The sequence below is a fragment of the Netta rufina genome (genome assembly GCF_964035555.1).
Source record: "Netta rufina genome assembly, chromosome: 1".
Lineage (NCBI taxonomy): Eukaryota > Metazoa > Chordata > Aves > Anseriformes > Anatidae > Netta > Netta rufina.
Window position 1 is genome coordinate 1,069,275 of NC_140123.1, and position 68,338 is coordinate 1,137,612.

The window sequence follows — 68,338 nt, forward strand, 5'->3', positions numbered from 1 at the left end:
CTCAGCGCGCTGCTTACGGCTCTAGACCACGGGGATATTAATCCTGGCGAATTTGACAGGGACTGAAGTGATTTGAGTGCTAATCTCTTAATATCTATTGCTGTTCCTCGTCCCAGCTGAGCAGCTCATGGTGGAGCCTGGAACTGGCAGCGTTTTCACCGAAGCTTTTACTTCACAGCACGCTCCTCCTCGCTCCCCCCCCTCCCCAGAAAGAGACCCTGGAGGAACGGAGATCCACAGGGCTGCTGAAGAGTGACAGGAGCAGGTCCTTTTTTGAGAAAAAATCCCTCACGTGAAGATGTCCCCATACCTGCAGGGATGCTGCTGAGCCTGAAGAGCTGGGGGGTGCTCCTGGGTTCACCAGGGTGGCACAAAACTGGCTGTTCTGGGCCAAACCAGAGGCTCATCGCCCCTCTTTGCTGGTGGCCAAGTGCAGGTGCCATAGGGAGGGGGGTGGAAGAGCAGGGCAAGGATATCCAAAACTTCCCTGAGCACTCTCCTGCCCAACCATTTGGTGCTGGGCAGCCCGTGCCAGGGCTCCGGCACCCGAGCTGGATGTTAAATCTGGGCTGCACTCGCTCCCTCATGCCCACCCTGGAGCCAGGAGCTGTGGGGTTTTGCAGCAGGCAGAGCTCGCTCTGACCCCAATTCCGTGTAGGATGCCCTTCCCTGGGGTCCCTCCTCGGAGCACAGCATCTGACTGCAGCAACCTGTGCCCTTCCCACCTCTGGCACCCCGCACCCTGGGTGACCACACACCCCAACAGCCCCCCGGGCACAGCGAGGCCCAAGGCAGGAGACCCCGGTGAGGCTGTGGTCCCCCCGTTGGGGGACAGCCCTGCTTGATATCCCGAGGGACAACACGGCGGCACCTCCAGCCCAGCCAAGAGAGGCTCTGGTGGGGCTTGGTGCTGCACACACGCAAAGGGCTGTGCGCTCAGCAAGGATCCCCGAGGGGAGCTGTGCTAATTTGGGAGGTGACGGCACGGAGCAGTGCTGCAGGCACTTGGGAAGCTCTGGTTTTGCTGCTGCATCCCAGCACAGGGTGTGGGCCGGGGCCCAGGGCAGGTCCAGGCTGGGAACCCACCCAGCTGGGGTGGCCGAGGGCTCCAGGCTCCATCCTCTCCTGGCTCCAGGTCCGATTTCCCCGGCTGAGCACCACGGAGCCGTGCCAACGCAGCACTCAGCATCCCACAGCCCGACCAGTGGGCAGGACCAGCACATCCCAGCATCACCCTGCTGCTGCGGGAGCCACCCTGGGGGACCACCGACACCCCTTGACACCCCCCAACCCCTCCAGACCCTCAGGACCAGCACTGCCCAGAGCCTCTCCCCGCTCTCACCACCCCAAACCAGCACCCTGCCCATGGCTCTGGCGCTGTCCAGACCCACCCCATTCCCCCGGGGGCACCGGGGAACAGCGGCACGGCTGGGGAACGGGGAGGGTCTGCGCGCCCCTACCAGACAAAGGCTGCGGCCGCAGGGAGCGGCGCGGCGCAGCGGGCGCGGCCGGGCGCGGCGTTCGGCGGCCGGGCGCGGGGGGCAGGTGCGGAGCCCATCGGGGCCTCCGCCGGAGCTCCTCGTCCCCCGCCCAGCCCCGCGGAGCCGTCAATCAGCTCCCCCCACCTCCCTTTTCTCCCCCCCCCCCCTTTTCTCCTTTTTATTTATTTATTTTTTTTTTTTTCCTCCTTCCTCCCCCACCCGCGCGCCTCGGCGCGCTGCAGCGGGCTCGGTGACAGCCTCGCCGAGCGGCTCCGCTGCCAGCCAGCGCCGAGCAGGGCGCAGAGGAGGCTCCTCGCTGCTCGCAGCCCCCGCCGAGCCCCCCCCCCCCACGCCGCCTCCCCCCTGGCAGGGCTGCCGAAGCATGCGGAGCCATGGGGCAGGGCTGCGGACACTCCATCCTCTGCCGGAGCCAGCCGTACCAGGCGGCCGCGTCTGACCTGTGAGTCCCCCTCTTGTCGCCACCGGGCGTGGGGGGGACCGAGCTGGGACGGGGGGGGATGCTCCGGGACGAGGGGGATGCTCTGGAACCGGGGGGATGCTCTGGGATGGGGGGGATGCTCTGGAACCGGGGGGATGCTCTGGAACGGGGGGGATGCTCTGGGATGGGGGGGGATGCTCTGGGATGGGGGGGGATGCTCTGGAACCGGGGGGATGCTCCGGGATGGGGGGGGATGCTCCAGGACGAGGGGGATGCTCGGGGAGGGGTCCTCCATGGGGCTGTGGGGCGAGGGAGCAGTGGCTGCGTGGGGATGGGGAGAGGGGAGGCAGGGCAAAAGTTCTCCCTGCATGACAGCTGGAGGGGAGGGGGCACAAAAGGGCCCTGACCCCCCCTGTTGCCCCCCTGGTGTTCGCCCAGGGCTGGTGGGGATTGAAAGCTGCGTGCCAGAGGGCCGCCGTGCTCAGCATCCCTGTGTTTCGGGAGCCACGCTCGCTCCCCACCACGTTTTCCTGGGGGGGTGGAAGGCTGCGAGCCCTGCGGTGGGCTGGGGGGGGCACGGCCAGGCACCGGGTGCCTCGGTGAGGCGCAGGGTCAGGCCTCTGAAACGTGGTTCCCACAGCTCCACGCAGGGCAGGGCGGCCACCCCCGCACACCCACCCCCGCAACAGGTCCGGGGGTCCGGGTGCCGCTGCCCCTCCCTGCGTGCAGCGGGGTGGGGAGGGGGCTGCGGGGCTCGGCGGGGCTCAAGCTCCACCGGCACGGGCAGCGGGGGCTGCGCGCACGAGCGTGGGGTGACCTTGCTGAGGGATGACAGTGCTCCCTGCAAGCGGGGAAGGGTGATGCTCCGGAGAAGCCCACGTGGGGAATTTGGGGCTGAGCTGGCTAACGGGAAGCACGCGGTGAATTCCCAGCACCCGGGGGTGCTCTGCTGGGGGGTGGCGGAGACCCCCCGGCGCTGCGTGCGCGCGTGCTGCGCTCACCAGGCTCCGGCTAGCAGGCTGTGCACAGGAGGTTTGCAGGATGGGGGTGCCCTGCCTCTGAGTGTGGGGGGATTTGGGGTGCTCCCCATCCCTTTGGATCCCACCCTGCCCCAGGGGTGAGCTGAGCCAGCGGGGAAGGGACGCGGGCAGAGGGGGAGAGGAGGAAGGCGGCTCGGCGCTTGCATTCCTTTGTCTGGCACTGCCAGCTCCACGTGCTCAGACAGCGGCCGAGCTGCCTGGCTTGGCAGCACAGCCTGGGAGCAGCCTGGGAGCTGCGTGGGGATGGGGCTGGGAGCACCCTGAGCTCCCATTTGGGTGCGCTCACCCCTCCCCTAACGCCACGGCACTGGGGCGCAGGGGGAGGCTGCTCCTGCTCCAGCACGGAGCCTTCCCCTCCCTGCACCGCGCACGTTTCACACCTTCCCGGGGGTGACCTTCAGAGAAGTTTGCCTCTCTCTGGGTAGGAAATACCCTACAGCATCTCCTCTGCCTCCAACCCCACGCGTGGTGGGGCTTGGACCCACCTTGCCTTGCCCCAGGAGCCGCTTGCTGGCGCCGAGTGCTTTGTTCCCGGCGGAGACGCTTCCACGCCGCCATCAGGACGCGTGCCCGTGTCCTTTCCTTCCAGCAAAGCACACAAAGGTCTCGAAATGCCACGCTACCCAAATGCTTCCCCCGGCTGGAGCGCCTCGTGTGACTTGCAGCTGCTGCTGAGCGACCTTTAAGGCAGGTGGATGCTGCCGAAACTTCGTGCAGAAATTCCCCCGTTGCCCAGGGCGTAGCCTCGCCTTCTGCCTAGAAGATGTCTGATCGCATTCACACACCCTGTGGAGAGCTGGAAAAGCTCCCCAAGTGCTGATCTCCAGCAGCCTGCTCTGGGGAAACTGTTTTGGCAGAGGGGTTGGACCCGATCATCTCCTGAGGTCCCTTCCAACCCTACACTTCTGTGATTCTCCCGTCCCCACGTGCGCGGCGCAGCCCTGTCAATACATTCCGATTTATTTTGCAGGTGGCAGCCAGTCAAGTGCCATTTTGTGTTATCCAGGTCACGTTTTAACCCATTTCCTCCTTTTTTTCCCCCCCCCACCCCGGCGGGAAGCGTGCGCCCGGGCTGGCGGCTCCTGACCCGGTTAGCGGCGCGTGCTGGATGCGAGGGCGCCCGGAGCGAGCACAGCCAGCCGTGGAGAGCAGGCTCCAAATCTGCTGTGCCTTTACAAACCAGCCTCTCCCCTCTTCCACCAGGATCCCATTTTCATGTTAAAGCAGGGCGCAGCGAGGGGGGGGCGGTGGGAAGCATTACGGATAGCCCTGCTCCCCGAGGGATGAGCTGGGAAGCAGAGCTGGGATTAAATCCGAGAGGAGCACGCCAATCCACGACAAGCACGAGGAGTGTGTGTGCGCACCGGGACGGGGAGCAGGTCCAGCTGGATGTGGTGCTGGGGTGCCCAAGGGCAGGATCTGGCAGCAGCTGGGGCTGGAGGAGAAAGAGCCGAGGTCCGCGGGCTGGAAACGTGGTGCCGGGGTAGAAAACACACAGGGAAGGTCTGGGCTCAGTGGAGGTTGTGGAGGTCGTGGGTCTCAGGAAACCCTTGGGAGTCACCGGGGCGAAGGTTTTGGGGACCTGCGAGGGGACAGAGGTGTTTTCTGTGCGCTTTTGTGCCTTTTACTCCAGGTAAATGTCACGTCCTTTTGGGGTTCTCCAAGCGAGGGCAGGCTGGCGAGCACGCCGGGGGCTGCCCCAAACCTGTGATGATTCCCAGCCCCCGTCTCGCAGCTCTGAAGCTCTGTGCAAGGCTGGATCCGGCCCCACAAGGGGAAAAAGGATTCAGGAGCAGGGGGCCCCCAGCGTGTAGGGGTGCCTGGCAGCAGAGCTGGGGCAGGAGGTGCATTGGCATCACCCCGACGCTTCGGCACGCAGCCCCGGAGAGGCAGGAGGGCGACCAGGAGAGGTTGGGATCCACCCCAGAGCCCTCCTGGCTCCACTGTGCCCTGCTGAGCTCTGCCCGGGGGACGCCAGGCTTTGTGCTACCCATGCATCTTGCAGTTCAGGGAGGATTTCAGCGTGGTGCAGGCTTTGCATCCGACCCTGCTGCTTACCCACAGGGCAGGGGAGCAGCAGGCATCGGCCGTGCCTTGCTGGCAGCCAAATATCTGGGTTATGCTGGACCCACGCGGATCCAGGAGGGAGAAGAAAGCCTCAAAAACACGTTACCAAACCCTCAGGCTCCATCCTGCATCCATCAAGCATCCAGCCTCCATCCTCCTCCCCCCGAGCATCCTCGGAGCCTCCAACGGTGCTCAAGTGCTGGGAATTCACCTCTGGTGCTCGCCGGCTGCTGGCACAGATGGGGGCCATCAGATCAGCCCCTGCTCTGCCTCGTGGGCTGGCATCAGCCCCGTGTGCCCCCCTGCGAGATGTGGGCCCGGAGGAGATAACAGCAGGCTGGTGAGCTGCGTTTTCAGCCCCAGAGGCAGGGAACCAGCATCGACCCAGGGCAGGAACCCAGACCCTTTCTGGGATCCCCCCCCTGATGCTTTCGCCCAGCTCTCTGCGCTCTCCTCCCCAGCCTGGTACTCGATTTCGCTTTTGTCTCCATCCCTGCTCCCACGTGGCTCGCCGAGAGCCGCGCTGGGCCGCAGCCAGCGGCGCAAACCGGGCGGCACGGGGCTGCCTGGGACTTTTCTGCCCGTCCATCCTTCCCCTAGCAGGGCTGAGCTGCCCTACTTAATGCTCGGGCTGGTCCCCGGGGGGGGCTACGAGGGGCTGGGCGAGCCCGGGGATGCTTTGTCTGCGTGGCTGCAGCAGCAGGAGGGCTTTGGTGAGCGGTGCGCGGCGTGGCGGCACCCCTGGCACCCGTGGGGAGGTGTCCCCAGAGCCCTGTCCCCCATGTGCGTGCCCTCAAGGAGCGGCCCAGCAGCTTGTTGCAGATCCTGAGTGCTCCTGGGGGCTCCTGGGGTGGGTTTCTCACTGATACCCAGCTCCTGAAGCCCCCAGGGGCTCTGCCTCCAAGGCCAGTTTGGGAAAATCGCGGGGTGGGAAGGCTGCAAAGCTTCCCTGTGCAGGCAGGGCTTTGGGTGGGCTCAGGCCCTCGGAGTGCGTGGCAATTTGTGTTTTCCTGAATAAATGGAGTAGAAAAAGGAGGTGGTTTTGGACGGATTCATCTCCTGCAGGAGCCGTTACCACCTGCGGTTTGGCTCTTTGGTTTGGGACCAGGACCCATCAGCCTGGCACCAGCATTTTAGGGGGCTGAGGGTGGCTTTGCAGAGCACCTCAGGGCCACCAAACCCCTTCTTCTGCCAGAAACAGGGGAGGGCAAAGGCACCTGAGAAGGAAAAAAAAGCAAACAGCAGCTCCGGCAGCAGCCTGGAAGCGAAGCCTGAGCCAGAAAGCCTCCCCTGGCTTCTGAGCGCTTCCCTGAGCCAGCCAGCCCCTTCCCAGCTAGTTATTAGCTTGCACGTTTCAGCTGGGTGACTCAGAAGACAGTGAGGAGCTATTTATAATGAGCATTTCAAAGCCTAAGCCTGTTTCAGGGCTTTTTCCCCCCCCCCTTTCTTCCCTTGAGCTGGTGCAGGGCAAAGTCGCCCGCGCTCCCTCTCGCCCCAGCGCGCCCGTGGCCGTGCAGCAGGAGGGAAACTGCTGCGAGGTGGTGACAACCTGGCCCCAAAAACCTCCCCATCTGCATGAGCAGCTCCCCAAGCACCTCTCTGTCCCAGCTTTAGGGCCAGCACCATTCAGGGATGGGGCAGGGAGCTGCAGTTTGGGGTTGCTGCACCCCAAGCAGGGTGGTGATGCTGCTGCTCCTCCACCTCCCGCAGAGCCAGAACCAGCGGGACACAACCCGTGCCCGTTTCTCCCCATGGAAAACCTCCGTGCAGACCCCTCCTCGCAGGCAGAGCTCCCCACAGCCCACCCCATTGCACAGACGGGGACACGGTGCTGTGACCCACAGCCTCTCGGGGAGCTGCTCCCCGGGACCTGAGCCCTTCCCGGCCTGGATGCTGCCCAGCTGGGTGAGCCCGAGGCTGGATCCGAGCGCACGGAGCCCTGGAGAGCACTGGGATCTTTAATCTGGCTCGAGCCGAGTGCCCTGAGGGTTTTGTTATCAGCTGCCCCGGGCACAAAATCTCTGCCCACGAGCTGGGTGCGCTCTGCTGGGCTGGGTCTGGCTTGGTGATGGAGGCTCCCACGGAGCTCGGGCACCCCAGGGCTTGAAGCATCCTTTGGGGACACCTCGGGCTTCTGATCGGGAGGGACATCGGGGCACTGAGCTGCTCGGGGTTGACGCAGAGCCAGGAAAAGCTGGTGGGGGAAGCACCCGAAACTTTGGGGGCTGTTTGAGCCGGGTGAGGAGGCCACGATGTCTGGAAAGGGGAAGGGAAGGCAGCAAGGGCAGAGCCTGGCTCCAGGGCTGGAGGTGCCCGTTTGGGTGGGGAGGGCTCGCCGTGGAGGAGCAGCGTGACCTTTCCTAATTCGATTCTTGCTCTTTTATTTCCCCTGCTTACCTCCAGCGCTCTGCTTCGTCAGAGGCTCGGGCTCCTGGAGCCGAGCACTGCAACATTTGAATCCTATTTTTTTTATATATTTTTTATTTTTTTTTTTTACCAGCTGGCTGCTGCAGGTCGAGCATCCCCCAAAACAAACACGAGGCCCCTTTGGGTGCTGGTCTTCTCTGCCCGAATCGTGGCTGTGCTGCAGAGATGGCCGCGGCCACCCGCAGCTGCTGAGGGCGCAGGGGCCGAGCCCTGCTCTCCATGCCCAAACGGGGGGCTCCCCGCCTGCCCCACAGCTCGGGGGCTGAGCCAGCCCCTCCAAAATGGGGCCGTGGGGAGGAGAAAGGGGTCTCTGCCCCCGTGGGTGGCGTGGGAAGCTGGGGTGAGCGCGGAGGGGCCGCGTGGAGGTGGGGTCCTGGCAGCCCCGCGGGGCGCACGGCGCTGCTGGGGACCCTTCCCCGGCGAGCTGGCACGGTGCTGTGACAGCAGGTCCGTGGGCTGGGGAGCCTGCAGCTCCCAAAGAAGTGCAAAGTCAGCCTTGCTCATGCGTCGCCGTGCCTGGGAGCTGGGGAGCGGGGTGCTGGAGCTGGAGCTGGAGCTCAGCCCGCGGGGAGCGGTGGCGGCGGGGGCTGGCCACGCAGCGTGGGCAGGGGGCAGCTCCCTCCCAGCCCTCCTGCGCTCTGAGGTCTGCTGGTGCTCGGCAGGGGCAGGAGAAGTGGTCCTGCCTTGGGTTGGAGCCTGCTGAGTGGGGTTTGTGGACGAAGAGATGGTGCCGGGGGCTCTGGGGGGGCTTTGGGCACGTCCCTGAGGGCCCACAGCATCTCCTCTCCACGGCCAAGCTGCCCCCCGGCCTTCACATCCACTTCAGGGCCGGTGTCCCCAAAGCAGGACCAGCCATGGGGCTGGGGCCAGCTGCCCCCAGCACCCCACCGCTGCCCCCAGCACCCCCCAGCACCCCCCCAGAGCCTGCCCCCAGCAGACAGCGACGCAGGGAGATGTCTCCTCGCCGCACCGCAGGCTCGCGCAGACGGCAGCCGCCGCGCCACGAATTAAGGCCAAGATCTCAGCCTCCGGGCATCGCGGCTGCGCTGCTCACTGCAGGCACCCAGCACCCCCTGCTCCGGGTCTGTAGGGCTTGGCGGGGGGGCTTCGTGCCCCCTGCACGCCCGGTGGGGGTGGCAGCAAGCCCGGAGGAGCTCGGCGCTGGTGGCACGAAGAGGGTTGCGTGCGGCGCTTGCAGCAGGGCTCTGGGGAGATGGAGGTGGCACGCACACGTGTGCACAAGTGGACACGCACACAAACACACCCGTGTGCACTCGCCAGCCCCTTCCCTGATGTTTTTTGCCACCGCTGCCCATCCCAGCCCCATTTCTCGTGCCCCTGCTCCTGGTCGAGCCGTGGCTGCTGCTGGGAGGTGGCTCCGGCCCCGTCCCCCGCGGCCCCCTCCCAGGAAAAGCGGCGACTTTGCAAATTAAAAAGCCTGGGCTCAGCTCAGCGAGATGCTGCTTTTCAGCACGCGGGTGTTAGCTGAAGAAGCTCTTGTTTTAACAAGCCTCAGAGGCTCGAGAGACTTTTAGCCGTGTCCTTCTCCTTCCCCATAGTCCCCATGCCCGGCTGCCCCCGGCTAACAGGAATATTTTGTGTTTGCACCCAGTGTTTCTTCCTCCGGGGTCTGGTGTTTTTATTTCATTGTCGTTGGGCTGGGGCTAATTTCGGGGCTAATTTTGGGGCTAATCAGCCCCGTGTGCATCGTAGGAGCACGTGGAGGCTTCAGCTGAAGTCGCTGCGTGGGGCTGCCGGGAGGATTTGGGCAGCAGGGGAGGTGGACGCGGGGCAGGCAGGGGGCAGACAGGACATGGGGCTCCTGCTCCTCCCCAAAAAGCACCGGGATCCTGCTGGCATTGGGATGGAAAGACTGGGGGAATGGGAATCGAATTGGGATTGGATTGGGAAAACTGGGGGCTCGGACCCGCTGCAGGGGAAGCAAAAGTGCAGGGCCAGAGCTGGGAAGGGAGAGGAGACAGAAGGAAACGCCACCTCCAGCTCCTCTTTTTTTTTTTTCTTTTTTTCTTTTTTTTTCCCCGGTTATCAACTAAACCTCCTAATTGAATGATGAGTTGGCAAAGTCTGCAAGGCTGCCTTTATTCAAGGACAACTCCCAGGAGAGCTGGGGGTAACCGAAGCGTTTCCTCCCCGCCCCGCCGCGCCTCCTGCCTGCTGCCGAGGATCTCGGTGTCTGCGCCCTGGCGCTCTGCTCGGATCCTCGGGGTGCTGCTGCCCCTGCTCTGCTCCCGGCGGGGAGAGCTCTGCATTTCCAGCATCCCCCCTTTGGGGACATCCCATGGGATTTGGGGGCTCCCCCCATCAGCCAAACCCTGCGCATCTCCAAGGCGTGCCGCGCTGGGAACTTGGCGGTTTGGGGATGGGTCCGGGCCACATTCCTGGTGCTCCTTGGAGTGCCGGATGCGTGCCCGCTCCGCAGCTGCTCCGTGGGCGTGCGATGCTGCTGGGACAGCACCGAGGAAGCGTGCCCGCCGTGCAAACACCGCTCAGCGCGCCCAGCCGGAGCGGCGGCACTCGAGGCGTTTGCTGAGCAAACAGAGCGCACCGGGAAGCCCGGGGGTGCCACCTTTCCCCTCCCCTCCCACGCTCCTGCCAGCTGCCGCCGGGGCCCCGCAGCATCCTGCAGCACCTGCCCATTAATATTCATGCTGCAATTACCCACAGCCAAGCTCGGCTCCAAATTAAACCCCCCCCTGAGCTGCGCGGTGGCTCCGCGCTCCGTCCCGGTGCCACGCTCGCGCTCAGGGCGCAGGGCACCCGGCGTCCCCACACCCCCAACGCCCACTCCGTGCCCTGCATTTCCACGTGAAATCCTTCATTTTGGGGCTCGCTGCCTGCAGGAAACTGGCGATTTTCTGCCGCTGCTTTGGGGCCGGGCAGGATGAGCCACGGAGCGCCAGGGACCTTTCGCATCCACGGCAGGAGGGAATGCAGCTGCTGGGGGCTTGGGACATGGGACGGGGCACGTGGGACATGGAGATGGGACAGAGGACATGGATATGGGACGTGCTGTGCAGGGACGCACCCCTCAGGACCACCCCCAGCACCCTCTCCAGTGACTCCAGCTCGCTCCTGCGCCCCGCCACCCAGTGCCAAGGTCACCGCTGTCACCGAAGCCACCGCTGAGCTCAGTGGCAGGGGGACGAGGCTTCGCCTTGCAGGGGACACGTGCAGCCCTCCGGGCTTCCAGATCGCTGGAAGCTTGTGTACTTGCGGGCCGCTAAGTGCTGTAATTACAGATGTGCCTTAATTAGCATAATTGCGTTTCTGCACAAATAAAACATTCGGCGGAGTGATTCCTCGCCGGCAGCTCGCAGAGCAGAGCGGAGGGGAGCGGGGCCACCCCCGGCCCCACCAGATTAGGGGGGGAGGATGGTGCCCGGACCCCCCTGGATTTGCTGGGATTTGGCACTGGGTTTGCTGGGGCATGGCACTGGGTTTGCTGGGACATGGCACTGGGTTTGTTGGGGCACTGTGCTGGGTTTGCTGGGACGTGGCACTGGTTTTGCTGGGATATGGCACTGGGTTTGTTGGGGCACTGTACTGGGTTTGCTGGGATAGGGCACTGGTTTTGCTGGGACATGGCACTGGGTTTGCTGGGGCACTGTACTGGGTTTGCTGGGACATGGCACTGGTTTTGCTGGGACACTGTGCTGGGTTTGCTGGGGCACTGTACTGGGTTTGCTGGGATAGGGCACTGGTTTTGCTGGGGCATGGCACTGGGTTTGCTGGGATGTGGCACTAGGGCATGGCATTGGATGTACTGGGACACAGCACTGGCTTTGCTGGGATGCGGTCCCAGTCTTACTGGGACACGGCACTGGTTTTACTGGGACATAGCACTGGGCTGGATGGGGCATGGCACCGGGTTTGTTGGGACACGGCACTGGGCTGGATGAGACACCGCACTGGGCATACTGGGACGTGACACTGGGTTTCCTGGGGCACTGTACTGGTTCTACTGGGACATAGCACTGGGTTTACTGGGTCATAGCACTGGGTTTACTGGGTCGTAGCACTGGTTTTGCTCCTTCATCACCCTGGGGACCCCAAAAAAGATGCACGAGGAGGTGGCAGCGGGAACCCAGCCCCTTCGGGACCGAGCCGAAGGGAAACGAGCCCCGGCATCATCTGGCGAAGGGCTGGGAAAGCAGCTAATTACCGAAGGGCTGGGGAAGCAGCTAATTACCGGGCGGCTGCAGGCTTCGCTAAGTGCCCTTTGCGTCGAAATAAAATAAAATAAAAAAAAAATAAAATAAAAAAAAATAAAATTAAAAAAAAAAAAGGGAAGAAAAAGAAAAAATCCATTTTTCTCCAGCTGAAAATGAAAGCGATTATGTAACGAGCAATAAATTACTTAAAAAAAGAATGAGTCATTAGAGCAAATGCAGAGAAAGTCACTGCATATTTTTAGCCCGAACGCCCTGTACCCTGCGGTAACCCCGCGGGGGTGCCGGGGGGCACTGGCTGCCCCCTCCCCTCACCTGGGCCAGGGCTGTCGCTGCCCCCCCCATGGGGGTTTTGCCCCGTGGTGGCCGTGATGGGGCCGGGGGGACCCCAATTTGTGCCCCCCCCGAAGCCGTTCCCCTGGGGCTGGTTGTCCACGAGCCCCTCGCCGAGCCCCAGGGCGCCGCTCCCTGCCCGGAGAGCCTGATGAATTAATTTGGAAATGGAAGCGACGAACGAATTAATTGGAGGATTAAAAAAAAAAAAAGAGAGAGAGAGAGAGGGAGAAACGATCCAGTTTTAATCCAGGTTAAATTGGCGAGCGAAGGCGTCGTTAACGAAGGAGAGATAACGAGGGGAATTGGAGCGGGCAGGTGCCAGGGTGGCAGCGGGTGCCCAGCTGGGGACAGGGGACGCCAGCCAAGCGTGTCCCTTAGGGGAGATCCCTGGGGACACCAGGGCAGGAGACGGAGCCGGGGGTCACCCATGGATAAGGGGGGGACCCTGGGAGCTGCCACTGCCCCTTTGCTGCCCCTTGGCCTGCGTGCAGCATCCTCGCGCCCTGCTGCACCGAGGAGGAGGAGGAGATTTCACCCTGGAGGAAGGCACCCAAAGGGGCTGGGGTCCTCTTGTGCCCCTTTTTTGAGGTGCTCGTCCTTGGGTCTAAAGGTGGAATTAGGGGCTTTTTGGAAGAGGGCACGACAGCCAAAACTGGTGTGAGCCGCTGCAGGACACGGGCACGGAGCTGCTCCAGCAATGCACCGGGCTGGGGGGGCTGCAAGGGGCGCGGGGCACCCCCAGATCAGTCTCAGAGCACCCCGGGGACGTCCTCGGAGCACCCCATACTCCGGGGATTTACAGATCAGGTCTGCCTTGAGCCCCCCAAATCCCACAGCCGTGCGTGGGAGCTCTCCTGGTGCCAGCAGTGACCCCTCATTTCTATTGTCCCCTTGGGTCTGGGTGGCACCGGGTGGCACAAATCCCCTCTTGCAGCCGCAGCCCAGCCAGCACGGAGCAGAGCGAGGCACAACTCGTCCCGCTGCCTGCTGATGTTGCCTGTTACTCTTTTAATTAATCCGGCACCAAACGAACATCCTCGGCACGCCCGGAGCGCTCCCGGGGTCTTTCCTTATTGCTGCCCGGCCACCTGCAGCGGCTGCTGGCGCAGTCATTAAGGCGCTAACGAGTTGTGTAAGTACCTCTGGACGGGCACTGCCCGCCCGGCTCGGGTGCTTCGTTTGTTTTTCGCCTGTAATGGAGCAGAAGGGAAATTTACAGCGATAAAAAAATGGGGGAAAAGTCTCCCGATAAGGCAAAACTGAACAAAGCCGAAGGGGCTGCCCGCCGGTGCCCCCCGTCCCTGCGCTCCCCAAGGGGTGGGGATGTCCCAAAAGCGGGGATGTGGCCGTGGAGGTGAGGCCAAGCCGTGGCCGAGGTTGGTTTGGAGACCTCCGGGGACCCCGGGGGCTGCGCTTCCTCGGGGTGACAGCGTGGGGACACGCCGTGTCCCTGCGTGGGAGTGGGCTGGGGCGCGCCGAGCGGTGAGGATGGGGTGGCATCACAGAGCCAGGGTCCATGTGGGGATGTCACCTGCCCTGCTGTCACCGTGGGAGCTCTGGAGGGACGCGGTGGGGATGGCCACACGCTGTCCCCAGGCACGTGCCGTCCCCCGAGTGCCTGCTGTCCCCCAGCCACGTGCTGCCCCTCGAGGCACACTCTGTCTCTCCGGATCCCTGCTCTCTCAGGCACACGCTGTCCCCAAAACACAAGCTGTCCCTCTGGACACGTCCTGCTCCCCCCCCCCTTTGAGACACGCGCTGTCCCTTCGGTCACCAGCTGCCCCTCGAGACGTGCTGCGCCTTACGGCACCCGCTGTCCCCAGATGTGCTGTCCCCGCGGGCTCCTCCTGTCCCTCGGGGTGCCTGCTGTCCCCCAGCGTGTCCCCCCCCAGGCACACGTTCCTCCAGATGCGTGCTGTCCCTCCGGGCACGCGCTGTCCCTCGCTGTCCCCGTGGTTGTCACCTGTCCCTCATCCCTTTCAGCCCGCAGCAGGCGCGTGCCCGGGTCCCTGCGTGCAGGACACGGTGTTTTGGGGCAGGGGGGCTGCAGCGTCCCCCCCGCTGCCCGCGCCGCCGGCTCCCAGCGGTCTCCATAGAGATCCTGGCAGAGCTTCATCACTTATTCATCGCCGGGCCCTTCCTTTTCCAGCTAAGAGCACGGAGACAGCAGTAACAGCAGCAACGGGGACAACAAACCCGTGCCTGCACCCCCCCCGGAGGTGCCACCGGTGTTTTGGGGGCATGGCAGCTCCTGGCACGGGGCAGGGCACCGGGATGTCCCCTCCTGGCTCTGGGTTTGTGCCCAGTGGGGCAGAAAAGGGGTGAACCCAGGGTCCTGCCCCATTGCAACTGCCCCCAGCCCTTGCTGGTGATGACGGAGCCCGGTGCATGATGCAGCTGGAGGGGGTCAGCGTGGTGCTGAGCCCCCACGGGGCGGCACGGGTGCAGGCAGAGGGGTGCAGGGGTGCACGGGGGGGAGCAAATAGGAGGCTGTGCGGGGTGCGCACACAGACCCAGACCCAGTGCACACAAATATTCGCCCCCTCACCCTCCCACACGCACACTTTCCCCCCCCTGTGCATGCACACCCCCACGCATCAGTGCGCACGTGCCCCCCCCGAGCGCGCACGCCCCCCGACGTGCACCCACACGGATGTGCAAGCCCACGGGTAGCACACAAGCTCACGGCTCTGCACGCACACGTGTGCACGCACGGCACGGCCCTGGCACTGGGTTCCTGCCCCGCTCTTCCTCCCTGCCCTGCCGTGGGTCTTCCTCGCGCCTGCTCGCGCGCTCCCCGCGGGCAGCCCTCCCGCACCCCGCAGCCACGTAGCGGGGCCGAATTTGTCCTTTCTGACCCCAAAAAGCAGAGCAGAGCACCCTGGAGCATCTGCTGCCGGGCTGCCAGGCACATTTATCAACACAGGCTGAGGAAGAGGAGCGTCACCTCCTTCCTCCGCGAGCAGCGAGCGCGGCTCTGATTTGTGGCCGTGCCAAAACCCCGAGCAGGGGATGCGCCACCGGGGAGGGGCAGCAGGGCTGGGGTCTCCCCCACCCCCTGCCACACACCCGAGGGACGCAAGGAGGGCGTCCTGATCCTTGCTGCACCCCTCCTGCCTCCCCGAGGGCACTTCTCACCCCTTGGCTCACCCCGGCCACGTGCGCGCTGTCCCCGTGCCCGCCGTGCCTCGGTGCCTGCCGCGTGCGTGCCCCCAGCGGGGCCCCCCCGGGTTAATGAGGCCGTGCTGAGGCTCAGCACCTCTGTAGGGTCAACGGGGCTGTGCTGCTCCACCATGCTTTGCAGCCCCACCAGCACAGCACGTGCCGGCCACGCTCCCCCTGCCCCAGCCCCGTGCGTGGCACCCAGTGCCCCCAGTGCGCCCAGTGGCAGCCGGGGGCGCAGCCTTGGGGGAGGTTTTACCTAAATGCGACCTGCAAGAGGGGCTGGCTGTGGGGTGAAACGCGTTGTAGGGCTGCTCCCTGGGCTCGGTGTTGCTTCTTAGCCCTCAAAACTCACTCAGCTTCGGTGCCTGTCTGATGGAAGTGCCCGGACGCGGGTTCTGAGCCCCGAGGGGTCCCCCCCGGGCAGGAGCAGCGCCTTGGTGCCACGTAAGGGTTAATATTTCCCAGCCCAGCGAACTTTGCTCCCTCCCATGCAATTAAATACCCTCTGGCTGGAGCTGCCTGTCGATGCCTGGCGGGTTTCCAGCCCCGCTGAGTCCCTGAAGACGGCGGGGGCCCGGCTGATCGATCGGCTGGGAGCAGGGAAAAACACACCAAAATGCGCCGGGAAGCACTCTGCCTGGATTTACTCCCCAAAGCTCCCTGGGACAGGGGCACGGCGCTGCCACATCCCCTTCTGCCATCTCCCTCCGCTGCTAATTGCACCGGGTCCTTAACGAGCCCCCGTGGCATTAAGGCGCTGCTTCCCTGCAAGCAGCCCGTGCGCACCTGCGGTCCCGCAGCCCCGCTCCTCACGTTGTAGGGTGGCCAAGGGGGCCGGGGCCAGCCCACACTGCGCCCTTGTGTGGCCCCAGCAATGGTCCCTCTGTCCCCAGGGCAGCTGTGCCAGGCCCGTGTCCTGCGTGAGTGACCTCGTGCCTTGCTTGGCACGGCCCCTGCCGTGCACCCGACTCTTCCCAGGGACAATCGGGCCCCCGGCTGCTGTCCCCATGGGATATTTGCTGCGTGCACAGGGCACAGGACCTGAATCTGAGCGGGCAGGATGCGTCCAGGCTGAGCAGAGCCCGTGGGCTGAGAGGATGCTCGGTCCCCTCAGCGTGGTGTCCCCGGAGTTGGGGACCGCGGGGCTGCGCCGTGGGGACCTGGGGGTGCCGAGGGTCCCGTGGTGATGCTGGGGGTCCCGTGGGGGCCTGGGCAGAGTGTGGGGCACATCGGCTGCCCCACAGTGAGCTGCTGCCCCGTGGGCTGGCTGTGGGGCAGAACCGAGTGGGGTGAGCATCCAGCCCCAGCGTCCCTGGTGCTTGGAGCTGGAAATAGCCCTCACCCCCCCCCCCCCCCGCTGCATCCCCCAGCCCCTCCGGGGTGCCACGCCGTGGCTGTGCTGGTGCCCTGCTGCTGCCTGCTTCATTAAGGCCAGCAGCTGACGAATCTCCTCACTCCTTGCCTTGCTGGGATCTCTAATTATAGCACAGCCCTGGGGTGACTCACCGGGAGCAGCCCCCGGCCCCGGTTCTGTCCTTTTCCCCCAACCCCAGGGGTCCCGGAGCTAACCCAGCGGCTCAGCATCCCACCACCCTTTTGCCCGGCAGGGTGAGCGGGGTTTTCAGCCCTGGGGTTGTTTTTTTGGGTGTTTTTCCACCCCTTTTGCACGGGGGTGTGCACAGCCTGGTGCTGGGACTCTCCGCTTCCCACCCCAAACCCCCGCAGCCGTGCGCTGCCGCTGGGTCGGTCCCATTTGTGCAGGGAGGGCTGTGACAACGGGGACAGGACAGGGCTGGTGCACAGCCCCCGGTGCCAAACGTCCCATCCAGGTGCGTGCTGCACCCTCTCCAAAAACCCTTTGGGTTGGGACATTTCCTCCAGCACCAACCCTTAGGGACGAGGTGGAGCTGGGGGGTCCCATCCTGCCCGGCGCAGGGGTGCTCGCCCCCAGGCTCCGGGGCTGTCAGCAGCCAGGTCTGCGGCTCCAGAGCTGTTTGCAGCGTCTGTCTCCAAGCAGGAGCTGGCATCTCGGCGGCACTTATCCCCATTGCCATAGAAACACACCCTCGCTGCGGGCTGCGAGCCGCGGGGATCGAGCCCACAGCCTCCGGCACCGGGGCTGGGAGGCTCCCGGCTGCTGGCGTGGGGAAACTGAGGCAGGAGGGGAGGAAAAAAAACCTCCCCGAAGGGTTCCTCCGCAGGCTGGGAGGGCTGAGGAGCTCGCCAGCGTCTGACCTCTCGCCCTCTTTCCTTTTCATCCGCCGAGCAGCGGGAGGAGAACAAAAACCCGAGGCCGAAAATCCGCAGCGGGGATTTGAGCAGATCTGAGGGTGCCAAGGAGGCTGTGGGGCGGGCAGGGGGGCGCGGGGGCGAGGCCGCCCGCTGCCCACGGGGCTTTGATGCGAGGCCAGGGCCCTGGAGAGAGGAAAATAAAAGCTTCTGGGGTCCCTGAGGGGGCGAGGAGCTGAGCCCAGATGGATAACATCGCTCGGGGTGAGGTGCCACCACCGTGTGCCATCATGGGGTGAGGTGGCACCACCGTGTGCCACCACGCTGTGCCATCACCGTGTAGGGTTTTATCCCCATGTGCCACCCCCAGGCGAGGTGCCAGCACCCAGTGCCATCACCGTGTAGGGTTTTGTCCCCAAGTGCCACCCCCAGGCGAGGTGCCAGCACCCTGTGCCATCACCGTGTAGGGTTTCATCCCCGCCTGCCACCCCCAGGGGAGGCACCCACCTCCCTGCACCCAGCACCCTGCGGCACCCCTCGCTCCCAGGGTGCTGCCGGATGAGCGCCGAGCTCTGGGAACCTGCGGGCAGAGCCAGGAGCTGTTGTGTGTCCCCCCCAACCCCTGCCCAGCCCCTTCGCCCCCTGTGCGCCCTGGGGCCACTGTGGGTGTCCTCCGGGCTCGCCCGGGTGGCTCTGGCCACTAGATGGCCCTGCGGCTCCGCCGGGCCCCCCCCCGGCACCGCCCGGGGGCTGCGGGGTGCGAGGAGCTGGGAATGGGGGCAAGGAATTGGGACAGGGAGTGGGGAGATGGGAATGGGGAGCTGGGAATGGGGAGCAGGGAATGAGAGCTGGGAATAGGGAGGTGGGAATGGGGGACAGGGAATGGGGAGCTGGAAATGGGAGCAGGGAATGGGGAGCAGGGAATGGGGAGCTGGAAACTGGGGACAGGAATGGGGAACTGGGAATGGGGAGCTGGGAATGGGGAGCTGGGAATGGGGACAGGGAATGGGAGCTGGGAATGGGAAGGTGGGAATGGGGAACTGGGAATGGGGGGACAGGGAATGGGAGCTGGGAATTGGGGACAGGGAATGGGGAGCTGGGAATGGGGAGCAAGGAATGGGGACAGGGAATGGGGACAGGGAATGGGGACAGGGAATGGGGACAGGAAATGGAGAGCTGGGAATGGGGGACAGGGACTGGGGAGCTGGAAATAGGGAACTGGAAATGGGGAGCTGGGAATGGGGAGCTGGAAACTGGGGACAGGAATGGGGAACTGGAAATGGGGAGCTGGGAATGGGGATCTGGGAATTGGGGAGCAGGGAATGGGGGGCAGATTGGAGGGTACAACATGCAGGGAGCAGGGCGCAGGGAATGGGGTGTAGGATGAATTGTGCAGGGAGCTGGCTGGAGGGTGCAGCATGCAGGGCGCAGGGTGCGGGGTGTGCGGCGCAGGACGCAGCTCGTGGGGTGCAGGGTTTATTCTGTGGGGTGCAGGAGGCATCGTGTGGGGTGCAGGATGCGGTTTGTGGGGTGCAGGGTGCCCAAACATCCCGGGCTGGAAGTCAGAGCTGCAGCCACAGCTCAGCCCTCGGCCCCGGGGCTGCGTGGACACCCCGTGCCCACCCGTGTCCCTGCGTCCTCGCCTGCCTGGGCTCTGCTTTTGGTGCAGGGAACAGAGAGGGGGACGGGAATTCCTCCGTAGGGGAATCTGGGAATTGTGATGGGAATCTGGGAATTTGGGATTTGGGAAACCCCCCAGCGGGGGGGCTCTTGGTGCCGCTGCTATTTGGCTCGGGGTCCGTGTCGGGGAGCTGGGGAGGGCCGTGCCACCCCACAGCCCCTTCGCCAAAGGAGGATGAGGAGGGGGGGACGAAGCCCCCAGTGCCCCTCGAGGGGTGCAGGCAGGGGCTGGGGGAGTTTTTTTTGGGGGGTCTTCTCCTCTTTCATTGCCCTTTCCCTCTGCTTTTTGGGGTCTGGCACCGAGCAGCGCGGCCACCCAGCCCCGGGGGACTTTGGGGGGGGGGGGGGCACATCCCTGCCCAGAACGGGAGGGGGTTTCTGGCTGGGATTTCAGTGCCCCCCAAGGGGTGGGGGAACTTCCCACCAAGTGCACAGGGGGGCACACACCTCCCTTTTTTTGGGGGAGGGGGGAGAAGGTTGGGGGCGAGCAACCCCCGCACCCCTATGGGGGGGGTCGTTTCCAGGAGGTCTGTGTCCCCTGTCTTTGAGGGGGGGGTGGCTCATTCAATATAGGGCTTTTAAAGGTGGCAACCCCCAAAATCCCCCAGGGACTGGGGTCTCCCCCAGCCCAAGGGGGGGGCGACAAACAGGGGGGTGCCCCCAACCCCTCTCCAAGTGCCCAAACCCACCGGGGCGCACCCCCACCTTGGGATCGCCGCTCGCAGCCCACCCCCCCTTTTGGGGTCCCCCACCTTGGGGGGGGGCAATGCCCCTTCCCCCCCCTTGCCCCCCCCGCGGTCCCCGCGTTTCCCGCAGCAGGTGCGGAGCGGAGCGGAGCGGAGCGCAGGGCGGAGCGGGGCGGGGAGCGCAGGGCGCGCACCCCCCCCCTTGCCCGGGAGGGGGGGGGGGGGGGCGGGGAGCGCAGCAGCGGGGCCGTGCCCGTGCCGAGCCGCTCCGAACCGGGCCAGGAGGAGGAAGAGGAGGAAGAAGAGGAGGAGGAGGAGGAGGAGGCATGGTGCTGGTGCTGCAGCATCTCCTCACCGCCCTCCTTCAATTTTTCAGACGGGGCCAGCAGGTCTTCCTGAAGGTGGAGGACGCCGTGCCCGGCTCCGAGGCGCTACAGGTAGGGACGGGGACAGCCCCCCCCCCCCTTTTTAACCCCCCCTCGGTGTCCTCTTGGGTCCCCAAAACTCCCCTCCCAGCCGCGCCCCCCGTCCCAGTCTCCCCACCCTTCCCATTCGGGACCCCCCGCGCCGTGCGCCCCCCCCTCCATGTCCCCTCTCCCACCCGGCACCTCCCTTCCCGTGCCCCCCCCCGACCCGATAATGGGGGTGCCCGGTGTTAAAAGCGGGCAGGGATTTGGGGAGGGGGGATGAGGATTAATGGGGGGGGGCGGTGGAGCCGCGGGTCCTGCTGGAAAAGCCGGGTCGGGACCATGCGGGGCCGGGACCCCCCCGTTCCGGGGCTGAGCATCCCGCACGGCACCACCCGGCCGGGCAGGGGGCTTCAACCCCCCCTCCCCAAACCCCCAGCGCCCCCGGCAGCTTCTGGGGTCCTGAACCGCTCCGGGGGGGGACACAGGGGGTCGTGCCCGGTGGGGAAACTGAGGCACGGAGCTCGGGGCCAGCCGGGGAGCAGCAAGGACCCCCCCATCCCCGACCCCCTCCCGGGCGCACAGGGGTGGGGAGCGCACCCCCGGGCAGGCACAGGGGCAGCGGTGCCCCCCCCCCCCCCCCAAAGGGTCTCGGGGACGCGCCGGGCTGCGCGCACCCCCCCGCTCTGCCTTTCCTGCGGGGAGGTGCGGATCCTGCCGGGCCGGAGGAAATGGGCTGGCTCCGGGGGGGGGGCGGCCCCGGCCCCAGCCCCTGCCCCTACCCCGGTCCCGGTCCCGGTCCCGGCGGGCCCGCAGCGCCCTCCCGCAGCCGCGCCGGGAGCCGCCGCCACCGGGGCCGCGCCATGGGCACCCTCCGGGACGCTGTAAGGCCGGGGTCTGGGGGCTCTGCCCGGCCACCCCCCACCCCGAAATGGGGGCTCCGGGCTTGGGGGAGAAGGGTGGGGAAGGATTTGGGGGAGTCCCGGGGGTCGCTGGGCTCCGGGATGGGTTTGGGGGGCAGGGGGTGGGGGGTGGGGGGCATCCCGTGCGTTGGCGGTGCCGCTTTGGGGTCTGGTGCGTCTTGGAGAAGCTTTGGGGGGGGTTGGGGTCCCCGGCTCTGCGCTCCCCCAGGCTGCTCGGTGCACGGCTGGGGGCAGGCAGCGTGCCCACCGTGGGGCTGACACCGGGGTGGCTGTGCCAGGATGGAGCAGGGGGGCACCGTCGGGCCCCCCCGGCAGCGCCGTGCCCCAAATCCTCCCTCGCACGCAGGTTTCGGGGGCAGGATGCGCCCTGGGTGAGGAGGATGGGAACACGCACCCAGATTTAGGGCAGCTCGGGGGGGTTTTGCTCCAACCCTGAGCCCTCTGCCCCATTCTCGAGTGTCCAGGGCTGGGTTTCCTGACCCCAAAACCCGGCACCTTGGTTTGGGTGCGGGCAATGGGGCCGTGGGCTCGGTGTCCCCCTGGCTGCTGCCAGAACGAGGAGGGGAACAGAGGGCTTTGCCCTGCGAAAAGAGGGGCAGGAAACAAAATGCTCCAAAGCCACCAAAAGCTGCTGACGGAGAGAAAGGAACCAGGAGGGAAAGGCCAGCAGCACCGGCCAGCCCCGCGGCCGGCGGAGAGGGACCGGGGTCGGCACGGTTTGCTGCGGGGTTTTGAGCTTGGGGACATCCGAGCTGTCACCCAGCAGGGGCAGGATGGGTGATTCCTCCCCCGGGATAGTTTTCGGGGTGAAAGGATGTGGTGTGGGGTCTCCAGTGGTCCCAGACCCCCAGGACCCAACCGGTGCTGCCTGTGGCGCATCCGCCTCGGTGTTTTGGGGCCGGGGGACACACGGGATGGGCAGAGCTGCCTCTCCGGCGGGCGATGCTGCAGCAGCACGAGGTGAAGGGACCGGAGAGGGGCCACGGGGAGGTGCGTGGCAAGGGGGGGGACACTGCTCTGCTGCCCTGCACGGGGACACCGTGTCCCTCTGGGGATCACCGCGGTCACCAGCGGTGCCAGGCCGGTGGCGCTGGCTGCTTTGGGACCAGCATCCCCAAGCCCAGAGCTGTGGGGCTGCGTCACCTTTGGGTTTTTTTTAGCTTTGTGCGTCCCCCCCACCCCACCCCGAGCACCCCACGGTGGGGTGAGGCCGCTCCGGCCAGGCTCTCGGCGTCTCCACCGCTGCCTCCTCTCCCTGCCTCCTCTCCCAGGCAGCGGCCCCAATGCAATTACCCGCTGACTGGCCCATGAATCAGATCCTAATTGATACGTGTTCGCAGCCTGGCCGAGCAGGAAGCCAACCGGGGGGGGGTGGGGGGTGGAAAATGCACTGACCCACTGCTGCTGCACCCGCGCTGGGGCTGGGGGGGGGCACGGCGCAGCTCCAGGGCAGGGGGCAGCCGCGTCCCCGCGCCCCCCGGCCACCCCAACCCACCTTGGGGACATCGATCCTCGGGGCGCACCCCTCTCCTGCCTCAGTTTCCCCATTGGGATGGGTTCTGGGGGGGGTTCGGGCCGGGTTTGTGGGGCGGGGGGCGGCGTGGGGCCATGCGTGTGTGCGCGCAGCCGTTTGTCTCGGCGCGGCCGCCGTTTCCTCCCGCTGACACAAACACATCAGCAGGGTAATAAAGGGGAGGAAAGGGCCGCGGCGGCCGCGCCGCACAATGCAGGGGCGCTTCTTTCCATGACGTGCGACGGGGGACGGCTTCCTCCCCTCCCCTGCCCCGCTCACGGCCCCCACCCTGCCGTTTTGGGGGCACAGCGGGACCCCCAAACCGGAGCTGGGCACCCCCTGCTTGTCCTCATCCAGAGGGTCCCACATTTAAAAGCGCGTCCTGCCTGTGCAGGATCAGCCCGTGCCACCTCGGTGCCTGCCCCGGTGCTGCTCGTTTGGGGTCGTGGCTCCCCAAAATCTCCCGTGTCCGTGGGGTGAGGTGCGTGAAGTCCCCGGGGATGTCACTGCCACCCTCTCGTCAGCTCCTGCGCCAACCCCGTGGGTCTCGCTTCTCCTGGGGACATCCCGTGGGCTCCCCGTCCTGCTGTGCCCACAGTCAGGGTTTTTGGGCACCTCCGGGTGGGTTTTGGGTTCAGGGGCTGTGGGGAGAGCCCAGAGCCCGGCTGGAGCTGCCCCGAGCGCACCGGGGCGAGAGGAGGATTTGGGGCAGTGGCTTTGATTTTTGGTGTTTGCTGGAGGGGAGGAATTTCTCATGCTGGAGCCAGCACCAGCATCATCCTCACGGGCACAGCGACTGCTCCCTGCCCCCAGACCTTGTCCCTTTCGAGCTGAGCTGAGATATTTAGCACGGAGGCGACGGCACGGGGCCCTGCCTGCAGCGGGGACGACCCTGAGGGGCTCAGGACCCCTGGGGGGCTCACAGGGCTGGATCCAGGTTTCACCTGAGCATCCCCAAAACGTGCTCCAGGGCTGGGGAGGGCAGCAGCCTCCTCTCAGGGGTGGCTGATTTGGGATGGAGGCTGCGATGCCACCCAGGCGATGCCACTCCATCCTCCTCCTCCTCCTCCAGCCCACTGGGCGCAGGGAGGGAGCCAGGCAGGGCTCGGCTGCTTTTCTGGGGCAGATCCGCGGGTTTTTGGCTGCGTGCTCCGCTCCCGGCCCTGGCCTGGATTTAAGGGGTGACTTTGGGTTGCGCCTCAGCTCCCCCCCGACCGAAATAATTCAACTCCTGCAATTCATGGGGTCAGACACCTCCAGGGCTGGACCCCACAACCCAAACCCCTCAATATATGGAAAATAAAAGATTTTTTGGGAGGGAGGAGCAGCTTTTCCACGCACACAGAGCAACGTCCCGAGGGTGGTGTTATCGCAAGCAGCTCCGTGCCTGGTCCCCACCGAGCCGGGCAGCGCTGGCACAGCCCTGGGCCCCCCCCCAGACCATCCAGGTACTGCCTGGAGAGCTGCCCCAAATCGAATTCCTCCCTGGCTGCAGATGGCCAGCAATTAAATTTCCCCAGTTCAATCAGAGGCTGGTAAATGAGCTCCCTAATCACCGCGCAGATCCCATTAGCGCCGGCTGGGGTGGGGACGTGCGAACATTTCCCCCCCCCTCTTTCCTGCGCCGCTGCCCGAACCCCACTTTTGGGTCCCTCTCCATGCCCGTGTGCCCACATCCCCCCAGGGGCTCCGTGCACACCCCCACGGTTTCCTTTTGGGGTCTGTCCCAACGCCCTCCCCGCTGGGCACCCTCATAGCCAAAAGCCCCGCTCCCGGTTGGGAACGCGGGGGGGCCACCAGCTCCTCGCCACGGTGACCTCTGGGCGAGCCCAGCCACCAGCAGGGTGTCTTGGAGAGGCTCTCGGTGGCAGCCCGGGAGGCGCAGGCTGCTGGTGGGGACAGGAAAGGGACCGGGTGCCAGGGGGAGCCTTCCAGGAACGCCGCGTCCCGAGGATGCGGTGCCGGCACCGTGCCCGGCTCTGCCACCCTACAAAGGGCTGGCACCAACGCGGGGGCGCACGGGTGTCTGCATGCCCCGGGGACAAGGAGTTTGGGGGCCAGGGCTGCTGCTAATAACGGGGTGGGGAGGTGGAGAGGGCTCCGTGCTCAGGGATGGAGCTTGTGCTCACTGCGGGGTGCCGCGGGGAGGGCGCGTGGGGCTGGGGACACCCGTGGTGCGAGGTGCAGGAGGGTTTTAGGGACTGGTTGTGCTCTCCCTCTGCCCCGGCGGCTGCGAGGTGGGAGCCACAGCATCCCTTGGGTGCTGAGAGCCGGAGGGGGCAGTTGTAGGGCCAGCAGCACCAGGGCTGGACGTGTCCCCAGCCCATCAGGCACGCAGCTCCACCGCCTCGCCCCACAGCCGGCCCCGCTCCCCTTTCCCCCATCCTCCGGCACGTTATTTATGGCTGCAGCAGCCTTGTGGGGCCGGCAGCTCCTCGCCGTGCTGGGAACACAAGGGCAGGGGTCAAATCCCTTCCTGGGGACTCCGTGGTGTCACGGCACCTCCTTCCACGGGGCCATCCCTCTCCCTTCCACCCACGGTGCTTGCGCTCACCCCATTTACACCAGGAGCAACCCCTGGCTGCCCCCAGGAGCGGGTACGGGGCAGGAGACGTGGGGCTGTGCGGGGTTCATGGGTGACCTCAGGCTCCCGATTTACGCAGGGGAGACGTGGCCGAGCACTTTCCTTAGGAAAAACATCGGGTTTGGGGCGATTCGGGGCTTTGCCGGCGCGCGGCACCGCGGCTCTCGCGGCGCGGGGCTGTGACAAGCCATTTATCTGCTCCTCGCAATTTGTTTACCACCCGAGTAACAACTTCCTTCCCTTCCCTTCCCTTCCCTGGCCGGGCTGCTGCTGCTGCTGCTGCTGCTGCTGCTGCGGGAGAAATCCCGAGCCCCTTTCCAGCCCCGCTCTTATCAGCAGCTAATTAGCCGCAAGGATTTTTGCCAGCCCTGCGGGGCTGTTGTTCCAAGAAGGCCGCGATGTTCTGGGTGACGGGAAATCCTTGAGGAGGAGGACGACGACGGCCGCGGTCCCCGGGCCGTTTGTCCTGCCTGACAATGGTACATCAACAGGAAGCGGCCTTGACTCCAGCCCCTTTTTATCAGCGGGGCCGTGGCTGGCCCCTCGCGGGTGGAGGGATGCGGCCGTGGCCGGGCTGGCCGCGACGTGGGGTGCACGGGGATGGTTGGGGAGCACCCCGCCGTGCCCCACCACCCCCGTGTGCTCCCCAGGGAGACCGATTCCAGCTGGATCTGTCACAAAAAGAAAGGAAACCGGGGTGCACAGGGCCCCGTGCACACCGTTTGTGCAAAGCACCCTGCGCAAACCGCCCCGTGCGCACTGCTCCACGCGCGCCCCTTGCACAATCCACCCCGTGCGTGCCTCCCGTGCAAAACCCGCTGTGTGCACAGCCCCGTGCACGCTGCTGGTGCAAGCCTCCCCCTGCCCCGTTCAGCCCCCCCAGTGCCCCTTTCCCCGTGCACCAAATCGTGGCTGTGAGCCTGGCTGCCCACCCTGCGCCCTGTGCCCTGCGCCACGCCGCCGTGCCAGCTCCCGGCCGGGCTGAGCGGTGATTAAATCACAGCCTCGTCGTCTGGGACTCGCTAAGAGGGCAAAAACACCTGAAATGCCTCTCCAAGTGCTATTTAAGGAGAAGCAAAGGGCTCGGGCTGGTGCTGTTAGCCAGCTCTTTGTGCCTGCTCGGTGGTGGGTCAGGCGCTGGTTGGGCGCAGCGGGCTCAAACGGGGGAACAGGGGCTCCCCACGGCCCTATTACTCCTCCATCTGTGCCAAATCCCAGTATGATGCTGGTGGAGCAGGGCTGTGGGCCGTGTAGGGGCTGTCGGATCCCACAGGGTGTGGGTCCAAGCCCCAGGGATGTGCCAGCTCCGTGCCCTTCGAGCACCTGCCAACGGTGCCGAGCTCCTCATCTATCTGCCGCGCCAGGACCCCGGGCGAAATAACATCTGGGACGTAAGAGAGATCCCAGAAGTGTTTCCTTCCCGTTTACACTCATTAGCCCGAGATAAAGGATGAGGTAATTAGGGGCTACCTCGGCTTGCAGGTTGTTGCTGCCTGATTGGATTAAAGCAATGTAATTTGCCAGCGAAAGCACTGCGCCCGGCCGCGACTGCAGGCACGGCTGGATGGACGGACAGAGGGAGGGACGGATGGGTGGAGGGACAGACAGACGGATGGGCAGAGCTCCTCTCCCTTCGTCTGCCTCTCCATGCGTCCATTCCTCTGTCCTCCCAACCCTCCATCCCTCCCTCCAGCCCTCTCTCCATCTCTCCGTCCCTTTCTGCATCCGTCCTTCTCTTCATCCTCCCCCCTCTCTCCATCCATCCTTCCCATTCTCCCTCTCCCTCCACCCTTCTGTCCCATCCCTCCATCTGTCCTTCCATCCCCGTCCCTCCTTCCCCTCCATCTGTCCCCCCACTCCTCTCTCCATCCATCTGTGTCCCTCCCTCCTCTCACTTTCCTGAGCAGGACCTGGCCCCATTTCCCCCCCCCATGCCCCGTGGATGCAGTCTATGGGGCAGAGCTAGGATCCGACCCCAAGGGATCCTAAAACACAGCCGGGGAGGCCTCGTGGTGCCCCGCACCAGCACCCGGGGCTAAATTTAACCTCACCCAGGGGGGGGCAGCATGGCCGGGGGGGCTCGACAGCCTCGAGGCTGGGGGGGGCCGGGCGAGCTGCCTGCATCAGGACAGCTCGGGGATATTTTTAACGCCGCCAGATTGCTCCGCGGATGCTTGGGGAGGGCGGCGCGCGCGCTGGCTGGCAGCCGGCAGCAAGGCTTGGCCGAGGGGGGTCCGGGGGGGGTCTCGGAGCTGCTGGGGGGGGGAACAGACGTGTCCCTGTGTGGTGACAGCCAGCTGGGTGCAAAGGGCTGTGTTGTTCCTGGCAGGGAGGGGACGCTCGGTGTGGTGCCGGAGGGTCCCGGAGGGGAGGAGATGCCCCCCGGGTACCCCTGGGGCGCAGCTTTGTGCCACCTTGTGCCCCCCCCCGGCTCTGTGTGACCCCCCCAACCCAATTCCCCATGGTTTTCCCTCCTCCATGCCCACCCCCAGCCCCTGTTTCCCCCCCCTCCCCAGGCTCCAGCCCCACAAAACACAACCCAAATCCAGCCAGCACCGTGCGCACCCCCCCTTCCTCGTGCAGCTCTCCAAAAACGCACGGCCCCCCCCCCCTGCTCCCACCCCCCCAGCAGCCCCCCCAGCTCCCAGGCTGGCTCCAGGAGCTGTCGTAGGGCTGCTGATGGGGGCACAAACCTGCCCACGGCACCCAGCACAATTTGGGGAGGTGGCCAGGGCTCGGCGGGGCCCTAATTCCATTTTACCACCCCCCCCCCGGCTCGGGGAGCGGAGGTCGGCGGCTGCCCGCTCGCATCCCCGGGGCAATCATTCAGGCGGGGGCTAATGAGCCCTGACTAATCCACTTAGAAATTAATTGAGACCGCTTCCCTCGCGTCCCCAGGTGGACGCGTTCCCGTTCCCGGGCTGAGGGGGCTCGGAGCTCCGCCACCCGCTGCCGGGACCACGACCCCAACCGGCTCCTGGCACCCTCGGGGAGTGATTTACCCGTGGCCTTTACCAAAAAAAAAAAACTGGGCTGAAAAATTCAGCTAGGAAAATCCTGAATTTGCTCCGGGTTTCTCGGCCCCGCTGGGAGGATGTCGGCGGAGGCTGCGGCACGGGGAGGGGATCCCCTCCTCGGCTCCCTGCTCGGGGAGCTCCTGGGAGCCAGCACCCATGGGAGACAGCACCCATGGGTGCTCACACAGCCTGGCCAGGGGTTGTGCCACCAGCACAGCACCAGGGACCAGGACCAAACGTCTCCTGCGTGGCCCTGGCTGCTGGTGGTGCCGGGTGGCATCCTTGCGCCAGGGGCGAACGGCCACCTGAGGGGCTGGGGACAACGGGGACGCTCTCCCTGTCCCTAAAAGTGGGACCCCTAAAAGAGGGTGCAGGCCCCGAGAGCCCCCCCAAAAATGATTTGGGGTGCTGGGAGGCCCCAAAGCACCCTCATCCTGCTGCATCCAGGTGGTTTTCTTCGTCCTCTCGTCCCCTTCTGGAGAGGAAGGTGGCCGGGATGGGATCGCGGCGCGCCGTAAACATCCCCGTGGGGCAGGAGGAGGCTGGAAATTTGGGCAGGATGGGGCGAGCAGGGTGCAGGGGTGGTCCCAGGAATCCCAACCAGCCCCTTCCCTGCAGGGAAGGGTGCTGTGTGCTGCCACCCCTTGGGGGGGGGGGACACAACATCGGGTAAACGGGGGCAGAGCGCGGCGGTGCCTCTCCAAAACTGCTGGCTTGGCGTTGCCCAGTCACCAACAAATCCCCTACAAAAAAAAAAAAAGCAGGGAAAGGGCAGAAAAAGGGGGTTAAATACCTGCCTGGTGCTCCCCCCCCCCCACCCCACCCCCCGGGAGGAATGTGGGGTGCTGGCACTGGGTGCCGACGCCGAGCTCCTGCCCGGTAGCTGCACCCTGGCTTGTGTCGGCGCGGACAGATCGCTTACCCTAACGAGATGAATGGCTTCATTAATCACCCCCCGGCTCCGCCGAGAAACATCGGGGGGGGGGTAGGATGCAGCTCTGGTGCTTCGCCGCCCTGCTGGGGGGGGGTGTGTGGTAGCCGAAAGGGAGCTGGGGCATGGGGTGGGCAGGGGGCGCGGATCCCAAAGCTCCTGGCGCCCCTAAAGGGGAGCTGATGGAGATTTAATTGCCCCTCGCTCTCCTGGGGTGCTGGTACCATCTGGGGGGGGCCCTTCGTGGCCAGGCTGGGTGAGTCGAGGGGGGGTTGCAGGGCCACGGGTGGGATCACCCCATTACCACGGGCACCCCGAGGTGCTGCCTGCAGCTCCATGTCCCCCCCCCCGACACCCAGCCTGCCCCCACAGCCCTGTTCCTGCCACCCTGGCACTATTAAAAAGGTTTTTTTTGGGGTGGGGGGGACACAGACACACGCCAGGGCTGGGACCCCAATGGTTTCGTGGGCTCTTTGGGGAGATGCGGCCGTGCCAGGCAGGCGGCTTCTCCTCCCTGCACAGCTGCCCGGGGGGAGGCTGTGTCTCCAAAAATCGGTCCTTCCCCTCGCCCCCCCTGCAGGAGGCATTTTCGGAGATGAGGGCACCAGGCCCCGCTCCGACAGCTGGGAATCGCGACCTCTCCACGCCCAGGCTTTCTGTGGTGCCCCCCCCTGGCTCCCCGGAGTTAATTAACCCCCCAGGAAGCGTTGGTACTCGAGAGAGAAGGGTTTTTGGTCCCCAACCCCGGTGTGCACGGGGCTGGGGTTGGGACTGAGCCCCCCCGGTGGGTCCCAGAGGTGCCACCGCCGGGCTGTCGGGCATTGCGCTGCAGGAGGGCGCCGGGCTGTGCCAACACAGCCTCCTCCTGCCAGGCCCTGCAGCTTAATTAACCTCGTAATTAGCTCCCTGGCAGGGCTGCGTGCCTGGAGCCCGGGCTGGGAGCAGCATCGACGCAGCAGGGATTGCCACGGGGGTGCTGCAGGCGGCGCAGGATGGGGCCAGGCGCCCCCCCCGGGGCTCAGCCTCTCCGTATCATCCCCCGTGTTTGGGGTGATTTGTTCCACTCTTAGGGCACAAAAGGGGATTTATTGACAAAAATCCCGTCCCCATAACCGTGCAGGGGGGGATCTAATCACAGCACATGGTGCAGGATGCAGCGGGGGGGGGGGGACGAGCCCCCTCCCTATCCGTGTCCCCTCCATTTGGCACGGTGACCCCAAAATTCTCATCCCCTGCCCGGCCAACACGCATCACTGCACCCCCCCAGGAGGAGAAGGATTTATTTGGGGGGGGGATAGGGGTTAATCCCCACTCCCCCACGGCCCCCTCCAGGTTTGTTCAGGGCGGGGTGGGGGGGGGGGCAAGCCCTCGGCGCCCAGGAGGGCGCGCGCCGTGCTGCGCCGGCTCCCGAGCGTGGCAATTAAGCAAAGGCAATAAACAGAGCTGACAGCAGGGCCCCAGTGGGGCCGGGGGGGGGGACAGCAGGAGGGGGGGCCAACACCACAAGCACTATTTATGGCAAGAAATTCAACGCTGGCCCCGCACGGGGCAGGGGCGCAGAGGGGTGCGGTGCGGCACCGGGGAGCGTGGCGATGCCCCGGGCTTGGGAAGGGGAAAAAAAGCCCCCCCAGACACCCCCCCCTCCTGCTGGGAGCAGGGTGAGCGGGATGCCCACCTGGCTCTCTGCTGGCTTTTGGGGTTTTTTTATAGCTCCCACAGCTTTTTTTTCCACCCCGGGATGGTGCCGAGGCGGGGGGGTGCGGGGGGCGGATTCCCGTCCCTTTTACAGCCACCGCTTGCGTCCAGCTGCCACCTCGCCGTCACCCTGCTGTCGTGCCACCGCTGTGGCTTTCCTGGGAGGGAACAAATGGCTTTGGACCCTCGTCCCCCAGCCCCCCAGCCCCCCAGCACCCGTTCTGGTCCCGCTCGGGCTCTGCCTCGTCCCCCCGGGGGGGGCGCAGCGGGGATGCCGGGCACACGCAGCCGGCACCCGGCCGAGGCCTGGCTGTATTCTACAGTGCATGTGTCTCCAGTGTTACTGAGCGGCTGGAGATGCAGCCCTGTTGGAATCACAGCCAGAGCCCAAATCTTCAGCTCCCACCGGCGCCGGATCCCAGCACCCGGAGCCCCCCCCCCAAGGCCTGGAGACGCCCGGCGCAGCGGGGAGCCGTGCGCAATTGTGCCAGGCGCACGCGCGCGTCTCGGGGCTGCTCCCCGTGCCCCCTGCTCCTGCACGGGGCTGTTCCTGGGAGGCATCCGCCAGCTCTCGGCACGTACGAGCTCTTTGGTTCCCCTCCTCCCCGCTCTCTCCCCTTCCTCCCTCCTGGTTCATCTTCCCTGCGATGATTTATTGCCATGCGAGTGAGTTCTCCGTCCTCGCGCTGCTCGCCCTCGTGCACCCCCTGCCATTTTCAGCCCCATTTCATGCCCTGGGGACGTGGTGTGGGGTCAATGGGTTCCCCTTCGGTGACACTGCTCCAGAAGGAGGGACACAGGGCTGGGTGTCCCTACCAAGGGGACAATTTCAGCCCCCTCCTCCCCAAACGCCACCACCGCAGCTCCATCCCCGCTCCACGCGCCCCATCCCAGAAGCTACTTGGGGTGGGAGGAATTCGGGAGCCCCAAATTTGCACCGGTGGTGCCCAGGGCATGGCACGACCCCGCCTGGGGTTTGTGCCAAGTGCTGGGACATCGGGGACCCGGGGTGGCCAGCGGGTGGCCGTGCCCTCACCGTGCACTTCGGGAAGGTGGCCAGGGCGCAGCGCGTGGCGGTCGGGGATTTTGCCAGATTTCGGTGCCCACAAAAGCTGCTAAAAAATTAAAATTCCACAGCTGCGTCGGCTGTCGGGGCCGTGGAAGGCAGGAGCAGGCTCGGCTCGTTTTTATTCATGCAAAGAAATCAAAGGCGTAAATAAAGTCGGCCGGGGTCAGCGCGGGGGACCCGGCTCTGGATTTATCGGCACGCGGCCGCCCTGCTGCTGCTCCCAGCCGGTGCTGGGGTGGTGCTGGTGGCACTGGTGTAGGCACTGGTGTGGTGCTGGTGGTGCTGGTTTGGTCGGAGCAGACACCAGAGGGGCTCACACACGGCCACGTGCGGCTCCCTGTGTCAGTGCCAGCCCCGTGTCACACCACATCCTGGGCTGCTCGCCTGCCCAGTGCTCCCAGTACGCCCCAATCCAGCAGGATGGCCGTTTGCACGGTCACAGGGGCACCCCAAAAAAAAAGAGGTGGCCGCCCCCCCACCTTCCTGCAAGCCGCAGCCCCCAGCAGCCCTCTGCAGTGAGGTGGCACCGGGGTCCCGTCCCCCTCCCCATGGGGTGCCCGTGGCACCGTGCGCCCCCCGGGCGGGCGGCATCACCCGCTGGGGATTTTGGGGTAAAGGGGGGAAAAAAAAACACTGTGGTGACGTCGGTGACGTCGCAGCGGTGACCACCTCAGCCCCCTCCCCGTCGTGTGTCCCCCCCCCCCGTGTCTGCTCTCTCCCCAGGACGCCCTGCTGAGCCTGGGGGCCGTGATCGATGTCTCCAGCCTGCGGGACGCCCTGCGCGATGCCGTCCTCTCCCTGCTGCCCAAAGTGGTAGGTGGGGACCCCCTGACCCAGCAGGACCCCTGAGCTCCTTGTCCCCTTGCTGTCACCCCCCCTGCCAGCAGCAGGTGGCATTTGCCAAGGGCTGAGCCCCTGTGTTGTTTTTGGGGTGAGACCGTGCCGCAGCAGGAGGGTGCTGGCGTGCCCGGTGACGGGGTGGGGGTGTCCCCGGGGTGCTGGTGTCCCCGGGGTGCTGCTGGCAGCCTGGCACCACGCACACCGTGCCAACACCATGCCCTAGCCGAGCAAAACTCCCCCCTGACCCCCAGCTCTGCCTCAGTTTCCCCCCTTTGCCCCATCCCCGTGGGATCCTGCCTCTCTCCTCCCTGCGCATCCCCGCACGCCTCCGGTGTTATTTCTGGGCACCGAACACGCAATTGCTGAAACCCTCGGCCCGGAAAGTCTGCTGAGATCCGGCCTTTGCCCGCCGCCGAGGGCTCCAACAGCTCGGGGCCATCAACCAGGGAGCAGCTGGCACGGAACAGACCCGGAGCCACGGCCCCTGACGTGTCCGCGGCACCGCAGCACTAAATCACCCCGCCGCCCCGCCGCTGCGCGCGTTATCTCCCCCGCTGGCAGCTGATAATGGGATTTCATCGCCCGGCGCTGCCATGAATTACCTTTCCCTCCCTCCCTTCACCCCTCCCCGGGGCGCTGGAGCGTGCCGGGGCCGCTTGGTGAGGCTCTGCTGCCTCCTTCTTCCCGGGCGTTGCGAGGTTTTGGGGGTCCCGTGCCAAACCTGGGGGGCTCTCGGCTTCGACCCTGCCTGCTGCAGGGTGGTGGAGCTCCTGGAAAAATGCTCCCGGGGAAACTGAGGCACGCCGTGCCAATCCTGGGGGGGCTTCTGGGGGGGGGCTGAGAGGGTTGCAGAGCCAGGAGGGGGGCACAGGGAGGGCTGCAGGGGGAGCAGCCCCCAGCCCCACGCGGGGTGCTGGGTCCTGCCCCGTGCGCCATGCACGGGAGCGCGCTGAGGCTGCAGGGGGGGGCTCACGGAGGTGCTGCTGCCCCCCCCCCTCCAGGAGCATGTCTACATCTACCTGCTGGATGGGGACACCCGGCTGACCTGCGATGACCCCCCCCACGAGCTGCCTGCTGAGGGGAAGCTCAGGTGAGCCCCCCGTGGGCCCCTCCTTGGGGCGGGACCCCCACCGTGCCCCCCACTTGGAGCCTTTGGGCCCCCCCGAGCTGTGCTGTGCGCCCCCAGACCCCCTGTTCTGCTGCAAGCCCTGCTGGGCTGCGGGTCTGGGATGAGCCACACGCATGCACACACCCCGTGCACGTGTGCACACCTTGCACACGCCTTGCACACACAGCCACATACGTGCACTGCCCAGCCAGGCATGCACAGACACATGGATACATGCACCGTGCGTGCACACGCATGCACTCGGTGCATGTGCACACCCCCTGCATGCCATGTGTGTGCACACTGTGCACATGCCAGCACACACGCACGAAGCATGCGCATGCACACGCACCGTGCACGTGCACACACACACCATGCACATGCATGCACACTCAGTGTGCACACACACAATGCACATGCAGATGTAGATGCACACACATAGTGCATATGCACACACTCACTATGCATGTGTGCACACACCATGCACACGCACGCACACACCATGCACATGCATGCACACTCACCGTGCACACGCCAGGTACCTGGATACACACTCATTGTGCACATGCACAAGCACAATGCACATGCAGATGTAGATGCACGCACACAGTGCACATGCACACACTCACTGTGCAATGCACACACCATGCACATGCATGCACACTCACCGTGCACATGCATGCACACACCATATACATGGATACACACTCACTGTGCACATGCACAAGTACAATGCACATGCAGATGTAGATGCACGCACACTGCACGTGCACATTCCTTGTGCACATGCACACGCACCTTGTGCTCATGCATGCACACCCCATGCACACACACCCACCCCATGCACACCTCATGCACATGCATGCACACTCCCAGTGTGTGCACAAACACTCATTGCACACACATACCCACACGCCCCATGCACACGCACACCCCATGCACACACATGCACACTCCCTGTGCACACCCCCCCCACCCCAATCCCTCCCCAACCACTTGCACACCCTTTTTCCTCCCCCCTCTTACCCCCCCACCCCAATTTTTTGGGCTGCCCCCACCCCACAGCTGTCCTGCCCCATGGCTGGGGGTCCCCTACTGCTGCCCCCCCCCAAGCTCCTGCAGCTCCCCGCTCACTGGGTCCATCCCGGGGGTCCCTTATTGGGGCCAAAGCAGGGGGGACACAATCCTGGGGGGGGGGGTCCAAGAGAGGCTGGGAGCAAAGCAGCCTGCGGCGGCGGGGTCCTGGGGTGGGAGCCCCCCACCCGGCCTCACGGGGGGGTGGCTCAGGGTGCCCCATGTCCCCCCCCCAGGGATGCGGTGCGGAGGCAGAAGCGGGTGGAGTGCGGGGGGGCTGCCCCCCGCCGAGCTGCAGGGCCAGAAGCTGGGCCCCCTGGCTGCGCCCCTCGCCCCTGGCACGCAAGGTGGGGGGCTGCACGGGGAGGGGTGGGGAGGGGAGGGGGCAATGGGGGGGTGGGAAATGGGGGGGGGGGGGGGGAAGGGGGGGGGGGGCAGGGGGTGGGATGGTGAGAGGGAGGGAAGGGGTGGAGGGGTGGGTGGATGGATGGAGGGATTTAGGGATGGATGGATGGAGGGATGGAAGGAAGGAAGGAAGGAAGGAAGGAAGGAAGGAAGGAAGGAAGGAAGGAAGGAAGGAAGGAAGGAAGGAAGGAAGGAAAAATGGATGGATGGATGGATGGAGGGATGGATGGATGGATGGATGGGATGGATGGATTGGATGGATGGAGGGATGGATGGATGGATGGATGGAGGGATGGATGGATGGATGGATGGATGGATGGAGGGATGGATGGATGGATGGATGGAGGGATGGAAGGAAGGAAGGAAGGAAGGAAGGAAGGAAGGAAGGAAGGAAGGAAGGGAAGGAAGGAAGGAAGGAAGGAAGGAAGGAAGGAAAAATGGATGGATGGATGGATGGATGGATGGATGGATGGATGGATGGATGGATGGATGGATGGATGGATGGAAGGAAGGAAGGAAGGAAGAATAGATGGATGGATAGATAGAAGGATGGATGGACGGATGGATGGATGTAAGGAAAAAAGGATGGAGGGATGGATGGATGGGTGGATGGGTGGAAGGATGGAGGGATGGAGGGATGGAGGGGCGGATGGACGGATGGATGGATGGAGGGATTTAGGGATGGATGGATGGAAAAAAGGATGGAGGGATGGAGGGATAGATGGAGGGATGGATGGAGGGAGGGAGGGATGGATGGGTGGGTGGGTGGGTGGGTGGGTGGGTGGATGGGTGGGTGGGAGGATGGATGGATGGATGGATGGATGGATGGATGGATGGATGGATGGACGGACGGACGGACGGACGGACGGACTTGGTTACTTTGAGGACTTTTTAGTGTTAGGTCAGAGGTTGGACTCGCTGATCTAGAGGTCTCCTCCAACCTAGAAATTCTGTGATTCTGTGATTCTGTGATTCTGTACGGCTGGGTGGCTGGGTGGGCGGATGGATGGGTGGACGGATGGGTGGAAGGAAGAAGGGAAGGAGGGAGGGAGGGAGGGAGGGATGAGGGTGCACGGGTGACGAGGTGGGTGGGCGGATGGATTTATGGGTGGGTGTGGGTGGACAAGAGGGTGGGTGGGTGGGCAGATGGGTCGGGGACGGATGGATGGGAGAAGGGATGGATGGGTGGGTGGAGAAATGAACAGGAGGGGACAGCACGGAGTGGGTGGGTGGGCACCGGGGGGCTGCACACACAGGGGGTATGAAGGGGAGGGGGGGACACCCAATCTGAGGGGTCGGTGCCACCCCTCCGGCACCCCCCCGGGGGCTGAGCCCGCTGTCTCCTTGCAGTGCTCATCATCCCGCTGGTGGACAAGGACAGCGGGGCCGTGGTGTGCGTCCTCCTGGTGAGCAGGGGGGGGGGGACAGAGCTGGGGACACCCCCCCAAACCCCTGGGGACACCCCCCTGAATCCCCTGGGGACACCCCTTGGGTGGGACAGCAGGCACCCGAGCCGCGCCCCAAAAACACATGGAAACCACCACCAAAACCTCACTTCTCCTCCCCAAAACTGGGGGGTCTGGGGGTGCCCACGCGCCTTTCCCAGGCCCCCAGCGTCCCCCCGCTGCCCCCCCAGGTTCACTGCAGCCCCCTGAGCGACTCGGACGAGCAGAACCTGCGCGCCCTGGAGCGCCACGTGAGTGACCCCAACCCCTCCACGGTGCCTCCCGTCCCCTGCACCACGTCGTCACCCCCCTCCCCAGCTCCCTGACGCCCCCCACCCCAATTCCCCGCAGACCCTGGTGGCGTACCGGCGCGTGCAGGCTCTGCAGAAGCTGCAGCCCTGGCCGCAGGTCAGCCTCTCCACCAGCTCCTCGCAGACCTCGCTGGCCAAGGCGGAGAAAGCTCCCGAGGGCAGCTACAGCGAGCTGGACTGCAAGATCCTGCAGCTCTGCGGTGAGGGCGGGGGGCGCGCAGGGTGGGGGGCACATTGGGGGGGGGTGCGGAGAGGGCAGGGTGCTGAGCCGCCCCTCTTGCAGGCGAGCTGTACGACCTGGACGCGGCCTCGCTGCAGCTCAAGGTCATCAATTATGTGAGTAGCTGCCCCCCCCCCGAACCCCCCAAAATCACCAAACAGCCCCCAAATTGAAATGACCCCCCCCCTCTCCAAAACACGGTCATCAGTAGGGATCGGAGTGAACGGCCCTGGAGCTGTCAGGAGTCTCCAAAGCTCACGGTGCCACCCCAGGCACGAGGATGGGGAGGAGGTGGCACGGGGGGGGGGGGTCCTGCTCACCGTTTCCCCCCCCCCCATCCTTAATTAGCAGCAGGGTGCCATCAGTAGGCACCAGGGTTAACGCGCCCAGCCCCAGCGGAGAGGTCCCAGGGGGGCACCCCGCTCTTTGGGGGGTCCCGGGGTGCTCTGGGGAGGGGTTAGGGGCCGGATCCTGCCCTCTGGGGGGGGGCTCGGGGCAGGTTGGAGCACCCACGGCTGCCCTCGTGTCCCCCCCCTGCCCCAGCTGAAGCAGGAGACCCAGTCGCTGTGCTGCTGCCTGCTGCTGGTCTCGGAGGACAACCACCAGCTCTTCTGCCAGGTGGGTGCCCCCCCAGACGGGCTCCCCCCGTGTCCTGGACCCCCAAAATATCCCGGACTCCCCCCCCAGAAGCTCAGCCCCGTGGCCCCATCTCTTTTAGGTGGTGGGCGACCGCGTCCTCGAGGAGGAGATCAGCTTCTCGGTGAGGGCACCCATGGGTGCCAGCTTTGGGGATACAGTGCCCCAAGGGGGGGCCAATGCTGGTGTGTCCCCCCCTGCCCTATTTCAGCCCCCCCTCTGCCCACAGCTCACTTTCGGGCGCCTGGGGCAGGTGGTGGAGGACAAGAAATCCATCACCTTGAAGGACATCAGCGAGGTGGGTGATGAACCTCAACCCCACAGGGCACCCTTGGGTGCTGGGGGTGACCCCTGCCCACCCCTTTTTGCCCCCCCCCTCTTTTTTCCCCCCCCCCCCCCCTTGCAGGAGGAGCACAAGCAGCTCAACAGCATGCTGGGCACCGAGGTCACCTCCATGCTCTGCGTCCCCGTCATCAGCCGTGCCACCTCCCAGGTGGTGGCCCTGGCCTGCGCCTTCAACAAGCTGAGCGGAGAGAGGTGAGGGTGGGCTGGGGGTGGCCGGGATCCAGCCCTCGCCCCCTCCCCTCCCCCCAATTTCCCTCTGGTGGGCGCTGAGCTGGTGTCCCCTCCATCCCCGGGGGTCTCCGTCCCCCCAGTTACACGGAGAGGGACGAGCACAAGATCCAGCACTGCTTCTGCTACACCTCCACGGTGCTCACCAGCACGCTGGCCTTCCAGAAGGAGCAAAAGCTCAAGTGCGAGTGCCAGGTGAGCCCCCCCCCCGACCCCCAGCTGGATGCACGGCACCCATGGGTGCCCCCCCTGCTGCTGATGTCCCCTCTGTCCCCACCAGGCCCTGCTGCAGGTGGCGAAGAACCTCTTCACGCACTTGGGTAGGTGCCCGGGGAGCACCCCTGGGTGGTGCCGAGCTGGGTGACGGTGGGACCGGGGTCCCCTGTCCCTTCTGGGGGGGGGACGTGGTGCTGTGCGCCACCAGCTCTAACCCTGCTGGTCGCAGGAGGGCACCCCTGAGCATGCACAGCGCTGGCTGCTGGTGCACGCATGCACAGACTGCGTGCACGTAGCAGCGTGCATGCACATTGCACTGCTGCATGCACACAAACCGTTACAGGCACGCACGCTGCTGCACGTGCACCAATTCATGCACACAAACAGCTGCATGCACACACACACTGCTGCATGCACCCGTACTGCTGGGTGCCTGCACGCACTGCAGTGTGCACCCGCTGTGAGCACAGCAATGTCTGCGTGCACGCACTCAAAACTGCACACAAGTGGTCTGCTGCATGCCCATGCAGTGCTGCATGCATGCACAGCAGCATGCACACACCCTGCTGTGCACACCTGCAGGCTGTATGCACTTCTGCATGTGTGTGCACACCTCTGCGTGCACACACATGCATGCATGCATGCGAGCTGCATGCACGCATGCACACACTGCTGCTCAAAGCTCGTGCACAGTTGCATGCACACACGCCACATGCACACACACACACAGCTGCACAAGCACACGCTGCTGCATGCACGTGTACCACATGTATGCATGCACACACTGCTGCACAAGCACATGCACACTAGTGCATGCACACGTGGCACGTGTGCACACTGCTGAATAAGCACACGCACACTGCTGCAAGTGCACGTGCCACATGCATGCACTCTGTTGCATAAGCATGCACACAGTGGTGCACCCTGCTGCATGCACACCCCGCTGCATGCACGCACCCCGCTGCATGCACAGCGCTTGTTGCAGACTGAGCGGAGACCCCCCCTCATTACACACATGGGTGGGGGGCTTCCTGCTGGTCTGGGGGGCTCCCTGCCTGCAAACCTGCACGGGGGGCACCCTCCCCATGCCCCCCCCTAACCCTTCTCCCCGCTGCAGACGACGTCTCCGTGTTGCTCCAGGAGATCATCACGGAAGCCCGAAACCTCAGCAACGCCGAGATGTGAGCGGGGACCCCAGGCGGGGAGGGGGACACGGGGGGGGACATGGGGGGGACCCTGGGGGGGGGTGTCCCGTGGGTGCGAGTGCCACGGTGGCCTCTTGCAGATGCTCCGTGTTCCTGCTGGACCGCCTCAGCCACGAGCTGGTGGCCAAGGTGTTCGACGGCGGCGTGGTGGATGACGAGGTGAGGTGGGCTGCGGGGGCAAGCGGCACGATTTTAGGGGGATTTAGGGGGATTTTAGGCTCGGGGAGGGCCGTGCCAGCTGCCCCTGAGCCTCTCCGTGCCCACAGAGCTACGAGATCCGCATCCCCGCCGACCAGGGCATCGCGGGGCACGTGGCCACCACGGGCAAGATCCTGAACATCAAGGACGCCTACTCGCACCCCCTCTTCTACCGCGGCGTGGACGACAGCACCGGCTTCCGCACCAGGAACATCCTCTGCTTCCCCATCAAGAACGAGAGCCAGGGTGAGGGCATTGTCCCCTGCACAGGGGTACAAGCCTGTCCCAAGCATTAGGGAATTGCATTGTCCCCTGCACATGGACATGATCCTGTCCCCAGGATATGGACACGATGGTGTCCCCAGTAAAGGGGCACAATCCTGTCCCCAAAACCTGGGCACAATCCTGTCCCCAGCACGTGGACACGATGCTGTCCCCAAAATATGGGCACAATCCTGTCGCCAGCAGGAGGACATTGCATTTTGCTCAGCACACGAGCACAATCCTGTCCCCAAAACCTGGGCACAATCCTGTCCCCAGCGCATGGACACGATCCTGTCCCCAAAACAAGGACACAGTCTTGTCCCCAAAACATGGGCTCAATCTTGTCCCCAGAGCATGGGCACGATCCTGTCCCCAGCACAAGGGCATTTCATTATCCCCAGCAAAGGGGCATGATCCCATCCCCAGAACAAGGACACAGTCTTGTCCCCAAAACCTGGGCACAATCCCACCCCCAGCGCATCGCACCGTCCCCAAACCCACCCCCTGGGCACAGCACCATCCCCCAGCACACGCTGACAGCCCCGTGCCGTGGGTGGGGGTCCCAACTCGCCCCCACCCTGACCCCAATGTGTCCCCAGAGGTCATCGGGGTGGCCGAGCTGGTCAACAAGATCAACGGGCCCTGGTTCAGCAAATTCGACGAGGACCTGGCCACCGCCTTCTCCATCTACTGCGGCATCAGCATCGCCCACGTGAGTGCCTGGGGGGGGTCCCCGGGGGGTCCCCGGCTTGGGGAGGGGACACGTGAGGATCGGTGACGTGTCCGGAGGGGGGGTGCTCGCCCTCAGTGCACCCACGCCCCCCCCTTTTGCCCCCCCAGTCCCTGCTGTACAAGAAGGTGAACGAGGCGCAGTACCGCAGCCACCTGGCCAACGAGATGATGATGTACCACATGAAGGTGAGGGGTGTCCCCCCCCCCCGGGGGGCGATGCGCCCACGGGGAGGGGGTCCCCTGCTGGATGGGACCCCCCCCCCGGTGTCAGCGTGTTGCCCTTGGGGAGGTGGCACCGAGCTGTTGGGGTTCTTGGCATCAGTCCCAGGGGAATTTTGGGGATGCCCTGGGTGCTGTACCCATGCCGTGGTGCTGGCTGGAGGGACCCAGGGGACATTTGGGGACCCCCTGGGTGCTGTGCCCGTGCCGTGGTGCTGCCTGAGGTGTCCCAGGATAATTTGGGGACCTCCTGGGTGCTGTGCCCATGCCATGGTGCTTGTTGGAGTGACCCAGGGGACATCTGGGGACCCCCTGGGTGCCATACCCGTACCATGGTGCTGCCTGAGGTGCCCCAGGGGAATTTTGGGGACCCCTTGGGTGCTGTAACCATCCCGTGATGCTTGTTGGAGTGACCCAGGGGACATTTGGGGACCCCCTGGGTGCTGTACCCATGCCATGGTGCTTGTTGGAGTGACCCAGGGGACATTTGGGGACCCTCTGGGCACTGTACCCATTCCGTGGTGCTTGTTGGAGTGACCCAGGGGACATTTGGGGACCCTCTGGGCACTGTACCCATTCCGTGGTGCTTGTTGGAGTGACCCAGGGGACTTCTGGGGACCCCTTGGGTGCTGTGCCCATGCTGTGGTGCTGGCTGAGGTGTCCCAGGATAATTCGGGGACCCCCTGGGTGCTGTACCCATGCCGTGATGCTTGTTGGAGTGACCCAGGGGACATTTGGAGACCCCCTGGGCGCTGCGCCTGTGCCGTGGTGCTTGTTGGAGTGACCCAGGGGACATTTGGGGACCCCCTGGGCGCCGTGCCCGTGCCGTGGTGCTGCCTGAGGTGCCCCAGGATAATTCGGGGACCCCGTGGGCGCCGTGCCCGTGCCCCCCAGGTGTCGGACGACGAGTACACCAAGCTGCTGAGCGAGGGCATCCAGCCCGTGGCCACCATCGACCCCAATTTCGCCAGCTTCACCTACACGCCCCGCTCCCTGCCCGAGGACGACACCTCCATGGTGAGGGCTCAGGGGGGGGGGGAGAGGGGGGCCGGTCCCCAAAAAAACACCCCCATGGGGTGAGCCGGGGGGGGGGGGGGACGCGGGGACACCCCCTTTTTGCCCATCCCCTCCCCAGGCCATCCTGAGCATGCTGCAGGACATGAACTTCATCAACACCTACAAGATGGACCGCCAGACCCTCACCAGGTGGGGGTCGCGGGGACGAATTTTGGGGTCTTTGGGGGGGCTGAGAAGCCCCCTCCTCACCCCCCCCAACATCCTCCAACCCTCCAGGTTCTGCCTGATGGTGAAAAAGGGTTACCGTGACCCCCCCTACCACAACTGGATGCACGCCTTCTCCGTCTCCCACTTCTGCTACCTGCTCTACAAGAACCTGGAGCTCGTCAACTACCTGGAGTACGGCCGGGACCCCTTCCCCTAAAAAATAAACCCCCCCCCCAGGGGTCTCCCCGCCCTCCCGCCTGCCTCAGTTTCCCTCCTCCTCCTCCCCTTCCCCAGAGACATCGAGATCTTCGCCCTCTTCATCTCCTGCATGTGCCACGACCTGGACCACAGGGGCACCAATAACTCCTTCCAGGTGGCCTCGGTGAGAGCGGGTGTTGGGGTGGGGGGAACGGGGCACGGGGACACCGTGGGGACATGGGGGGGTCACCCAGCGGTGATTGTGGGGGAATGGTCTGAGCTGGGATGGCCCGGGGTAGGGTTAGGGCAGGGTTAGGGTTAGGGGCAGGGTTAGGGTTAGGGTTAGGAGCAGGGTTAGGGTTAGGGTTAGGAGTTAGGGGTTAGGGTTAGGGTTAGGGTTAGGGTTAGGGGTTAGGGTTAGGGTTAGGGTTAGGGTTAGGGTTAGGGTTAGGGTTAGGGTTAGGGTTAGGGTTAGGGTTAGGTTAGGGGTTAGGATTAGGGTTAGGGGCAGGATTAGGGTTAGGGTTAGGGTTAGGGTTAGGGGCAGGGGCAGGGTTAGGGTTAGGGTTAGGGTTAGGGTTAGGGTTTAGGGTTAGGGTTAGGGGTTAGGATTAGGGTTAGGGGCAGGGGCAGGGCTATTAGTGTTGGGTTAGGGTTAGGGTTAGGGTTAGAGTTAGGGGTTAGGGTTAGGAGTTAGGGGTTAGGGTTAGGGTTAGGGTTAGGGTCAGGGTTAGGGTTAGGGTTAGGGTTAGGGTTACGGTTAGGGTTAGGGTTTGGGTTAGGGGCAGGGTTAGGGTTTGGGTTAGGGGTTAGGGTTAGGGTTAGGGGTTAGGGTTAAGGTTAGCGTTGGGGTTAGGGTTAGGGTTAGGGTTAGGGTCAGGGTCAGGGTTAGGGTTAGGGTTAGGGTTAGGGTTAGGGTTAGGGTTAGGGTTAGGGGTTAGGGTTAAAGTTAGGGTTGGGGGTTAGGGGCAGGTTAGGGTTAGGGGCAGGGGCAGGGGCAGCAGTAGGGTTAGGGTTAAGGTTTAGGGTCAGGGTTAGGGTCAGGGTTATGTTTAGGGGTTAGGGTTAGTGGTTAGGGGTTAGGCTTAGGGTTGGTTTAGGGGTTAGTGTTAGGGTGACGGCTACGGTTAGTGTTAGGGTTTAGGGTTAGGGTTAGATTTATGGGTTATATTTAGCGTTTGGGTTAGGGTCAGTGCCAGGGCTATTGTTAGGTTTAGGGGTTAGTTTTAGGGTTGGGGTTAGTTTAGGGGTTAGTTTAGGGTTAGGGGCAGGGGCAGGGGCTAGGGGCAGGTTTAGGGTTTGGGTTGGGGCAGGGTTAGGGTTAGGGTTTAGGATCAGGGTTAGAGCCAGAGTTATGTTTAGGGGTTATGGTTATGGTTATGGTTATGGTTATGGTTATGGTTATGGTTATGGTTATGGTTAGGGGTTAGGGTTAGGGTTAGGGTTCAGGTTAGGGTTAGGTTTAGGGTTAGGGTTGGTTGGGGTTAGATTTATTGGTTACAGTTAGGGTTCGGGTTAGGGTTAGTGCCAGGGTTATTGTTAGGGTTAGGGATAGGGATAGGGTTATTTTTAGGGTTAGGATTATTTTTAGGGTTAGGGTTAGGATTAGGATTAGGGTATAGGGGCAGGGTTAGGGGCAGGGTTACATTTAGGGGTTAGGGTTAGGGGTTATGGTTATGGTTAGGGGTTAGGATTAGGGTTAGGGTTAGATTTATGGGTTACAGTTAGGGTTCGGGTTAGGGTCAGTGCCAGGGTTATTGTTAGGGTTATTGTTAGGGTTAGGGATAGATTTAGGGGTTAGGGTTAGGTTAGGGTTAGGTGTTGCATTTAGGGTTAGGGTTAGGGTTAGATTTATGGGTTAGGGTTAGATTTATGGGTTAGGGTTAGGGTTTGGGTTAGGGTTAAGGGTTAGTTTTAGAGTTAGGGTTAGGGTTAGATTTAGGGGTTGCATATAGGGCTAGTACTAGGGTTAGGGCCAGGATTAGGTTCATGTTTAGCGGTTAGGGGTTACTGTTAGGGTTAGGGTTATGTTTAGGGGTTAGGGTTAGGCTTAGGTTTAGGGTTAGTTTTAGGGAATAGGGTTAGGATCAGGGTCAGGTTTGGGTTTAAGATCGGTTTAGGGTTAGTGTTAGATTGTGGCTTAGGTTTAGGGTTGGGTTTAGGGTTAGAGTTAGGCTTGGTTTTGGGGTTAGGGTTGGCTTTGGGGTTTGGGTTAGGGTTGGGTTTGGGGTTAGGGTTAGTTTTAGGGGATAGTGTTAGGGTCAGGGTCAGGTTTAGGATTCAGATCAGGGTCAGGAGCAGCATCAGATTTTGGTTTAGGTTTAGGGTCAAGGTCAGGGTCAGGTTCCGGGTCAGGCTGACCCCGGCTGCCCCTCCTTGCAGAAATCCGTCCTGGCAGCTCTTTATAGCTCCGAGGGCTCAGTCATGGAGGTAAGGACCCCCCCCAGCCCTACTCTTTGGGGGTTTTGGCAATGGTTTCCCCCTCCCCTGACTCACGGGGTCCTTCTGACGCCCCCCCAAAACCCATGCACCCCAATCCCAAACCACATCCCCACTCCCCCCGCAGCGCCACCACTTCGCCCAGGCCATCGCCATCCTCAACAGCCAGGGCTGCAACATCTTCGACCACTTCTCCCGCAAGGTGAGCCCCCCAAAAACCCCCTTATCCCCCCCAAAACCCCCTTATTCCCCCCAAAACCCCCCCCACGATGCCATGAGCTCCAGCTGGGGGTGCTGAGCCCCGTGACCCTATAGGATTACCAGCGCATGCTGGACCTGATGCGGGACATCATCCTGGCCACCGACCTGGCCCACCACCTGCGCATCTTCAAGGACCTCCAGAAGATGGCAGAAGGTGGGGAGGGGGCTGCCCGGACCCTCCCGGGGGGGTCCCGTTGTCCCCCAAGGTTGTAGGGCGGGCACAGGGTGGGTCGGTCGCGGGGCACCCCGCTGCGTCCCCAAGGGGTGCCGAGGGGGCTCGTCCCATCGAGGCTGGTGGGGGGTCCTGGATGTCCCCAGAACCTTCTCCTGGGGGCACTGGGGGTCCGTGGTGACCCCCCCAGACCCAAATCTGTCCCACCCGTAGTCGGCTACGACCCCAAAAACAAGCAGCACCACAGCCTGCTGCTCTGCCTGCTGATGACCTCCTGCGACCTCTCCGACCAGACCAAGGGCTGGAAGACCACCAGGAAGATCGCGGTGAGCGGGGACCCCCCCCGGGACCCCCCCCCAAAAAAAAAAAACCCCAATTGCCCCCAGGGTCTGCCCCATACTGGGTGCCCGCACCAGCAGAGGACCAGCAGCCCCCCAAGGGATGCCCCCTGCGCCCTGCGGGCCCCAGAGCCACGTCCCCCAAATCCCGAAAAAAAGGGGGAGATGTTCCCCAAAAAGGGAAAATTGTTCCCCAAAAAGGGGGAATTGTTCCCCAAAAAGGAGGAATTGTTCCCCCAAAAGGGGGAATTGTTATCAAAAAAAAAAAGGGAATTGTTCCCAAGAGGGAGGTGTTTTTCCCCAAAAAGGGGGAATTGTTCCTAAAAGTGTGTTGTTGTTACCTAGAAAGGGGGAGTTTTTCCCCCCAAACAGGGGAATTTTCCCCAAAAAAGGGGGAGATTTCCCAAACCAAGGGAATATTTCCCCCAAATGGGGAGTTGTTTCCCAAAAGGGGGAATTGATCCCAAATAAAGGGGAATCGTTAATAAAAAGTGGGGAGTTGTACCCAAAAAGGGGGGATTTTTCCTCATAAAGGGGAATTGTTCCTCCAAAATGGGGAGATTTTCCCCAAAAGACGGGGAATTGTTCCCAAAAAGGGGGAGTTGTCCCCAAAAAATGGGGAATTGTCACCAAACAATGGGGTATTCTTCTCAAAAAAAAAAAGGGGGAATTTTCCCCAAAAGATGGGCATTGTCACCTAAAAAGGGGAAATTGTTCCCCAAAAGGGGGATTTTTTCCCCCAAACGCGGGAATTGCTCCAAAAAAAAGGGGAAATTGTTCCCAAAAGTGGGGAAATTGTTCCCCAAAAGGGGAATTTTTTCCCCCAAACACGGGAATTGCTCCAAAAAAAAGGGGGAACCGTTCCCAAAAGTGGGGAAATTGTTCCCCAAAAGGGGGATTTTTTCCCCCAAACGCGGGAATTGCTCCGAAAAAAAGGGGGAACCGTTCCCAAAAGTGGGGAAATTGTTCCCCAAAAGGGGGATTTTTTCCCCCAAACGCGGGAATTGCTCCAAAAAAAAGGGGAAATTGTTCCCAAAAGTGGGGAAATTGTTCCCAAAAGTGGGGAAATTGTTCCCAAAACGGGGCAATTTTTAATAAAAAAGGAGAACCGATCCCCCAAAATGGGACTCTTTCCAAAAAAATAAAAAGGAGGAGCCGTTCCCCAAAAGGGAAATTATCCAAAAGGGGTGGGTGGGTGGGGAGGGGGCACCCTGGTGATGTGTGTCCCCCCCCCGTGTGGTGTCCCCCCCCCTGTCCCTTGCAGGAGCTGATCTACAAGGAGTTCTTCTCCCAGGGAGACCTGGTAGGTGGGGAGGGGGCTGCACCTCTCCAGCGCCTGGGGGGGGCTCGGATTAAACTGGGGGGGGCTCAATGTTTTTTTTTTTTATCGGGGGGGGTCGCGCTGACCCCCCCCCGTTGCTGCTGCAGGAGAAAGCCATGGGCAACCGCCCCCTGGAGATGATGGACCGGGAGAAAGCCTACATCCCCGAGCTGCAGATCAGCTTCATGGAGCACATCGCCATGCCCATCTACAAGTGAGCCCCCCCCCCCACCTCACCACCTCACCAAAAACCCCCGTTTTTATTCATTTTTATTTTTTTTTTTGGGGGGGTGGAGACGCTCCCCCTTTATCCCCGCTTTCCATCCCGATGTGGGACGGGGGGCGCCGCGCGCAGCGCTCTGTAGGATTTTTTTTTGGGGGGGGATTTTTCCAAGCAGCGCAAACCTCTGGTCCCACTCCAAAAACCCCAATACTGAGGGTTTTTTCCCCAACCCAGGCTGCTGCAGGATCTGTTCCCCAAGGCGTCGGAGCTGTACGAGCGGGTGGCCAGCAACCGGGAGCAGTGGACCAAGGTGTCCCATAAATTCACCATCCGGGGCTTGCCCAGCAACAACTCCCTGGATTTTCTGGACGAGGAGTACGACCCCCAGGCCCCCGACGCCCAAATGAACGGCTGCCTGGACGCCGAGGGGCACCCCGAATCGGGGGCCGAGTGAGAGCCTTGTGGGGTTAAAAGGGGGAAAAGGGGGGGGCGCCGGGGCCAGGGGGAGGCGGTGATGGAGAGGAGAGCCCCCCAACCCCGCAGCCCTGCGGTCCCTTCCTCTTGATTTTTGGGGGTGAAGGGGGGATTTTGGGGGATCCGCGGTGGCACGGTGAGCGCCGGCGCTGTGTTGGTGGAGCTATGGGGTCGTGGTGCGCCCCCCCTACCCCGTTCTGGGTGACTGGACCCCTTCTTTGGGGTGGTATTTGGGGACGGGGGCATTTGGGGACACTGTGGGGTCAGGGTGGCTGTGCCTCGGGCTGCTGGTGCCACCCCGGTGTCCCCATGGGGTTGGTGGTGAGGGTGTGGGGACGGCTTCCCTCGGCAGCCAGAGGTGGGGAGGGTTTGGGAACCCCCCCCCCCCAGCACCTCCAGGCAGGCTGACCCCAAAAACAGGGCACGGGGATGCCATGGGGTGGGTGAGGGGAGCACTTGTGGGGTGGGGGAGATGGGGTGCTGGGGGGCTCTCGGCTACGGGGCTGGGCACCCCAAAGGGATGGGGACGGTGCCACGGCCGCTGTCCCTGTGTCCGAGCGACCCCAAAAGAGGAGAGCAGAGGGCACGAACGCTGCCCCCCCGGTGCGATGGGATGATTTGGGGACAAATCACAGCTTTTGGAGAGTGAGGGGCTGGCAGCAGGAGGGTGGCACCAGGAGCAGGACACACACGGGGTGCCCCCAGCCCCACTCCTCGCTCTGCCCACGCCCCCCCTGGACTCCCCAAATCCCCCCCCAGCGCCCTACACCCGCACCTGGGGGCTGAGGGACCCCCACTGCAGCCCCCCCCAGGGATTGCCCTCTCCTGGTGGTCCCCCCGGCCCTACAGACCACCAGGGTGTATGGACTGGTGGCCCCCGCTGGTCCCTCTGGTCCTATATGGCCCCTGCTGGCCTTGCAGGGTCCCCCCGCTCCATCAACCCACCCTGCATGGTCCCTGCTGGTCCGCAGCCCCCCCCGGTCCCATCCACGGCCCCCATGGTCCTCAAAATCCTACAGAGCATGGACTGATGGCCCCCGGTGGTCCCTCTGGCCCTACAGACCCACCGTGCATGGACCCTGCTGATGTCCCGTGGTCCCTCCAGTGCATGGACCCCCCCGCCATCCTTCCGCGGCCCCCCCGGTCCTACAAACTGCTGTCCCTAAACTGGGGTGGCCTCCCCAGGTCCTTCAGACCCTACAGACCACTTGTATGGACGCTGGTGCCCCCCTGGGGTCCCTCTGGCCGTGCGCAGACCCCACAGGTCCCCCCCTGCTCCCTCCTGCCTGCAGCCCACCCTGCCCAGCCCCCACCGTCTTGGGGGGCTCTGCCCTAATCCTACAGCCCAGAAAAGAGCCCTGGGGGGGGTCCCACAGCCCCCAGTTCGATGTCCCCAAGCCAGAGCCACCCCAAAGAGCTGTGGGGTTGGGCTGGGGTGGTGCAGAGCACTGGGGGGGCCGGTGTGCCATGGGGTGGCCACGGGGTGGCCACGGGGTGGTTATGGGGTGGCCATGGGGTGGTTATAGGATGGTCATGGGGTGGTTATGGGATGGTCATAGGGTGGTTGTGGGATGGCCGTGGGGTGGTTATGGGGTGGTTATGGGGTGGCCACGGGGCCGTTTGCTGCCCACCCCGGGCGCCCCCCTCGCCGTTTACTCCTCTAAGCATCGAGCCGACTGCTTCGGTGTGGGTGCGCCTGGGGGAGCCCCGGGAGACCCCAAACCCCAAACGGCGCCGGTCCCGACGAACTGCGTTCATTTTGCCTTACCTCCTCGGAGTTGCCTTCAGAGAGACGCTTTGGCCAGCCCCCCGACCCCACAGGACCCCCGCCGCCCCTTCCCCGCGGATGCTGGCCGATCGCTTCGCCTACGAGACCCCCCCCTCCCTCAGCCTCCTGCCCCCCTCTCCCCGTGCCGCCGCGGGGCAGGGAGCGACGAAACCAGCGGGAAGGAGCAGACCCCAAAAGGCAAAAAAACAAACAAACAAAAGAAAAAAACAGACAAAAACCAACCAACCAAACCCAAACCGATATAGGAGAAAGCCAGCGCGGTGCCAACCCCGCCGGCGGCACCGCGCCCGTCCCTCGCTGGCAGCCGTGGCGCACCACCGGGCGCTGCCAGGAGCCCCTCTTTTGGGGCGAGAAACCAGGTTTTGATGCAAAACGCCCACCCCGTGTGCACGCTGGGTGTTGATTTCGACGGACGTCCCCAGTGCCAGCTCGGGCTGCGCGACGCCGGCACCGCCGTGCCACCGAGGCGCCGGTGCCACCACCCCGGGGGTGCTCGGAGCCTCCTAAAACCACCCGTGGGTGGCCGACGGTGGGCACCACGACCCGTGCCGTGCTGCCAGCATCCTGCCAGGCAGAGCTGGGGGTGTCCCACGGCCTCGTGTCCCCACGTTTATGGGATGGCCGGCACCACGGGCGCGTTCCCCAGCCGGTCCCCGGTGTGTGCGCGTGGCCCCGCTCCTGCACCCTGCGCCCACCCTGCGGCACGGGCACCACGCGTGCCCGGCTCACCAGCGGGTGTGCACGGGGGGGTGTGTGGGTGTGCAAAACCTCCCCCAGCTTCTCGGTCCTCTCCTCTCGCCGTGCTGGTTGTGCTGGGCTCAGCGCCTCCTGCCCGGGCGCTGCGGACAGGGCCTGAGCAGGAGACGGTTCTTCTTCTTCTTCTCCTCCTTCCTCCTCCTCCTCCTCCTCCTCCTCTTCCTCCTTCTCCGTCCTTCTCCTTTCTTCTTCTCCTTCTCCTAATCCTAATTATCCTTTTCCTAATCCTAATCCCTTCTCCTCCTCCTTCCTCTCCTTCCTTCTCCTCCTTCTCCCTCTCCTCCTCCCTCTCCTCCTCCTCTCCTTCTCCCTCTCCTTCTCCTTCTCCTCCTTCTCCTTCTCCTCCTCTTCTCCCTCTCCTTCTCCCTCTCCTTCTCCTCCTCCTTTCCTTCTCCTTCTCCTTCTCCTTCTCCTTCTCCTTCTCCTTCTCCTTCTCCTTCTCCTTCTCCTTCTCCTTCTCCTTCTCCTTCTCCTTCTCCTTCTCCTTCTCCTTCTCCTTCTCCTTCCCCTTCCCCTTCCCCTTCCCCTTCCCCTTCCTCTCCTTCTTCTCTTTCTTCTTTGGTATTATTTTTTTTGGTCGGTTTTGGTTTTCCTAATAAATTTCATACGTCGATCTCCCCGTGGCCTGGCGACGCTCTGTGGTTGGGGGGGGTCCCCTCAGGGTGCGGTGGCACCAGGACGGACACCAGGTACGGGGCACGAGCCCCCCTCTCCTGTGCCCCCCCGGTGTCACCTGGCTGCGTCCCCATCCCCCTGTCCACTGCGACCCCTGCACCACGCCCAGGGGAAACTGAGGCAGGGAGCGGTGTGGGGTTCCCAGTGCACCCAGTGCTCCCAGTGCCGGGATCCCAGTGCTCCCAGTGCGGCCAGTGCATGCAGGGTACCCAGTGCCACCTTCCCGATGTACCCAGTGCTGAAGCAGCAGCACACCCAGGGCTGGATTCCCAGTGCACCCAGTGCCAAGCTCCCAGTATGGCCAGTATGAACCACTGTACCCAGGGCTGGAGTCCCAGTGCCCCCAGTGCACTCAGTGCTCCCAGTGTCAGGCTCCCAGTGCCCCCAGTGCCATGTTCCCAGTGCACCCAGTGCTGAACCAGCAGCACACCCACTGTACCCAGAGCTGGATTCCCAGTGCACCCAGTGCACCCAGTGCCAAGCTCCCAGTATGGCCAGTGTCAGACTCCCAGTGCCCCCAGTATCAGGTTCCCAGTACACCCTGTGCCAGGTTCTGAGTGTACCCAGTACACCCAGTGCCAAACTCCCAGTACTGTGCTCCCAGTGCTCCCAGTATGCCCAGTGCACCCTGTGCCCAGCTCCCAGTGCTCCCAGTGCTCCCAGTGCTGGGCTCCCAGCAGGGGGCCGTGCCCGGTGTACCCCCAGCCACCCACGTGTGCACGCAGCTTCTTTGCCTTTTGGGGTGCCCATGGGAATAACCTCGGCCTGATTAGCATAGAGGACCTGATTGGCTGCTTTGGTGCAGAAGGCGGGGCAAGTGGTGGCAGCAGCCAATGAGGATGGAGGGAAGGGGCTTCCCGCAGCAACGGCTGGGTTTCATTGGAGGAGGAAATTTGGGAGGGGGTCCCCTGCCCCCGCCCAGCCCAGGGGTGCGCTGGGCCCACGTCCGTGCGTGTGCAAAGGGGCGTGCACGTGGAGGTGTACATGTGCAAGGGGGTGTGTGCACCCCTCCGTGTGTGTGTGTGCACACGTGTGGGGTGGGCGTGCAAGGTGCAGTGCAGTTGCAGTGGTGTGTGTGCACAGGGGTGTGTGTGCACAAGTGTGAGTGTGTGTGTGCATGGGGGATGCACCTCTCTTTTTGTGTGTGCACACCAGTGTGTGCATGTGTGTGTGTGTGTGCAGGCATCTCCATGTGCCAGTGCACGTAGGTGTGTGCAGTCTTGTCCCTGAGGAGCTCTGTGTGTGCAAATGGGGGTGTACGTGTGCAAAGAGGGGTGCATGCGTTCCTCTCTGTGTGTGTGTGTGCACAGGGGAGTGCACTGTGCACAGCAGTGTCTGCATGCACACCCCTCCCCGTGTGTGTGTGTGTGCAGAGCAGTGTGCACACCCCTCCCTGTGCATGCATGCATGCAGCTCTGTGTGTGCACAGCAGCATGTGCACACCTCTCCGTGTGTGTGTGTGCAAAGCAGTGTGTGCATGCATGCCCCTCCCTGTTTGTGTGCCCACAGCAGTGTGCACACACTCAGCTCCCTGTACGTGTGTGTGCAGAGCAGCGTGTGCATGTATGCTCTGAGTGCACAGCAGTGTGTGTGCATGCAGCTCCCTGTGTGTGCATGCATGCAGCTCTGTGTGTGCACAGCGTTGTGTGCACACCTGTCCCTGTGTGTGTGTGTGTGCAAAGCAGTGTGTGCATGCACGCATCTCCATTTGTGTGTGTGCACAGCAGTGCATGCATGCATGCTATGTGTGTGCACAGCAGTGTGTGCATGCATGCAGCTCCCTGTGTGTGTGCACAGTGGTGTGTATGTGCACGCAGCTCCCTGTGTGTGTGCACAGCAGTGTGCATGCATGCTCTGTGTGTGCACAGCAGTGTGTGCATGCACGATTTGTGTGTGCACAGCAGTGTGCATGCACGCAGCTCCTTCTGTGTACGCACAGTGGTGTGTGCATGCATGCTCTGTGTGTGCACAGCAGTGTGTATGTGTGCACGCAGCTCCCTGTGTGTGTGCACAGTGGTGTGTGCATGCACGATGTGTGTGCATGCACGATGTGTGTGCTCACAGCAGTGTGTGCACGCACCCCCCTCCCCACACCCGTGTGCGCACAGCAGCGTGCCCGTCCCCGCAGCCCCCTTGGGGCGCGCGCGCGCGCGCGTGCCCGCACCCAGCCCTCCGCGTGCGCGTGTGCGTGTGCGCGCGAGTGTGCACGCCCCTCCCCGGCCCCGTGCGCGCGCACAGCACCGTGCCCATGCACGCCCCTCCCCGCGCACGCCCCTCCCCGCGCGTGTGCGCGCCCGGCCCGCCGTGCACGCCCCTCCCCGTGCACGCCCCTCCCCGTGCACACCCACGCGTGCCCGCGCGGGGGCGCCCCCCCCTTTCCCCGTCCCCCCCCCCATCCCGTTTTCCCCCCCCCCCCCCCCCCCCAACAAGCTCCGGGCCGGGCCGCTCGGCGGGGCCGCGGCGTTGCAGCGGGCGCAGCGCTCGGGGCCGGGCCGGGCCGTGCTCAGCGCCCCCCCCCCCCAAGTGACCCCCCCCTCCCCCCGGACCCCCCCCGTGTCCCCCCCACCGGGAATTTTCCGAGCTCCGCCGGCGCTGCCCGGCCGCGGCATCCGCGGGGCCATGGGAGACAAAGGCACCCGGTGAGTGCGGATGGGGTGGGGGGGGGCGCAGAGGGGGGGGGCACACGCGTGCACACGCGTGCACACGCCTGCATGCACACGCACGCGTGCAAACACGCGTGCACGCAGCGCGGTGACAGCCGGGGGGGGCCGCGCCGGCGCCGTTCCCACGCCCCCCCCCCCCTTTCTTTGCACCCCCCCCCCCCCTCCGTGCGCCCTTGTGGGGAGGGGGTTGACCCCCTTGGGGACCCCCCCCCGTGGGTGTTTGGGGTTCTCCGGGGGGGCTGTGCAGGCGTTGTGCCCCCCCCATCGTGCTCCCGCATTGGGGCGCGGGGGGGGGGGGCGCGGGCACACGCGTGGGTGCTCGCCCCCGGGAGTGCCCCCCGGGAATTTGGGGGGTCCCTGGGGATGGGGATGTAGGGGGGGGGGCTCAGCATCGCCTCCTGTGCGCCCCCATCCCTGCCCCTGGGGGGGGCCCGGGGGTCACCGCTGCCCCCCCGCCACCCCGCTGCGGCTGCCCCCATTTCCCTGCCTGTCCTTAATTATTTAGGGCTGGGGGGCTTGGGGGGGGGGGGCTCGGGGCTGCCGCTCGCCCCCCCAGGGGTGGTCGGGGACGGCCTCATCCTGCCCCCAGCCCCCCAGCCCCCGCGGTGAGGTTTGGGGGTCCCTTGAAAGTGAGGGCACCCCCGTGCCCCCCAGCAGCAGGGGAGGCTGGGGGCGAGGGGGGGGGGGCTCGGCCCTGCTCTGGCAGAAGCTTCCAGAAACGCTGCAGCCGTTCGGGGTGGCACGGGGGGGGGTTTTGGGGACCCCCCCCCAAGCGCCGGGGTGGAGGACGCGCCGCGGGGACCCCTGTGCTGTGGCTGGGGACAGCAGCCCCCGCGCCCCCCACCCTGGGGACGTGGCCGTGCCCCTGGGAGCGCGGTGATTTTATCCCCAACCCCCCCCCCCGGTTCCATCTGGGGGGGGGGGTTTGGGGAAAGCCCCCCCCCCTTCCCACGCAACGGGGACGGGGGCACCCGTGGGACCCCATGGCGAGCGCGCCTTCCCCGGGGCGATTTTGGGCACGGGGTGGGTGCTGCTCCGGGGCCTGGCGGGGGGGGGATTTCTGCATCCCACCGCCCCCCAAACCACAGCTCGGGGCCCTCAAATGCCCAGGAGCCGGGGGATTGGGATGACAAACCCCAAATCCCCCCCCACCCCAGCCCTAAACCCCAACCCCCTCGTGCGCCGTGGCTCCGCGGCGTCGTGCGCGGCCGCTCGGGTTTCCCGGTGCGCTCCGGCGGTGGCCCCATTGTTATTTCCGAAGCCCTGCAGGTTATTAAAAGGGTCGGGATGGAATTAGGAGCAGCTGGAGGCTGCGGGGAGCAGCCCTATAGGGCCGCCCTCCCTCTGATTCATTCACTGGGGTTTGGTGTTCCCCTGGGACCCCAGGGTGGGGGCACGGAGCTGGGGCCGCTTCGCCACCGGGCTCCGGGGATGCCCCAAAAGGGGGATACCCTTTCCACCCATCCCAATGTCTGCATTGTGGGGTTTTGGGGTGGACACCCCGCTTTTAGCACGGTTCCCGCACCCCACATTGGTGTCGCCAGGTTTGGGGTGCGCCTGGGACGAGCCCCTGGTGCAGGAGCCGGCCCTGCACCCATGGGTGCTCCCCGGCCGGTGCGGCCCCGTGCACCAGCAGCCGCCTCCCGATGAGCCCCCCTAAATCCCTGCGCTGCAAGGAGCCCGGGAAGGTCCTTGTGGGGTCAGCAGCAGAGCCCTACAGCCGCTGGCACCACCGGGGCTGCCCTGACCCCATAAGCGGCCGAGCGTCGCCTGCTTCTTTGCAGCATCCCAAAAACGCGTGCATCCCCCAGCACCGGTGCCGTGGTGGTCGTGTGGGGGCAAAAATGGAGCTGGGAGGGGGGAAATATGGGATGGGAGTCCCCAAAACCGCACCCTGGACCCGTTCCTACAAAGGTGCCATCCTGGGACCCCGCTGTCCCACCCGCCGTGGGGGCTTTTGGGGTGATGGTGCCGGGAGATGGCCTCTACCTATGGGGAGTAGGGGACCATCAGTGGGGTCGTAACCCCAAACTGCGGCCCTAAACCCCCAGAGAGCCTCTTGGGGTGTTCCCAGGGCCGGTTATGGGGTCAGGAGCCGGGTTGGGGACCTCGGCCACTCGATGGGTGCGGGAGCGAGCCCTGGCCGCCGGCCCGGGAGGGGAGACTTTGGCTTCCTGGACTTTGTTTGGAGAACAAACTCTCCGAAATAACAGCAGGATCCAGACATCCCGGATCCCAGCGCCAGCGCGCTTCCGTGCCAAGGGACCCGAGCGAGGCGCAGGGAGAGGATTTTGGGGCCAAAAACCCTCCTTTATGGGGTCGGGGGTCTTGGAGACGCGCAGGGGGACCCGGTGGGCATCGGAGACCCCCCGGGAGCGGGTGGGTGGCAGCAGCTTGGCCCCCACCCTTGGGGGGGATTTATGGCATCGCTGGTGGATCCGGAGGAGCGGGGACCCCATTAATTAGCGGCCACCAAACGAAGAGGTCGTTAGTGCCGAGCGGCTGCCTAACGAGCTCGTTAAGGAACCCGATCGATGCGGAGGCGAGAGCGGGATCCGGACACCCCGGGCTCAACCCCACAGCCCCGTGGCAGGGTGCCGGGGTGGGGTGGGGTGGGTATGGGGCTGCCAGCCCCACAGCGGGGGTCCCTCAGCCCCCCAGGGGGGGAAATAGGGGATTTATAGGGCCAACGGCAGCTTCCTGCTCACGTCCCCAGCTCTCAGCACCAGGAAGGGCTGGGGGGGAGGGAAGGCCTCGCGCTTCCTCTTCCCTCCCTCCCCAGCTCGGGGTGGGGTGGCAGCAGGCAAAGGGGGTGCCAAAATCCCACTGTGGGGTCTGGGGGAGCCCCCCACCCCGTTCAGGGTGTCCCATGGGTTCAGGCATCCCATCCCCGGTGGTATTCCCTAAACGGTGCTGGTTTGGGGCAGGGAGATCCCCCCCCCAGCTTGGGGGGGGCTGTAGGGTTATGTGGGGTGCTGCACCCATAGGATGGGGCTATGGGGTCCCTGCACCCACAGTGTGGGGCTGTGGGGTCCCTGTACCCACAGTGTGTGTTTATGGGGTCCCTGTACCCACTGCATGGTGCTCTGGGGTCCCTGCACCCACAGTGTGGGGCTGTGGGGTGTTGCATCCACAGTGTAGGGCTTTGGGGTCTCTGCACCTGCTGCATGGTTCTTTAGGGTCCCTGCACCCACTGCATGGGGTTATGGGGTCCCTGCACCCAAATCATGGTCCTTTAGGGTCCCTGCACCCAAAGCACTGGGCTATGGGGTGCTGCACCCATAACATAGGCCTTTAGGGACCCTGCACCCACAACATGAGGCTATGGGGTCCCTACAGCCACACCACGGTGCTTTAGGGTCCCCGCACCCAAAGCATTGATCTATGGGGTGCTGCACCCACAACATGAGGCTATGGAGTCCCTGCACCCACACCATGGTGCTGTAGGGTCCCTGTACCCAAAGCACTGGGCTATGGGGTGCTGCACCCACAACATAGGCCTTTAGGCTCCCTGCACCCAGAGCATTGATCTATGGGGTGCTGCACCCACACCATGGTGCTTTAGGGTCCCTGCAGCCAGAGTGTGGTGCTTTAGGGTCCCCGCACCCCCAGGGTGGGGCCACCCCACATCCCCCACCCCCAGTGCCGGCCGTGCCATGGATCGGGGTGGCCCCGCGCCTGCGGGCGGGCGCCGTGAGTAATTATTTCCTGCTCTGCCGTGCGCCGGGGTTGTGGGACCGGGGCCACCAGGAGGCCGCGGGGACTTCCCGGCAGCGGGGCCGAGCCAACCCATCGGGGAGAGGGCACCCAAGGGACCCCGGTGTGCGGAGAGACCCCGGTGCCTCCATGGGGTCACCCTTGGGTGCCCGGAGAAGGGCGGTGCCGGCGCTGCGGCGGCTCCGTTTGCACCCGGAAGGTGCCTCGCCCCGGTGGCACTGCACCCCCCCGGTTTTGCACGCCCGTAGCACGCCCTTTTTGCTCGCCCTATAGGGCCGTGACGCTCTATGGGGCCGTGACACCCAGCCCGTGGCCGTGGTCCCACATCCACCCCGGTCCCGTGGGTGCTTTGCGCCCAGAGCGCACCCGGAGGTCCCCGGGGAGCCCCAGGCTGTGGGTGCCACTCGTGGGGGGGTTTCTCCGTGCCCCCATCCCCCTGCTGCTCCTGTGGGGTCAAGGAGATGTCCCCCAGCCCCCGCACGCCCTACTCGCCGTGGGGTGGCCTTGGCCATCGCCCTGGTGGCCCCGTGCCCGATGTCCCTGTGCCCGCTGGGCCATGACATGGGGACACGGGGACATCGGGGACATGGGGACGCAGAGAGGCGCAGGGACATCGGGACAGAGACCCAGGGACAGCGGGGCACGGCTGTAGGGACATGGGGACACTGGGACAGAGCCCCCAGGGGACAATTATGGGGACCCAGGGGCACAGGTAGGGACACGGAGCCCCTGGGGGCCGGGGATGCTGGCGCACGAGGCCACCAGGACGCTCGTGGTCCCCTGAGCCCCCACCCAGAGCCGTGGCTGGGCCACGCAGCACCCTGCTTTCTATGGGGTCCCCCTGCACCCCAAAAAGTCCCCGGTGGCACACGGGGGCCGTGTGGCGTCCCCCCCCCCCCCCCAACCTCCAGCAGGGTCCCCAGGAGCTGGAGGGTCCCCGTGGACCCCCGGGGGCCGTGCTGCGGGAAGGGCCGGGGACCTCAGCGGGGAGGTTTTGGGGGCGGAAACACAGTTTTGGGGTTTCCCCCCTTCTGCCTTCTGGAACCAAATGAATGAACGGCGCTTCCTGGCCAAAAAAAAAAAAAAAAAAAAAAACACCAAAAAAACGCGCTTTTTCGCCTGCCCCAAAAGCGCGGGGTTTCAGCTCCTTTCTCCTGCCGGTGTTTTGTCTTCGGATGGTTTCAGGCCCGGCCTGAAAACGCCGCTGCTAATCTTCCAGGGCAGCTTTAATAGAATTTCACGGCGAGCGCAGATTATCCGGGGAGAGCCCATTACGGGTGGCCGTGCGCCAGGGCGAGGCGGAGAGGGGCGCCCCGCTGGCATCCCCCCCCCCCAACCTGCAAACCTTGCTTTTCTTGGGGATATTTGGGAATCCTAAAAAGCTGGGAAGGGTGAGGAAGGCTCTGGGGGGCTTCGTGCTGCCTCTTCGGTGCCCAGGTTGCCTGGGGATCCCCCCCAGGGACCCTGCCCCTCTCTGCCCCGCTGTTCCCAGCTTGCAGGGCGCCCGGCCGTGCGTGGCGTGGCACCTTGCGCAACTCCTTGCACAACTCCCTGGGCTGCACCTTGCACAATGCCTCGCACTGCAGGGCCTCTGCGTGGCACCTGGCGTTGTGGTGGCGCTTTGCAGAGCACCTTGCACAGCAGGGCCTTTGCACGGCACTTTGCATGGCACCTTGCACAGCTCTGGCACCTTGCACAGCACCTTGCACAGCACCTTGCACAGCAGGGCCTTTGCACAACACCTTGCACAACACCTTGCACAGCACTGGCACCTTGCACAGCACCTTGCTCAGCAGGGCCTTTGCACAACACCTTGCACAACAGCTTGCACAGAACTAGCACCTTGCACAGCGCCTTGCACAGCAGGGCCTTTGCACAATGCCTTGCACAGCACCTTGCACAGCACTGGCACCTTGCACAGCAGGGCCTTTGCACGGCACTTTGCACGGCACCTTGCACAGCGCTGGCATCTTGCAGACACCTTGCACAGCAGAGCCTTTGCACAACACCTTGCACAACAGCTTGCACAGCACTAGCACCTTGCACAGCGCCTTGCACAGCACCTTGCACAGCACTGGCACTTTGCACAGCGCTGGCATCTTGCAAACATCTTGCACAGCGCCTTGCACAGCAGGGCCTTTGCACAACACCTTGCACAACACCTTGCACGTTGCTGGCACCTTGCACAGCACCTTGCACAGCAGGGCCTTTGCGTGGCACTTGCACAACACCTTGCACACCTCTGGCACCTTGCACAGCACCGACGCCTTTGCCCAGCATTTTGCACAGCGGGCTCTTTGCACAGCACCTTGCACAACGCCCTGAACGGCAGGGCCATTGCGTGGCGCTCGCCATAGCAGGGTGTTTGCACAACCCCTTGCACGGCACCTTGCACAGCACCAGCACCTCGCACAGCACCTTGCACGGCTCTGGCATCTTGCACAGCACCTTGCAGAGCACCTTGCACAGCACCAGCACCTTGCACAGCAGCGTGCATGGCACAGGGCCTTTGCACGACCCCTTGCACCATCCCCTTGCACAACCCCTTGCAAAACCCCTTGCACAGCCCCTCGCACAGCACCAGCACCTTGCACTGCACCTCGCACAGCTGGATGGGGCTGGGGGGGACCTGTTGGAGCCCCCCGAGCCCCCTCCCGTGGTGCTGCCAGCACCAGGAGCAGCGCCTCGCCCAGCCCCGTGCGCTCGCTGCGGGCCAGCAGCTGTAAGGAGACACCGCCGGCGCGGCCGGATTTATAGGAAAAGCTTCCCTGGGGGGGAATTAAGTGGGAAAAACCTCCGGCTGCCAACTGCGAGGCTGCCAGGAGCCAGGAGCGAGGGCCCTGCGGTGGAACCTGGCTGGATCCGGCCCCCTTTCCAGCCCCAAGGGGAAACTGAGGCAGGGGCTGGGAGCTCGGCACCGTGGCCCCCATCCCATCCCCGTGCCCCCTAACGCGCCTTCCCCTTTGGCTTTTTTTTTGCAGGGTGTTCAAGAAGGCGAGTCCCAACGGGAAGGTAAGAGCCACCACGGGGGTCCCCCTGCCCCCAGAAGGGAAACTGAGGCACGGCAGGGCCGGGGGCACGTGCCCATGCCCACGGTCAGGGCTTTAATCGGGGGCTGCGACCCCCAGGGGTCCTGCACGCCCCACGGGGATGCTTTCGGCTGGTGGGGGCTGAGCCGGGCTGTGGGGCTGGGGGGGCTCCCCCGGGAGCCTAATCGGATGAGGCTGGGGTCTAACGAGCTCCAGCTGGGGCGGCGCAAATCGGATTTGTGGCGAGGGCTGCGGGGACGCAGCCAGGCAGCAGCTGCCAGGAGCTCGGCAGCCCCTGGTGTTGCTTCTCCCTCAGCGCCGTGCCTGGCGTCCCCTCTGTGATTTCGGGGGGGTCCCCTAAATCTTTGGGTACCCCCGGTGTGATGCTCGGCAGCATCCCGGGCTCGTTGGCACCGCTCCCTCCTCGCAGCCTTTTGGGTCCCCATCCTTTTACGCGTGGCGAAAAAGGATGGGGACAGCGGCGTCCCCATAGGGGCCAAACTACCCCAAATCCGCACCCTACAGCCCCCATCCTCACCTCAGACCCTCTCCCAAATTGGGGGGGAGCATCCTGGGCATGGTCCCTGCGCCAGGGGGCTGTAAAGGGTCTGGGGCAGTCCCCACTGTGGGGTCAGTAATGGTGTGTGCGCTCGGGGACCTCCCCATTGCGCCCTAATTTCCTCCTCCTGCCCAGCTCCGGGTGATGCCCGTGCGCCCCGTGCCTCAGTTTCCCCCCCCCAAAAAAGCGAGGTGGGGACAGGGATTTGGGGCAGCCCTCACCCCGCTGTCCCTCTCGTGTCCCCGCAGCTCACGGTCTACCTGGGGAAGCGGGACTTCGTGGACCACATCGACGTGGTGGACCCCGTGGGTGAGTGGGGCCGGGTGTCCCCCCGGGTGGCCCCAGGGTGGTGGCAGGGGCGTGCCAGGGGTCCCTGCGTGTCCCCCCCCCCCCCCCTGCTGGCACGTCCCCCCCCCTCACCCTGCTGCTCTTCCCTTGCAGACGGAGTGGTGCTGGTGGATCCCGAGTACCTGAAGGAGAGAAAAGGTAACCTCGGGGGGGCCCTGACGCTTGGGGACAGGGGGGTGGCACCCACAGGGGACAACGATCCCCCCCCAGTGTGGTCCCACCGGGTGTTGGGGTTTGCAGGGCCCTTGGGTGAGGTTTTCCAGCCCCCCCCTGCTCTGCGGTGGCTGCCCTGAGGTCGCACCCCCACCCCCATCCCTGTGCCACGGGGACACAGCCGGTGCCACTTGTCCCCAGCTCCCTGTCACGGCACCTCCCGGGTGCCACCGCTGCGTCCCGGTGCCACCTGGGTTGAAACTGGTGGGGCTGGGGTGTCACCGTGCCGTGGTGTCACCGTGCCATAATGAAACCATGCCATGGTGCCACCGTGCCGTGGTGCCACCGTGCCGTTTTGTCACCGTGCCATGGTGTCACCGTGCCTTGATGCCACCATGCCATGGTGCCACCGTGCTGCAGTGTCATGCCACCGTGCCACAATGACACCATGCCACAGTACCACGGTGCCCTGGTGTCACCGTGCCTTGATGCCACCGTTCCATGGTGCCACTGTGCCATAAAGCCACCGTGCTGCAGTGCTGTGCCACCGTGCCATAATGCCACCATGCCACGGTGCCACTGAGCCATGGTGCCACCATGCCATGGTACCAAAATGCTGTGGTGCCACTGTGCCATGGTGGCACCGTGTCTTGATTCCACCATGCCATGGTGCCACCATGCCATGATGCCACCATGCTGCACTGCCATGCCACAGTGCCACAGTGCCATGGTGTCACCGTGCCTTGATGCTACCGTGCCATGGTGCCACTGTGCCACCGTGCCACAATGCCACCGTGCTGCAGTGCCATGCCACCATGCCATAATGACACCATGCCACAGTGCCACTGAGCCATGGTGCCACCATGCCATGGTGCCACGGTGCCATGGTGCCACCACGCTGTGATGCCACCGTGCCATGGTGCCCATGCCCGTGGTGTCACCGTGCCATGATGCCAACACACTGCAGTGCCACCCTCCTGCGGTGCCACCGTGCCACGGTGCCACCGTGCCGCGATGCCACCGTGTCCCCCCCCAATTTTGCCACCCCCTCAGTCTTCGTGACGCTGACCTGCGCCTTCCGCTACGGCCGCGAGGACCTGGACGTGCTGGGGCTGACGTTCCGCAAGGACCTGTTCGTGGCCAACGTGCAGGCGTTTCCCCCGGTCCCCGAGGAGAAGAAGCCCCTGACGCGGCTGCAGGAGCGGCTGATCAAGAAGCTGGGCGAGCACGCCTACCCCTTCACCTTCGAGGTGGGGCCCCCTCCTCTTCCTCTCGCCCCCCCATATGGGGGGAGAAATCGTGGTGGTGCCGCTCCCCAGCTTGTCCCTGGGGCGCAAAATCGCCTGTGCGGGTGCTGGGTGCTGGGGCGCGGGGTTTTTTGGGGTCCTGCATGCGGGCACAGCATCCCAAGGGGATTTGGGGTGGCCGAAGGGGCGCTGGGGTGAGGACGTGGTGGCCTCTGCACAATGCAGAGGGGAAACTGAGGCAGGGGTGGCCCCGCTGCCTGGTGGCGCATTGGGTCCGTGGCCAGGCGGTGGCACAGCCCCGGGGGGCTCCCCCCCCTGAGTGAAGCAGAGCCCCGGGGAGCCTCAAATCCCCGGGGACCCCCCTGCTGCGTCCGTGAGCACATGGGATCGGAGCTGTTCCTCCCCGCCACGCTTTAATTGCGGCGGTAATTAGCTGCGTTAATTCCAGCCTTGTCTGGGAGCCGGGGAGGAGCGGGAGGAAATTTCCATCGCAGAGCTCCCGAGCTGGCGGTGGGGAGCAAAATTGGGGGTTTTGGCAGATAACGGGGGGCAAATCCACCCCCCCGTGGTGAGGGGCACGGGCACCCTGAGCCCCCCGGGGGACCCCGGTGCCGTTTTCCAGGCGTGAGCTCTCAGCTAAACCCCCCCGGGGATCAGCGGGATCACCAGCAGGCGCGAGCCCTTGCAAAACAACCTTAATTCCTCCAAATCCCCCGGATTAAACCGAAAAAAAAAATAATAATAATAATAAAAAAAAAAAGGCGCATTAGCACGGCTCGGAACTCCTCGGGGTTTGGGTCTCCGGGGTCTTTTCGGATTAACCCTGGCCAGAAGGGGAAGGGCAGCACGACGTCCCCCTACCCGTCCCCTCCCCGATGCTTGGGATGCCACAGCCCCCTGGGGAGGGGGATTTGGGGCAGGGGTCCTCACCCTTTTTCTGTTTCAGATCCCCCCCAACCTGCCTTGCTCCGTCACGCTGCAGCCGGGCCCCGAGGACACGGGGAAGGTAAGGGGCACCTGGGGTCACCCTGCCGTGTCCCATGGGATTGTGGCACCCCCCTGGGCATCCCCCCCAGCCCCTTCCCAGCAAAGCCCGGCTCTTGAATCGGGGTGAAATCGCCCCAGGGAGCCCAAAAGGTGATGTCCCTGGACTGGGGACACGTTTGGGGATGGGATGCCAGGGTGTCGTGCATGGGATTTGGGGTGCAGAGGGGTTTATCGGCCTCCTCCTCCGCCCCCCCTCCTGCTTCGCAGGCCTGTGGTGTGGACTATGAGGTCAAAGCTTTCTGCGCGGAGAACCTGGAGGAGAAAATCCACAAGAGGTGAGGGGGGAGGACGCCGGCACGGGATGAGGGTGCCCGGGAAGGGGGCAGCGAGTGGCAGCGGGGAGGGGGCACCTGGCTCTGGCACCCCACAGTGGGTGGGATGGGGCTGGGGTGGAAACATCTTTTGGGATGGAGCAGGGGTGGAGAAGTCCTTTGGGATGTGGTGGGGATGGAGGTGTCCTTTGGGATGGGGTGAGGGTAGAGGTGTCCTTTGGGATGTGGCTGGGATGGAGATATCCTTTGGGATGTAGTGGGGATGGAGATGTCTTTTGGGATGGAGAAAGGATGGAGATGTCCTTTGGGATGGGACAGGGATGGAGACGTCCTCTGGGATGGGGAAGGGACGGAGATGTCCTTTGGGATGGGTTAGGGATGGAGATGTCCTTTGGGAAGGGATGGAGACGTCCTTTGGGATGTGGTGGGGATGGAGACATCCTCTGGGATGGGGCAGGGATGGAGATATCCTTTGGGATGGGGTTGGGATGAAGATTTCCTATGGGATGGGGCAGGGATGGAGATGTCCTTTGGGATATGGTCGGGATGGAGATTTCCTATGGGATAGGGTGGGGATGGAGATGTCCTTTGGGATGGGGAAAGGATGGAGATGTCCTTTGGGATGGGGTTGGGATGGAGATTTCCTGTGGGATGTGGTGGGGATGGAGGTGTCCTTTAGGACGGGACAGGGATGGGATGGAGATGTCCTCATGGATGTGGTGAAGATGGAGATGTCTTTTGGGATGGGACAAGAATGGAGATGTCCTTTGGGATGGGGCAGGAGTGGAGATGTCCTTTGGGATGCGGTGAGGATGGAGTTGTCTTTTGGGGTGGGACAGGGATGGAGATGTCCTTTGGGATACGGTGAGGCTGGCATGGCTGTGGGACTACTGGGTGAGCCCCTTGGTAGGGCCAACCTGGCCCACACAAAAAGAAGGATTTGCCCCCAAACGGTCCCAAAACAACCCGGGGAGAGCTGCCAGCAGCTGGACGCCCGTGCCCTGCCCTTGTCCCCGCAGGAACTCGGTGCGCTTGGTCATCCGCAAGGTGCAGTACGCCCCGGAGCGGCCCGGCCCCCAGCCCATGGCAGAGACCACCCGGCAGTTCCTCATGTCCGACAAGCCCCTGCACCTCGAGGCGTCCCTGGACAAGGAGGTGGGCTTGGGGTCGGTGGTCCCGGGGGGGGTCACGACCCCATCGGGGTGGCTCCGGGGAGGGGTACGGTGCGCTCACGTCCCCCGTTCCCCGCAGATCTACTACCACGGGGAGCCCATCAGCGTCAACGTGCACGTCACCAACAACACCAACAAGACGGTGAAGAAGATCAAAATCTCAGGTGAGGTTTGGGGACGCCCCGGGGGCCGCCTCGTGGGTTGGGACCCCCCCCATATCCACCGTGACCCCCCCCCTCCCTTTGCTCTCCATCTCCCGCCCCAGTGCGCCAGTACGCCGACATCTGCCTCTTCAACACCGCCCAGTACAAGTGCCCCGTGGCCGTGGAGGATGCCGAGTGAGTGATGTGGGGCTGGGGTTTTGGGGTTTTGGGGGGCTTTTGGGGGGACCCCGTGGGGTGCCCAGCCTTTGGGGGAGGTCTCCTGCCCGAACTCAATCATTTGGGGTCAGCCGGAGGATGGATCCGGCGTGCGCAGCCTGCTGGGACCGGTGGGGAGATGGGAATTGTTATTTTTTTATTTTATTTTTTATTTTTTTTTGGCAAAATCTGGCCATTTTGGATGGCAAACTCCACCCCATACAGGGTGCTCATGGAGGGGGGACGTGGTGCTGCCACACCGCGCCCTCAATAAACGAAGCAGAGCCAAAACTGCAGGGTTTCGCCCCATTTCCCAACCTGCCCCGACCCCGTCAGCCCCCAGCCCTTTTGGGGGGCAGCACAACGGGTCCGGGACTGACCCCCCGCCCCCATTGTCACCCACCCCCAGTGACATGGTGGCCCCGAGCTCGACCTTCTGCAAGGTGTACACCCTGACCCCATTCCTCGCCAACAACCGGGAGAAGCGCGGGCTGGCGCTGGACGGGAAGCTGAAGCACGAGGACACCAACCTGGCCTCCAGCACCCTGTGAGCCCCCCCCTGTCCCCCTCCTCTTTTTGGGGCCACCCCGGCAGGACCCCCTCCCCGTGCTGATGTCCCCTTCCTTCCCCGTCCCCATCCCCTTCCCGCAGGCTGAGGGATGGAGCCAACAAGGAGATCCTGGGCATCATCGTGTCCTACAAGGTGAAGGTGAAGCTGGTGGTGTCGCGAGGAGGGTGAGTGTGGGGTCGGACCCCCCCTCGGGGTGCTGCGGACCCTTTTTCCCCTTGCCTGTCCTCTCTGGGCATCCCCCTCCCCGGGGTGGGATAGCACTCTGTGGCTCTGGGATGGGATTGGGATTGGGATGGAGATGGGATTGGGATGGGATGGGGATGGGATTGGGATGGAATTGGGATGAGGATGGGATTGGGATGGGGATGAGATGGGGATGGGATTGGGATGGGATGGGGATGGGATGGGGATGGGATGGGGATGGGATGGGATGGGGATATGGGATTGGGATGGAGATGGGATGGAGATGGGATGGGGATGGGATGGGGATTGAGATGGGATGGGATGAGGATGGGATGGGGATGGGATGGGGTTGGGATTGGGATGGGATTGGGATGGGGATGGGATGGGGATGGGATTGGGATTGGGATGGGGATGGGATTGGGATGGGATGGGGATGGGATGGGGATATGGGATTGGGATGGAGATGGCATGGAGATGGGGTGGGATAGGATGGGATTGGGATGGGGATGGGATGGGGATTGGGATGGGGTTGGGATTGGGATGGGATTGGGATGGGGATGGGATGGGGATGGGATGGGGATGGGATGGGGATGGGATGGGGATGGGATGGGATGGGGATGGGATGGGGATGGGATGGGGATATGGGATTGGGATGGAGATGGCATGGAGATGGGGTGGGATAGGATGGGATTGGGATGGGGATGGGATGGGGATGGGATGGGGATGGGATGGGGATGGGATGGGATTGGGATTGGGATTGGGATGGGATGGGGATATGGGACGGGGAGCGGTGACTAATTTCCCATCTCATTTAACCCTCTCCAGCCTGCTGGGAGACCTCGCCTCCAGGTAACGCCTGCGTGTGCCACCCCACTCACCCCACCGTGTCACCCCGTCCCCTCTGTCCCCTCCGTGCCCACCCCAGCCCCCCAGGACCAGCCCCTTCCCCACGGCGCCCCGTGCCCGCGCAGCATCCCCGTTCCCCTGGGTTTGCTGCGGGTGGAAGAGGCAGAGCTTTGTCCTGCCCCATCTCAGCTGTCCCTATACCCATGGGGGTGCTCAGCACCCCCCAACCTCCCCTAAACCCACGGGATTTTAGCCCCAAATGCCAGTAAAACCTGCTAAAGGGCAGATTTTCTGCGCTCACCTCCCTCCTACCCCTTTGCGCGTGCGCCCACCCTCGGGTAGCCGCGCGTGGGGAGCTCCTGGGGGGGATCCCAAACCAGAGGGAGCCTAAAACCACAGCCCCCCCCGCTCTGCCCTACAACTCACCCCATCCTCGTTCCCCCCCTCGCAGCGACGTAGCGGTGGAGCTCCCCTTCACGCTGATGCACCCCAAACCCAGGGAGGAGCCGGCGCACCGGGACGGTGAGTGTCCGCCCGGCCGGGGCGCACGGGGCAGCCCCCCCAGAGGGCTGGGGGGCACGGGGTTCACACCAACCATTGGTGTGAATCCCCCAGGGGGGGAGGATTTGGGGACCCCGCAGCGCCCCGTTGGCAATCCCGGGGTGAAAATTTTGGGGACAGGGGGGGGCTGAGTCCCCGAGGGGTGCTGCCGGCGATGCGCCCCCCACCTCACCCGCGCTGACTTAACCCACGTGCCTGTGTTCAGTTCCAGAGAACGAAGCCCCCATAGACACAAACCTGATAGAGCTTGACACAAAGTAAGAGAAAAACACCCCGGGGGGGTTTGGGGGGGCTGTGGGGGGGACGCGTGTCCGTGCCATGCAGCGTGGCAGCGGTCGGCACGGCCGCATGTTGGCCCCGACCCCCCTCACCCCATGCGGCTGCCGCTGACTAACCCCGTGCACGTCCCCCCTAAC

General features: G+C 64.3%; 2 protein-coding genes across 2 annotated transcripts in view; both read left to right on the forward strand.

Moving 5' to 3' along the window:
• The first annotated feature begins 20,046 nt into the window (after positions 1-20,046).
• PDE2A (phosphodiesterase 2A) lies at positions 20,047-50,885 on the forward strand. Its single transcript, XM_084296015.1, is given in 31 exon segments — positions 20,047-20,177; positions 32,603-32,692; positions 33,721-33,809; positions 35,138-35,171; positions 35,173-35,248; positions 36,657-36,712; positions 36,943-37,002; positions 37,103-37,262; positions 37,346-37,398; positions 37,826-37,900; positions 38,001-38,042; positions 38,148-38,216; positions 38,325-38,455; positions 38,575-38,686; positions 38,772-38,811; positions 39,825-39,888; positions 39,993-40,071; positions 40,179-40,356; positions 40,974-41,086; positions 41,215-41,292; positions 42,220-42,342; positions 42,461-42,531; positions 42,619-42,741; positions 42,844-42,931; positions 45,130-45,177; positions 45,314-45,388; positions 45,502-45,601; positions 45,833-45,945; positions 47,222-47,260; positions 47,386-47,492; positions 47,736-50,885. Coding segments are annotated over 31 exon segments (2,817 nt in total). The 5' UTR covers positions 20,047-20,066; the 3' UTR covers positions 47,956-50,885.
• Positions 50,886-53,726: 2,841 nt separating this feature from the next.
• ARRB1 (arrestin beta 1) overlaps positions 53,727-68,338 on the forward strand; it is a 15,346-nt gene continuing 734 nt past the window's right edge. The window contains exons 1-15 of the mRNA XM_084282353.1: positions 53,727-53,834; positions 60,557-60,587; positions 61,412-61,472; positions 61,605-61,649; positions 62,718-62,914; positions 63,858-63,917; positions 64,166-64,233; positions 65,250-65,385; positions 65,482-65,566; positions 65,668-65,740; positions 66,171-66,308; positions 66,413-66,496; positions 67,341-67,364; positions 67,813-67,883; positions 68,128-68,179. Of these exons, the coding sequence (XP_084138479.1) occupies positions 53,815-53,834; positions 60,557-60,587; positions 61,412-61,472; positions 61,605-61,649; positions 62,718-62,914; positions 63,858-63,917; positions 64,166-64,233; positions 65,250-65,385; positions 65,482-65,566; positions 65,668-65,740; positions 66,171-66,308; positions 66,413-66,496; positions 67,341-67,364; positions 67,813-67,883; positions 68,128-68,179 (1,145 nt within the window). The 5' untranslated portion in view covers positions 53,727-53,814. The remainder of the gene's footprint in view (positions 53,835-60,556; positions 60,588-61,411; positions 61,473-61,604; positions 61,650-62,717; positions 62,915-63,857; positions 63,918-64,165; positions 64,234-65,249; positions 65,386-65,481; positions 65,567-65,667; positions 65,741-66,170; positions 66,309-66,412; positions 66,497-67,340; positions 67,365-67,812; positions 67,884-68,127; positions 68,180-68,338) is intronic.